Source organism: Pieris rapae, chromosome 3, assembly GCF_905147795.1.
Source record: "Pieris rapae chromosome 3, ilPieRapa1.1, whole genome shotgun sequence".
In the NCBI taxonomy this organism is placed as follows: Eukaryota; Metazoa; Arthropoda; class Insecta; order Lepidoptera; family Pieridae; genus Pieris; species Pieris rapae.
Window position 1 is genome coordinate 5,193,100 of NC_059511.1, and position 72,089 is coordinate 5,265,188.

General features: G+C 31.4%; 5 protein-coding genes across 8 annotated transcripts; all 5 read left to right on the top strand.

The window, feature by feature from the left end:
* Nucleotides 1-8,821: 8,821 nt before the first annotated feature.
* LOC110993333 lies at nucleotides 8,822-17,513 on the top strand. Of its 2 annotated transcripts, none has more exons than XM_022259545.2 (7): nucleotides 8,822-9,005; nucleotides 11,683-11,852; nucleotides 13,182-13,335; nucleotides 14,250-14,370; nucleotides 15,944-16,075; nucleotides 16,432-16,645; nucleotides 17,351-17,513. In XM_022259545.2, the coding sequence occupies exons 2-7, from the start codon at nucleotides 11,684-11,686 to the stop codon at nucleotides 17,503-17,505; spliced, it is 945 nt and encodes a 314-aa protein (XP_022115237.2). In that variant the 5' UTR covers nucleotides 8,822-9,005; nucleotide 11,683; the 3' UTR covers nucleotides 17,506-17,513. The 2 variants fall into 2 exon arrangements, with proteins under 2 accessions (XP_022115237.2, XP_022115239.2); XM_022259547.2 differs by having other exon boundaries at nucleotides 8,830-8,909.
* Nucleotides 17,514-23,616: 6,103 nt separating this feature from the next.
* Nucleotides 23,617-30,379, top strand: LOC123690677 (alpha-tocopherol transfer protein-like). Its single transcript, XM_045634517.1, has 6 exons — nucleotides 23,617-23,999; nucleotides 25,356-25,512; nucleotides 26,617-26,728; nucleotides 27,399-27,533; nucleotides 27,910-28,123; nucleotides 29,838-30,379. Exons 1-6 carry the CDS (start codon nucleotides 23,837-23,839, stop codon nucleotides 29,990-29,992), a joined length of 936 nt encoding a protein of 311 aa, XP_045490473.1. The 5' UTR covers nucleotides 23,617-23,836; the 3' UTR covers nucleotides 29,993-30,379.
* A 3,340-nt stretch (nucleotides 30,380-33,719) lies between these two features.
* On the top strand, nucleotides 33,720-40,568 carry LOC110993197. The gene is made up of 6 exons (XM_022259348.2): nucleotides 33,720-33,965; nucleotides 35,427-35,583; nucleotides 36,713-36,830; nucleotides 38,592-38,726; nucleotides 38,901-39,114; nucleotides 40,218-40,568. The coding sequence occupies exons 1-6, from the start codon at nucleotides 33,803-33,805 to the stop codon at nucleotides 40,370-40,372; spliced, it is 942 nt and encodes a 313-aa protein (XP_022115040.2). The 5' UTR covers nucleotides 33,720-33,802; the 3' UTR covers nucleotides 40,373-40,568.
* A 3,530-nt stretch (nucleotides 40,569-44,098) lies between these two features.
* LOC110993267 (alpha-tocopherol transfer protein) lies at nucleotides 44,099-52,236 on the top strand. 2 transcript variants are annotated; one of them, XM_022259458.2, is made up of 8 exons: nucleotides 44,099-44,230; nucleotides 44,480-44,566; nucleotides 44,718-44,823; nucleotides 47,225-47,384; nucleotides 49,298-49,415; nucleotides 49,710-49,844; nucleotides 51,349-51,562; nucleotides 52,033-52,236. In XM_022259458.2, the coding sequence occupies exons 2-8, from the start codon at nucleotides 44,510-44,512 to the stop codon at nucleotides 52,185-52,187; spliced, it is 945 nt and encodes a 314-aa protein (XP_022115150.1). In that variant the 5' UTR covers nucleotides 44,099-44,230; nucleotides 44,480-44,509; the 3' UTR covers nucleotides 52,188-52,236. The 2 variants fall into 2 exon arrangements, with proteins under 2 accessions (XP_022115150.1, XP_022115151.1); XM_022259459.2 differs by having other exon boundaries at nucleotides 44,155-44,230; nucleotides 44,466-44,566.
* An 80-nt stretch (nucleotides 52,237-52,316) lies between these two features.
* On the top strand, nucleotides 52,317-60,016 carry LOC110993268 (alpha-tocopherol transfer protein-like). Of its 2 annotated transcripts, none has more exons than XM_022259461.2 (7): nucleotides 52,317-52,876; nucleotides 53,413-53,591; nucleotides 53,976-54,132; nucleotides 55,152-55,269; nucleotides 56,454-56,585; nucleotides 57,517-57,730; nucleotides 59,458-60,016. In XM_022259461.2, the coding sequence occupies exons 2-7, from the start codon at nucleotides 53,429-53,431 to the stop codon at nucleotides 59,610-59,612; spliced, it is 939 nt and encodes a 312-aa protein (XP_022115153.2). In that variant the 5' UTR covers nucleotides 52,317-52,876; nucleotides 53,413-53,428; the 3' UTR covers nucleotides 59,613-60,016. The 2 variants fall into 2 exon arrangements, with proteins under 2 accessions (XP_022115153.2, XP_022115152.2); XM_022259460.2 differs by having other exon boundaries at nucleotides 53,427-53,591.
* The last annotated feature ends 12,073 nt before the right edge of the window (nucleotides 60,017-72,089 follow it).

The following is a 72,089-nucleotide window of genomic DNA, read 5'->3' on the forward strand; positions in this document are numbered from 1 at the left end:
AATGTCATGACAATATTGGTGTTGTCATGACCTTATCCTCCAGACATGGATCTGGAGTGCTTTTCAGCAAAGAAACATTCGGAAGAGAAATTATTAACTCAAAAGTTTTAATATTTTTTTTGATCACAGATAAATTATTAAGGTGGATTGATAACTACTGATTGTATCTACGACGTTAATAGGGATCTTGTCAGGAACGCTATAATTGCATATAAGTATATTTATTTAAATGGGTTTTAGGTCACGTTAAATAGTTTAATAACTGAATAAGTCAAACAATATATAAATGATAGTAAGACTCGCAAATATCATCATAAGCATATATTATCAAATGTTATTACTAATGTATGACAATTCGTCTCTGCCGCCAATATACCGAAACTATTTAGCAATACGTCGCTATCAAGGATTTCCCAGAATATAAATGACCGAAAGTAACCGCTTTATTTCCTTAAACGTGTTTTTGAGGCTATTAATTAATTAAATTATTAGAAATTATATGTGTTTATTGGATATTAATATTTATACATAATTACACAGGATATTCGTGCTAAAGTCCAATTTAAGGCTTCGAAAGGTAGAAATCATTTAAAAAAAAAACAAAACAAATATAGTTTAATACAATTGCTAAAAAATTTATTCTAACAAATAAATACCATTTGTATTGATTATTCAAATATATCAACGTAAAAACGTAAATAAAAATTATAGTAACTTAAAATAAACAAATTTGCACCCTAATAACTCTATAGGCGGAGTTCCCATAATATGTTTACGAACAACATCTATTTTTCATCCCCCTAAATGTTAAGGGTGGTCCACCCCTAAATTTTTTTATTTATTTTTTAGACAAAATTTTTCGTTTTTATTTTTTACGATACACCATACAAAAATACATGCAATCCTAAATTTTCCCTCTACAATCATTCCTTATGTTTTTTTTTTGTAAATTAAAAACTTTAATTTTTTGGCACAAAAACATGGCAAAACAACGTTTGCCGGGTCAGCTAGTTTACTCGCTCGACATAAATATACACGTCACTAACCTCTGATCGGTGCATGTCATGTATCACCATCATGTCATATTATCTATTATTTACAAATTGCTTGTCCCGAACTCAATTATAAATCTATTTTAATATAAATCAGACGCTTTTCTAGTAAAATGTTTTCACAGTTTAGGCACATGTTACTATATTATGTTCTAAGTGTTGTGATACAGAATTCTGTGACGCTTGAAGGAAAATATCAGGCCAACTCATCGGAAGATGATAGTGATGGAATTATTGTGTTTGAATACGAATTTAAAGAAATACAGGATTTTTATCGCAATAGAAGTTTAGAATTATCAAATAGAAATATATTTGAAGCATTTAACTGTGCTAAAGGTAGTTTTATTTTTTAATAAAAAAAGAGAATCGATACATATGCCGAAAATTTCCACAAAGAATTAAATTACAATAAGCTACTGCATCCGTCTATCGGAATTCAGTGAAATACTACAGAAAAAAACTTTTATGATATCCGCTGTGTGTGCTGTTATGGTGTTTTCTGGTGTCAGTTTTCAGAGGAACGCGTTTTATGTAAGGATAGAAAAAGCACGGTGATCGGAAGATTCTTGATTAAGTATAATAATGTAACTTAGAAGTAAATGTTTTTAATATTTAAATTTTTAATTTAATTCCTTTATATTTTTGAAGCTACCTTTAAAGTTTTGTTACACAGTTATACAAATTTCCTGTCTCAATTCTTGTTCGACATCAGCATCGGTTTCGATGGCGATATTTCTGTAGCTGTGAATGTACACAAAACAACAAACTTGAATAGTTTCTTAGACTGGTGGGTTAATCCTTCTTATCTTATTAGGAAATACTATGTTAATTTAAAATAAATATTAATTATAATATAATATAAATATATAATATAGAAATTATTGGTTTATCTTAAAAGAAAATGTATATTTTTAATTTTAAAAAGATAACAACATTTTTTCGAGGTGCCTTGCTTTATTATATACTGCTTAAAACAATTAGCGGAACAAGATTTTAAAGTAGAACTAAACTTTTTACTTAAGGTTTTAATTATTACTGTCCACTAGATAATGTTAAGGCATTGTCGAAGAAAATAAAAAACAAAAGAGCATCGGCGTTTTGGTTAGTAGTCCTATAATAAAGTGGCAGTGTGTCTAGAAATACCTAAAAACAAAGTGACGTCTTTGAATTTTCATTACTTTCTAATCACAGAAAACACATTTTAAGTAGTTTTTTTCAATCTTTTGAATATTAATATAAATTGAAGTGAGCCTTTTGAATATTGTTATTCATTGAAGCGAGTAAGTGTGATGTCTCCCGAGCTTTGCTTGAAGAGGGTCGAACTATGCGTTATGTAGAAAATGATCTAGGAGTAGCCCCTTCTGTTATCTACAGACTTTGGAAGCGATACCGTGAGACGGGAGAATACTCACGAAGGCGTGGTCAACGTCGAAAGAGAAAAACTACACGTTTGCAAGATCGCTACATCGTCAACTGTGCTTTACGTAACCGCACCACAACTGCAAGAGACCTACAAAATACACTAAGGACGGCTACTGGTGTAGAAATTTCCGACCAGACGGTAAGAAATAGATTGTTGGAAGCCAATTTGAGATCACGCCGACCAGTTCGGGCTGTGCGTCTAACAATTCAGCATAGACAAGCTCGCCGACAGTTCGCGCAAAATCACGCTAATTGGCAACTTCGACATGGACGCCAGTGCTTTTTACTGACGAATCACGATTTCGTCTAACACGTTGCGATGGTCGTCTCCGTGTTTACAGACGCCCAGGCGAGCGATACAGTGCAGCAGCAGTCCAGGAATATGACAAATTTGGATGTGGCTCTGTGATGGTTTGGGGCGGAGTTAGTTTGGACGAGCGCACAGATCTCGTCGTTGTTCCCGGGCGCTTGTGTGCTCAAACTTACATTGAAAATGTGCTCGAAGATCATGTTTGGCCCGCAGCATATGGTATGGGCCCAGATTTTCTTTAAATGCAAGATAATGCCAGGCCGCATACTGCAGCCATCACGTCAGATTACTTACGACAGCAGGAAATCCGTGTAATGGAGTGACCTTCCATGAGCCCTGAACTAAATCCAATTGAACACATTTGGGACTTCCTTGACAGGCGCATCCGGAAGCGATTGTACCTCAAACACTGCAGCAGCTCACTGAAGCGTTGATTGAAGAATGGTAGCGAATTCCACAAGAAGATATTCGGAGGATCATACGAAGCATGCCGCGTCGTTGTCAAGCCGTGATTAGGGCTCATGGAGGCCACACACGTTACTGAAAGTCACTAAAGACGAATATTCAAACGATATAAGAATATTTCTTTGATGGACCTTTTTTATCACCAATTAGTTTTTCGTCTACAATGCACATTTTATATTTTTTTTTAATAAAAAAAATACAAATTGAATTTTTTTATTAATTGTAGTAATTAACATGGTAAAAAATAGCATACAAGTTAATTTAAATCTAATTATAGTTTAAGCAATAGACAGGAGAAAAATCTTGTTCCGCTAATTGTTTTGAGCAGTATATATACAATTATAATATGTGTTTAGGTAATAAAGTATATGTATCGCACACCTGATATTGTAGTTTATATTTCTTATAACACCCTTATAGAACATTTAACTCTAAAGTATATGTCACTAGATAGACCAATAAAACCTTTATTCCTACCCTGTTATTTGTTAAACATTGGATGTAGTAAACCTAAGAGTTACCTAAGCGGCGGTTGAACATGCATCTCCTGGATAGACGTGCCCTCCAAAAGGCCACATCTTACTTGACATTAGGTGGGATTGTGGCCAAACGTCTGTTATGTAAAAAACGTTTAGTTTTTCTTCACAGAGTTTAATTTTCGCTAGTTTTATATCTTCGCTAACTAAGATTACCTTTAATAAAATGAGAGATTAAGGCAAAATAGATATAGTAAATAGTGTTTTTTAAACCAAATAAGCGATCTTATTCCACCGCCCTATCTAACAAGAAAATTAAACGTGCCGCATAGTAATGGAGTGGCAATTTTGGATATAAATTGTGTTGCCGCCGCAAAATTGCAACGTAAAGTGCGCTCAATAGATAGCTCAGTACAATTATGTGAATGGAGTTTTGCTAGTAAAATAACAGAATATTTGAATAATACGTTAATTTCTAGTGCCATATATTATTTATTCCTAACAAATAAAAAGTACCAAAAGCTTTATTTTAAGAATACGATCAATCAGCAACAGTAGAGTCTGAGAGTTGCAAATGTACCTCTCAGAGTAGAATTTTATTTTTTTAAATTTTATTTTGAGTATTAGCAATTATTAGCAAGATTTCTCGTGTAAACGTTTTGAATTTCCTAGTCATCAGGGTTCTTACTTAATTCCTGTCGAGAAAGATTTTGATTGCAGGATCACGGAGTCACTTCCATTCCTGTACCATACAGAGTACAACCGCAGATGACTTTATAAGTATTAACCGCCAGTGGTGTCAACTTGATGCAATAGTACACTATTGAAGCCCCCTACGTCATATCCGTTTGAAAATACTTCAACACAAAATCGCTGTTTTATGTTCTCCAGTTGGCGAGTTGAATAAGTTGGATATTTGGATTCTCCCGCCCCTCCTCTCCTCACCCGGTGATGGAATTCAGCTGCAGGACTAGGTAACAAATATTTATAAAAAGAAAAGCTATATAATATAGCTATGGCTTGTTGCCATAGTGTCATTATACTGGATCTAGTTAGTCTTTCCTGATATATCGCCACCGTCATCAACTCTATATTATCTCAAAGGTGAGAGTAAGAGTCAAGGCTTAGGGGTAAATACTCCTGTAACCATAGCTACTTTCGTGTTTTGCATATATTGCGCTGCATTGCTTAATTTGTAAGTAATACTTTGTGCCTATTTTAGTACAGTAGTTTTATTCTAGGATTACATTGTTTTCACAAATTATTATTTTACTAATGTATTTTGTATGTACATTGAATACGTTTTTACATTGGTATATACAAAATATAGAAAAACTAATTTTAAAAGAGTAGGTGTGGAGTTTCTTGTTCATTTATTCTCCTCACGAAACTACCTTTTGGAAGGGGCAACTACAAAAAAAAAAAAAAAATTATTTAATGTCCAAAAGTGCCATTAGAGGCGGTCTAATTTGACTTTGATATATATTGACAATAATATTAATTGTTCTATATTGAACACATTTCTCATCTCAGCAAGCCAGGCGTAAGTCTGAGTAATAAAGGATAATTGTTTTATGCTAATTACTGGTCTGCAATTTAACAACGGGATAAAAAGCTAATTTATCGCCCAACTCCGCTGTTAACTGAAACGTGAACATTTTATTTGAACAACTTCTTTCGACAATTGTTTAATTTTGTAATTAACACGGCTTTATTCTGTATTATTTTAACTGATTCACTTTTCCTTATGTGACGATATTTGGGTTTTTTGGGTGTACCATACGACCTATCCATTATCAGCTAATTATCAATGCTTGAAAAACTGGTTTACAGTTTCAACTTAACCATTTTAACTATTATAAAACCTTATTTTATGAACTACAATTGTTTTTAATTGTGTCATCATCCTTACTGAAGCCCCTAAAACAATAAATTCTCTCTTTTCTTTTGTAACTGAATGAGAAAGTTGCGAAGTAATTAATGCGAACGCTTTTCACTGATAACGCCTAAACAAAATTACATAATACACAAATTTTAGACCTTTTGTAATAAAAGAAATGTTTATAACATCATCTTTGTTACGGCCAATCTTAATTACGGGGTAATTTGCTAGGCGCAATTCACAAAGGCAATTTTGTTTTTATTTCTTATTAGATGTCCGAGAACAGCTTATCTCTGGTTTAAGCGAAAAAGATTTATGTTTGGTCAGAAATACTGTATTTTTTCATATGACAAATACCAATATATACCAGTATTTGGTTTTATTGCGTATGTGCATATATTATTCATTGACAGTGACATTGAGTTGGTTGCAGTTGAGAGTGAGTTGCAGATAACATTGACATCAAAAACAAGTGAAAACTATCTGAAGACGAAGCGATTTTATTTGTGTTATTCTATTAGTCGACACTAACTCTCTTTTAATTTGATTTCCAGAGCGATAGACCAAAGAATAATTGTCAAGTGGTTCGGGTGTGGCTTGAGTTTATAATGTGTTTACATCTTAAGAAAACATTGTGTCTGTTGGATGCGACGACAAATCAGCGGTCTCTTCCTGCCAAAGTGCGTGCGTATGTAACTACTAAACGAATACATCAAACAATAGCGTGTATTTTTTCTCCATCTCCCTCACTCACTCTCTTTTAATCGGTTTCACTCGCTATCTCCCTTTTCTTCGACAAAAATGCTGCACATCTTCGTTACGTTTCATCCGTAAAAGTTAAAGAAGCCTAAAGAAGTTCCACTTCATAAAATACATAAACAAAGCTTTCCAAATTCGTTAGGTAGAATCGTATTCCACAGATTTTAGCTAAGATTTAAATGGATTTTTTTTCCTTTTTTTTTTATAGAACAATAGGGGGCAAACGGGCAGGAGGCTCACCTAATGTTAAGTGATACCGCCGCCCATGGACACTCTTAATGCCAGAGGGCTCGCGAGTGCGTTGCTGGCCTTTTAAGAATTGGTACGCTCTTTTCTTGAAGGACTTTCTCATCTTCTCTTTCGGACTTCTTTTTATTTCTTGGAAACAACGTTAATCTAGTGGCTGCGGTTTACAGTGTACGAGGTTTGATCCCCGGCTGTGCACTAATGTATTTTAAACATAGTGAAAATACCAGCTTGCCTTAGACCCCAAAATTGACGGCGCTTGTATAATCAAATAATCGCATCACAGATATATATTTGTTTGCTTAAAAACTCCACTGATTCTTTTATTTATTTCTTTGATGAAATTTTTAGATGTTTGGAGTGAAATTTTATTCCATATGCACGGGCCTTAAGGATAACAACTGTACCAAAAAAGGTAAAACTCGTTAACAGCAATATTTTATTCAGTGATCTTACTTATCTTTGTTGCTGTTTCTCATCGAACTTGGACAAAAAGGGGTACACCAATTAAAAAGTTTCTCAAACAAGGAGTAAATAAAAGTTACCGTTAAATAAAATATATTTCAGTGGATTAAAACATTTTACAAAATTATAATTTTACAAATTGCATGAAATAATCATTTCAATCACATTAAAATTAAATACTACGGATAAATTGAAGAGGAAGATAAACATGTTTCTATTTATATTATATTCTCTACTTTGTGCGAACTTTTTTTTTGTATATTATTTGGTGCGTTGCCGGCCTTTAAGTAAGGAGTACGCTCGGATTTTGAATTGTTCGAGGTCGTGACTCTCAGGAAAGACCCCCGGTAGTCGATTCCACAGTTTACTAATGCAACACAAATATGGATTGAACCTCTGCACCCCACAGTTGAATACCGTACGACATAACGCTGTGAAAGTAGCTATGCTACACAATTTTAGCCGTATCCCTATCAGTAAACTGTCGGATTTTTTTTACTGCATATGCTGCAGAGCTCAGCCTATTCGAAAGAGTTTCTATATATGGGCCCCACTGGAGTTTACTATCTATTGTTATACCTAGGAAAACAGTTTTGTCAACAAAGTTTAGTTTCCTTAACTTTCAGGTTACCAAGATCTCGCTTTACGTTATTAGTTGTAAATCCAATACATTTTGTTTTATTCTCATCCAGTTCTTCTTACCCGCTCTACGCCCTTGACTTGCGAACTGGTGGTAAATGTAAATTTACGATTAATTTAATTTGTTTTTCTTGACGTTTATAAGTGTACATGTTTACCTAAATGAATAAAGATATTTTGATTTGATTTGATTAAGCAGTAAGTTATTCACATTAAACCAGTTAACTATACGAGAGATGGAATATTTTACATCGTTCGATGTTTTTCCTATTCACTTTAAATGGTGCTGGCTGGTGGAAGTAGTCGTTGTTCAATTATCCCACCAGAGGGCAATGGGGTCGCCCCTGCCGTACGCCATAAAAAAGCCCTTTCCACAGGTTGAAATGGGGAAATGCTATTCATAAGCCGGCACCACAAGGCAAAAGGTGTACTCACTTAGTTTCTACGCGCGGACAACGGCAGGTAAGTATTACCACAGTAGTACACACATATATACCACACAACTAATATTAGAAATCAATGCCGACAGCTCGAAAAAGCCTATAATGTTCCAAGACGCACCGTAGACCTCATTTTTTTGTTTTGTATTGTATTATTAATAAAAAAAATTACGTATAAAAAAAACATTTTTAGATACAAACAAACTTTTTTAGACTAGAAAAATATTTTTTCCTAAAACGAGACTATTGTCGGATCTAGGTCGCGGTCAAAAGCTAGCTACGCTGTTTAAATAACTATAATAATATCCTTATATATAATTATTAATAATTACGCAGATTACCCATAATATGTTATAATATGAACATTAGGATTTTTCCAAGAATTTCCATTCGTATTAAAAAAAGTGATTAATGAAATTTATTGATTCTATAAAACCTATTGGATTTATAATAAAAATATACCGCTAATTTATTTGTTGTATATACTTTTAAGTATTATTTAGATATTTAGTAGTTATTTTAAGTTTTTTTAATAGCAATGACCTTACATTTCGCCGTCTCAAACTGTTTCTAGGATTTTTTTTTATTTCTATATCACGTCTTACTTGGGTTATTTGTATGCACGTACAGTGACACATGTTAACATAAACCTAAGACGATATTCTGTTATTACCACTCAGTTGGTCACCTTGTTATAAAGCAAGCAAGCGTTATTATTTTTTTATTACCAGTCAAGAATGAAACACGTATCGCGTAAGATTGTTTTTTTTTGTAAAAGTTCTTTAGAAATAAATAAAAAATAAGTGCGTCATTATTGTGGATTTTGGGAGATTAAAACCTTTATATAAAGTGAGTATGTATAAAGGTAATTTGTAAACGTTTTTCTCGATGAATAAAAAAGCTTTATTTAAGGTTCTTTATATACAATATTAATTAGTGAAATGTCTTATTCGATAATAGAGGTAACAAATTATTGAAAGCCAGGAAAAATATATCAACATTTACAACAGCGTCTTAATTAATTGATTTGTCCTGGAATAGCAAGATTTTTAAAACTTTTATATTTCTCGGTACAATATAATAAACATAATAAGAAATTACGTTGTAATGAAACAAAAATGTCTTCGTAGGTACGAACCAAACTCCATCGTGGTAACTTCTATTCGATTTCTGACGACGCCATAGTAAAATTTCAATAAATATACAAAAAACGCGTTAATACCATAATCCCTTTAAGTACGGTGCGAGAGAAACTTATTCAAAAGCAATAAACTATACCATAAACTTAAAATTTAAACCATATTATATAATATGCTTATTATTAATCGCTTAATAATTTAATTGCCGTATAAAACGGTTTACGTATTATCAAGGCGTTCGAATAGCGCCAATGTAAAGTGAACGTATTTAGAATTGATCAGTATACCAAATGACATGGCATTGAAATATTTTACTTGCAACCTCCTTGCTCCTTATTGTATCAAATATGTACCACCACACAAATATTTAAAAATACAATCTAAAATATAAATGAAAATTTCAAAGAATTACTTTTAATGTTGTACGACCCTGCTTTTTTCTACTATTTTAATTCATAATTAATATCTAATTCTTATCGTATTAGCGTAGTTTTAAAGAAACTTGTTTAATTTATTTTCTCATGTACCTTAAACTATAATTAATTAACTTGCTGAGCTATTTTTTTTAAAACCCGGGACGTGATAACAAATGTAGGTTCCAAATCTCCTCCAAATAGATCTCCATCTGTAATGAACTACAGGAATTTAGTGTGCCTTGTAAATAAATACATTTGTTATAATGTAGTATTGTAACGCTATGATAGCAAGCAATGAGTATTCACAAGGCGAACAAGGAAAAAATGATACATTAAAATGTTATACCTAAATAAAAAACATTCATATAACTTCGCTTTTAATATGTATTTTCGAAAAAAAAAATATTAAGAAGTTCGGAAGTAATTTGTATATTTTTTGACAGAATGCTCACCTTGGTTTGTAGTACGACTTTTGAATTGTTTCAGTTAAGAATTCGACAAAAGTAAAATCCGAATTCTAAAATTATCTATGCTGTCATTAATACAGCCATAGATATTGACATAAGCTAACGCTAACCAGCTTTTAATATTGAATCTACTTAACCATTAAAGTAAACATGTGAAGCCTCTGTGACTAAGAGGTGAACACATGTTTCAAAAAAGTACTGGTTCCGGGGAAACAACAATTGTTTTAGTTTTAGTAAGTTTAAACGCAATAGGCTGTCTGAGGTTTATTTAATTTTAAAAAATCAATTAGAAGGTTGCTTATACTTACAATTCTATATTTAAGATATAGTAGTATATTTAATGTTTATCTTCTTATTTGTACAGATGATTATAACATTCAAGGTTATATTTACTTTTAATATACAAATAATAATGGCCCTAAGAGGAAACTTAATATAGCGTACATACAAGAGGATGTTGTCAAGGTTAAATGTACACTTTACCTGCATAATAGGTTGTTTATGATGAGTTATATCGTATTGTTTGGTAACGAAAAGCAACTTTTTAAACAGTACAAGAATGTTTGATTTTGTTAAATAGATATTTATAAAGAGTGATGGCAGTGTGACGTAATTTTGATTTATTCTATCACCATCTTTTGACACTTATTTTTTTAAAATATATTTTTAGATTTTATGCGTATAGTCCATTGAAATGTTACAATTTGAGGGCCAAACTGAACATTTGCAAAAAACTAAATTGTTACTGAAACTTTTCACTTTTTTACTTATAACTTTTTGAATTTTGGATTTATTATAAAAAGTCACACAGACATAATTATTATAGGCACACGAAATGCATGTAAGTGTGTCGTTACAAATTTTGTGCACGATGGATAGTTTAGTAGATACAGCCAAAAACGTGTTTTCACCCCTTTTCCCAACATGGCGGCCGGGGTACATGGGCGTTCCCCACAAAATGAGATGAAGCTTGTATTGAGCCTCAGTACATGTGCCGTAAATAAAATTGGGTCCTCTATCAAATGTTCAACAAATGTAACATTTTAATGGACTAGCAATATCTTTAAATAATAAAATATTTTATTTAATATCCTCTGTTATTTTATTTTGTGTGCGACCGATGCGATTCTGGGCATTCGTACGAGATGCGCATTTAGAGAAAAACCTGTGTGAATATTGCATATTATCGTAATTGTATGAAAATGACTACGTTAATATATTTATTAACAACCATTTCAAGTCCATAATTGAATCTTTAAATTTAGAACGTTTACAAAGAACAATTACGTTTTGACTCAAGTTCCAATATGTACAATGTGATATAATTTTGGTATTTTCCTTCCTACTCGAAAGCGCGGGAAACGTGTAATTAAATTTGACATGTCAATTTTACAATGTGTACATTGTCATCTACAAACAATATCCATATTTTTATTAATTTTGTTTCGTTCACACAAAAGCTTACCTATCTGTTTTGCACAATTATGTATTTATGTTTGTACAGCATGGAGACCTTACCAAACCACCCACTAATAGAAGTCACTAGTGATGACATCACAAAAGCGAGGGCGTTTTACGAAATAAATGACGTCACAAGGATAAAACAAAGTTTGGACACGATTTATGAGTGGTGTAAGAAACAAGATCATTTGGTAAATGCATTGAAAGTTATGGGTAAGAATTTTTAAATAGTTAGTTAGTAAGAATATGATTTATAAGACAAAACGCTTTATTGTACCAAAAGCATCTCTATACCCGTAGTTTCATATAGTTTCAGCCATTGTTTCGTCTTTTGTTTTTGACACCACGATTCTTTTATAGCATTTAAAATATAGTTAACAGCCCGAGTAGTATTATACAATTAATATAATAATAATAATAAATAATAAATATTAAGGCGTTCGTTTTAAATTCTCAAATGAAATTACTTAGGTTTCCATACAACAATTTATTACTTACAATACATTTCTCGTAGTATTTCTGCTACGCGTACTGCTATTGGAAGAATCAAACTGTATTATAAGTAATTATTACATTATAAATATAATGCCAAGATACTCTAAATTGTAGAATTATAAAGATGATTTCACAATAATGATAGATATACAAATAAAGTTTCTTTTGTTAGTGTTTACCATATACGTAATTTAAAAAGCCAACCCAAAAAACTAGATACAAAATATAACACATAAAATCTCCACCATTCTTGAGTTGTTTAAACAATTTTGTGTTTCTCTGATATTTGTTATAAATGAAACTCAGTTAATATTTTCTGGTGCAACAACGGAAATAAGAGCCTAGAAATGTTTAATGCTAATGCGTAGGCGTGAATTTACCAAGTTTCTAAAGCTGGGTACTGACTAATGTTACGAGGTGTAACGTGTTACACAGCGAGCATTCATGCAGTCAGTATGTAGTGTCACGGGGAAGCGCGCCACTCGTCGCTCGGTTGGTGTGGTCCACCCAGCTGTAGGTTTCTTTAAAGTCCTATAAATCCTTATATATAATCCGTATAAAATCTTGAAAAAATGAAGTGAGACAAAGATAAAGCTCTGTATAGAAAACAAGCTCTGTTTTTTCTTCTTGATTTGGATTAATCAATTTAGAATCAAACATCCCAACACAAACTAGCTGTCGGAGATCTTGCCTGAGAGTGCTCCATGCGAATGTTATATATTGTAACATAAGTCAGAACCTACGTCCTGAAATACGGACAGTGGGCGTTAAGGGGTAGTCGCTAAAGTTGTTCAGTCCTAAAAAAATGCTAAATAGTAGTTGTAGGAATTTAGCTGTTCATTAACTATAGTATACATTAGTTACGAACACAGGTTACTACTGGAAATAATGTTATTAATTTAATTCGATATTCATTGTTTACGCTGACTAATAATTCTTGAATTTTGAATTAATTTAAGGACGGAACTATATGTTGCAACGTTATGTCTGTCATCAGGATAACATGCTTATATGAGTAAAAATTTCAAAACATAATTTAAATTTCAGATCGCAATATCCTAGAACGGATATTGATTTTATCCAGAGGATCTGTGGAAGCGGCTAAAACCAAAATAGACAAATTATTAACATCTAGGGGAATGATGCCGGAACTAGCTCTGAATAAGAGTGTTGAAGAGTTTGAATTATTGTGGGATTATGGGTATGTACTATATACTGCCATGAAGTTCTTACAAATTAATAAATTAGGATCAACGTGGACGACTGACAGCCTAATTTTATAACCTTAGTGCATCGAAAGCAGTGTATGAACCGCGAGAAAAAATACGTTTTTATACCCTATAAATCATACATCTATCTAAAATTTATAGAAGCAAGCCATCATTTTCATCATCCCAGGTTTGCCAAAAAATACCTTTAAAGAGTACCTACTATAATATAGGCTAAAATGTACTATTGAAAATTGTAAATGTATTCGTTGAAAAATCTATGAGTTGAGACGGGAGTCTTGTCGTCTGAATCTAGAACGGTCTTAGTCGTATTTTCTAGCCCATAAAGTCCTAGAAAATACTACTAAGATGTTAACCCAAGCATATTTAAATTAAATAAACAAATATTTAATGTGTTTTGTAAGTCTGTGTAAAAATAACTGTGCCTAAAGGGGCCACCAATTTTATATTCAATATACTACGATTTCTCGTGTTTATGTACAAAGTCCAACTGTAAGACATGCTATAAAAATAGTGGAACCAAAAAATTTTAACTTACAAATGCGCACAGCTGTATAATAAACTACACACAAATATAAAATAATCTTACTTCTTTCAATGCATTCAAATCGAATCGGCTGAGTGAATATTTGAAACAAAATTACTTTTAATTTCATTTTCTTATAATTGGTTTTTATTCGTGTGTTTTGGTAACCTTTACTTTTAGGTTTGTTGCTTGTACGATTTGTGATTGTTTAAGAACGACTACAAGTTTATGTTTAGCTGAAGTATTGTTCTCATGTAAGTGGCATTTTTGCCTTTTTTGAGAAAATTTTTAAACCCTTAAAAAATTAGATCAGTATATTTTTTCGTTATTTAAATTCAAAGTTACTTTTACACATTTCAGACTATATGTGCCGCTCCCAAAGCTTCATAAAGTTGATCAGTCCAGAGTGATGGTGACGCAGTTTCTCTCCGAAAAACTCGACGCGTTCAGCTTACTGTCCTACTTTCGTTATGCATTCATGGTAATATAGAACGTTTAAAAAAAGATTCCTCTTCTCGCCGGTCACACTTGGCATTCTACTTAAGGGATATTTAACCAATTTAAGCGACGAATTAATTGCTCAAACTACTAATTAATTAAACTTTGATATTCCACTGGGCACCACGTGAGAATGTACAGAATTACAAATTATGTATTTATTTAATTATAATTATAAGTAATCTAACAGCTTATACTTATACATATTATAATACAAAATACTAAGACAGTACAGAAAGCCAAAACAGACTACATAGATAAACAATTTATTTATAAAAAACAGAAAACAAGCAAGTGCATTAATAGATAAAGATACATTAAAAAAACAAAATAATAAAACAAATAATACTTAGAATTTAAAACTACTACTTAAACAAAATCAGAGTCTTCCAGCTTCTTCAAGCACTTCTTTACATCCCTCTTTTTGAGGTTGTATTTATAACTTATTATCTGACCGGGTTGGAATCCTACTTCGCAGTCATTTTACTATAGCAACGCAGCCCACAAGTCTACTACCGCTATACATTCATCCTAGGTAGAGTGAGGAAAGATAACTGGTTCATAGAGGTAATAAGATTTAATACAATTCCTATTTGCTACACGCGTCATCATTTACAAAAATTTTGTACTTTCATGATTAGTATCAAAAATATATTGTGACCTCCAACCCAAGACGGTCCTCTTTCCGCACAGAGTCTATAATAATATTCTGGAAGTATGGACATTATTTTTTATTTACGTATTTATTTCCTGGTATAAAAGAGGTTTAGTGATGGAGGAATGTTTACTCCGTGCTTAATAGAGCTTAGAGCAGGCTTAAGAGGGTTTTGCAAACGCAACCTACAATTGCGGACTGGGCAGACATATTTATATGTACTTATCATTTTCTTTAAAGGCTAGTAAGTAGTAGTAAGAGCACACCCCACAAACACACCATCACGTACATACCCACACTTTTACATCATCACACAACACAACTAATTTAGGCTTAGTTAAATAAATTAAATCACAATTAGTCAAATGTTTTAAATAATTTTTGTTTGTTCGTTCCCCTTTATAAATCTTTTTGTTGTTAAATGTATCATGTATTCCATCTTTGCCTATATTCTCAGTATATTTTTTTGTAATTATATATAATTTATGTTAGCTGTAGGAGTACTTAATAAATAAATATAAAGTTCTAACTCGAAACAATTGCTTCATCGGAATCAAAATCAGTTCTTTCGTTGTGGGATTTATAAATGTTTTAAAATTAATTACTTTTTGAATATTGTGTTTGTCAAAGATTTTGGAAATGATATGAATTCCAGCAACGTTGAATTCATACATTTGTATGAATACGCAACCACAGCGTATAGGTTACAGTTGCAGTTTATTGTCTAAAAAAAACGCCTATTAAAAAAATCATATCAAAATATCATTGAAGGGTGTCAAAACACTGAATAGTTCTATCTGCTGTAATGAAAATCCTGAAGTTGGTAGTTTTTTTAATTATAATAACTAAGATTAACTAGTTGTCCCTAAACTTAATGTATTTATATATTCTATTTTTTCAGATCGGTGAATACAGACTGCACTACGACTATTGTCTGTCTGAGCGATATATAATCGATTTAACTAACATACATGTTGGTCTTGTTACCAAGGTCAACCCAATAGTTGTAAAAAAGGCAGAGGTGTTGTGTACGGTAGGTTTTTGCTAATTTTCAAACGTAGCTATCATTTCTAAAAATCTAATTGTTCATATATATGAGCTGGACTTCAACTTTTGTAACAGAACTATTTTGGTTATTTATTTATTTATTCATACTTCGTTGCAAAGAAATATAAATAACACAATACACAAAAATTACAAGAGATGTAACGGGCGGCCTTATCGCTAACAAGCGATCTCTTCTAAGGAACCCTAGTAAGAAAAGAAAACAATAAATAAAAATGATGAGTGCAAGAAGTGCATAACCAGAAGTTATATGAAAAAATATATAGATTTTGTTATGTACAGCTAATATACCTTTAATGTTAAACTGTATATAAACATTTTCAGGAAGGTTTTGGAACTAAAATAAAAGGCATCCACCTTTTGAACGCGCCACCATTCGTCGATAAAATCGTGTTTTTAATAAAACAAGGTTTGAAGGAAAAGGTTGCTAGTCGACTCCACGTCCATAACTCCTATGCTGACCTGCACAAACATATTCCTAAAGAAATTCTTCCAAAAGACTTCGACGGCGATGGACCATCATTAATAAAATTAGCAGGTAATTTTTCAAAACAGACGTTGAAATCAGTTAAGAGACTTATAATCGAAATACATATATGAAAAGTCGTGTAACACAACTTATAACTTAAGAACGGCTGGACCGATGTTAGTCTGTTTTTGGCGTATTCTGCTCCACTCCGAATAGCAGAATAAGTTATAAAATACAGGATAAATTTTCTAATATAATAAATAAATACATTTTACGAATGCAAAAAGTATGTGGTGCCATCTGTTGATAAAATTAGCGTCATTTTATATCGAGTTTCTGTCAGTTGAAAAAATTCCGATCTTGAGGTGAAAGAGAAGATGGATAACCAGGCATCTTTATCGTAAATTCGCAAAAGACTGTATTTCTTCTTTCGCAATGGAAATCAATAATACATTTTGTATTGTATTAATGTTAATAATTAATACCATTATAATTTAAGATTAACTAATGTTAACACTATTTTATTAGAGTGTTAGGCCGAACGAAGTTTGCCGGGTCAGCTAGTGTAGTTTAAAAAACCTTCTTAAACTAATAAAAATATAATACGAAAATGATAATTATAATAATAACAAAAAATATAAATACAAATAAACGTTTGATAAATTAAAAATCTATTTTTATGAACGAAATAATGATTCGAATAGTAATTTCATTATAATAATTTTTAAATCTAAAATAGGGGCAACAACCTATATATAGTTTCATTGGTTCCAGAGCAATGGAAAGAAACACTAAAAACCGAAGAAGCAAGGAAAATCATTAAAGACATGGACCAGTTGGTGGCAGATGAATCTCGTAGGACCTCATCAAAATTTAACGAGGAATATTTAGGGATGCCAGGGTCATTTAGAAAATTAAATGTAGATTAGAAAATGGTTTAGACGGGTTTTATATGTACTCAGGTATCTAGCTAATTTAAAGGTAGTTTAATTAAATGTACCTTTAGCTAATTTTTAATAATGTAGACACGATTTATATGACCAATTATTATTATTGCAATGTTTATTATTCTGTTGTTTGTGTAATGTAGTTATTAGTATAGTTGGATAGTGCATCCACATCTTTATATGTCTGACATTATTATTAAGATATTATTTATTTCCAACCTTATAAAAATAATTTAGAATATACATATTAAATTCTCGTGTCACAATGTTCGTTCCCAAACTCGTCTGGAACGGGTCGACCGATTCTTAGGAATTTTTTAATGCAAGTATGAGAATCGGCTACTATAAAAATAGACCATTTTTTTTTTTAATTTTATTATGATACAATATAATAAGCTGTAAAAAGTCAAGTGACGTGTAGCAGTGGGGTATACTGGACTAAACTGGTTTTCAGGCTATAAAAGCACGGCGCGCTGTATGGTCGGGTGCACTTCTTCGACGCTCGCACTAGATATAGGACGTTACTATTGTTGTTAAATTTGTGGTTAATTTCGTGTAATTTAATTTGGTTATTTTTAGTAATTTTATTTGTTAATTTCTAACTTCAGAAGTGGGATTCGTTCTCATTTCTGATTAGTTTAAATTAACGCCCACGTGGTTTTATTTTAGTCAGTTTGAAACGCGAGTGTTATACGTTTAATAAAAATAATGGAGGGTAGGCGGTGAACACGTAAAAAAATGACGGTGTGCCCGTCTCTGGGCTTGAAGAAACGTTACAGTCGATATTAAACCGTCAACCGACGCAAGCGACTGAGCTATGTCCACCAGTGGTGTCACCACAACAGTGCTCAGCAACACCACCGCGAGGGGATCGGCCCTTTGCACCGACATGCGCAACACCATCGGATTTGCTGCTTTCTTCCTTAAGTGACACTCGTTACCACCTGGTACTGACGGTTCGCACAATGGTACTGAAAACGCTCCGGTGCCAAGTTCAAGCAGCGCATGCGAGTCAAGCACTGATCTGGTACTTAATCAGGTGACCGACAAACTAGTAAGTGCGTTGAGCACAATTCTGGTAAGATCTAACTCCATTTATATTTCTTATTTTGATCCGTCTTTCAAATATTTCGATATATGGTGTGAGGAGGAAGACTCTGCGCGGTTGTCTAATTATTGGGATGACCGTGAGTGCTTATCTCTGATTGGATATTGTTTGAAAGGGGATGCTAAAGTGTGGCTAAATGAGTGAGTGGCTTAGTAATGATCATAGTTGAGAGACAACAGACTCTGATAGTTATCTCATGTATTGCGTGTTGTACGAGGAATGAGTGAAAAGTTAATTGTCGCAGTAGTTATTCGAGGTATTAAGGACCCACAAGTTCGCGCCGCCGCGACTTGTGCTAATTTATCATCGGAAGGCTTAGTTAAATTCCTCTCATTATATACCAAGCCCCTAGAACCACGCTCTATAATACAAAATCACGTTAAAAAGGCCAAATTTGCGAGATAATTTCTGAAAACGAGATAATTTTCAGTCTAATATTAACTGTTCATGTTTCATGTAGGGAAATTGGTCATATACAAATTTTGTGTCCTAAAAAAAACTAAGTATGAAACCGCACCAGAGACTCAATCTACAAACAATTCAAGTTTAGAAAAAAGGCAGTTTTCTAATATCAAAATTATTTGCACATTTTGTAAGAAGGTAGGACATAAAACGGAGGACTGTTTTGTTCGACAGCGTTCCGAGTCGAGCGGTAGGCTAAATTAGTTATAGTTTACCGCCCTTATAAAATGTCGTATGATGAAAAATTACGCGTTAGAGATACCATAAAAGATGTGTTAAATCAATAAATAATTAGAGATAGAGATTTGTAAAGAAAAAAAGCGATTCAGATAGGCTTTGTGTCGACTTTAAACTTAAAACTCAAAGACAGTTAAAATACCCGCTTCCGTTAATTGAGGACCATATTGTTTGGCTAGGTAAAGCTACCTATTATATTTACCTTGATATGGCTACTGGCTTTCACCAGATAAAATTAAATAAAAAATCGACACCACTCCCGAGATTCGTAACACCTGAGGGTCATTATGAGTACATAAAGATGCCATAAGAATTAGGTAATGCTCAGGTTGTATATCAACGAATTATATCAAATACGTTACGATTTTACATAGATTAGGCAGAGCCCTTGTGTGTTGTAATTGTGTATATGACGTATTATTACCTAGTAAAACAATAGAAGAGGGTTTAGGTACATTACATGATGTGTCAGAGATGGGGGTAAGGGTAAGGGACCCAGGCAGGCTTTTCCATTAATTTAAAAAAAAAATGTAACTTTCAGACTACGGAGATCGAGTATCTATGCCGAGTCATTAGCAATGGTCAAGATATGAAGACATCGTGCATTGCGAGGTTGACTCGCAAGGGTGTGCATTTCAATGGCGGCGATTTTGCATTTGTGCCAAGCTGTTGGTAAGCTAGACTCCTGTATGCGCGGACCATATGTGGTTTTAGCGACGTTGTCGCAGGACAGATATGAACTAAAATTAGTCGCTGGTTCTTATGGTAAAGCTGCCGCGGAATACATGTTGCCCTGGCGCAGGGAATGGACCCCTGATGTGTGCGCCGCATTCTTTGAGAGTAAGTAATTTTTACTTGCCTTTTCAAAACTTATGTATGTTGATAAATGTTTGTGAGAACTGTAATTTTATTAGGACTGCTTATCATGTAGGTAGTACCTATTTTGGTAAAGACCTGCGGGAGTCTTGTGTGATAGTAATGGAGTCGCTCTTACTATCAATAGCAATGGAGTCGCTCTTGCTTAGTGTGATGTACAGTAATGGAGTCGCTCTTACTGTTAAAGCAATGGAGTCGCTCTTGCTTAGTGTGATGTACAGTAATGGAGTCGCTCTTACTGTTAAAGCAATGGAGACGCTCTTGCTTAGTGTGATGTACAGTAATGGAGTCACTCTTACTGTTGATAGCAATGGAGACGCTCTTGCTATGTAAAAAAAAAATGAACTAATGTTAATTTAACGTGATAATAACAAAAATGATGTAATTTTTAGGTGGCGCTGATGATGACGATAGTCCTTCACCACAACCACCGCACGTGATACAAGAGTCATCAGCAGGTCAAGTTTCAACATGCCAACCTGCCTATCATCACACGGGCGAGGACGCACCGTCGTCAGGAGAGGCCGAATAAGCTGTAAAAAGTCAAGTGACGTGTAGCAGTGGGGTATACTGGACTAAACTGGTTTTCAGGCTATAAAAGCACGGCGCGCTGTATGGTCGGGTGCACTTCTTCGACGCTCGCACTAGATATAGGACGTTACTATTGTTGTTAAATTTGTGGTTAATTTCGTGTAATTTAATTTGGTTATTTTTAGTAATTTTATTTGTTAATTTCTAACTATATACATACAACTCTTAATTTTCATCTACCCTTTACAATCAACTTTATGTTGGTATGTACTTAAAAGGTAGGCTAGGCATTAAGGAGAAACGAAAGGGGGAGGCGCTAGCGGTTAGTTTGGACTTAGTAAGTCGTGTAGATTCGCAGAGCCCGCCAAACCCCAAATGTCAATTGTCAGCTCTAAGAAAATATGGTTGTGTCACCCGACGCAGCGGGTATGACACCCCACCATTGTATTCTATTCCTCACACACGGTAGTAAAAGCAAGCCGCCAGATGGCGCCAATTAGGTTCAAAGTTTAAATTGCAGTTATACAAAATATATATAAAAATTACATATAAAAAACACGTTACATTAAAAATTATTCAAAACACATAATTAATATTTTTGTTTAATTGTAAATAAACGATTTGAGTTTTTATTGTCTTGAAGTTTTGAAAGTTGATTGATTGTATAATTGTCTAGAAGAACGATAATAAAATCAAACCAAAAACTTATAATTTGATTGGCCCTAAAATATCGATATGAATAAATTAATTAAACCGGCGAGATGGCATGATTCCGTCATGATTGGTGTCACGGTCGTTAATATAAACAAAAACAAATTATTTGTGATAAACATTGTATAAATAATAATAGTAAATATACTACTATAGGATTCATTGAGTTTTTTAAGGAAAGGAACGATGCGGAAATATTAAGCTTAATTAAGTTATTATTTCATGGAAAGGGCTCCTAATGACAACGAATTCATATATAACATAACCTAACTGTATAGTTACAGATTAAATACCGCAATATAGTGATTGATTTTATATGTCAAGGTATTCATGTGTAATGTAGTTACTCGGGTATAGACTTGTAGCATTAAATTATTGCTAATTAGTCTGTAGGTATTTGAATAATTAAATGTTTATAATTTACTATTAACACAAAGTAGGTAAACGTTCCCAGTATATAAATTCTGACCATATAACATCTGTTGGTGAATTGAAATTCAGCCATCGACTTTTTCTCACATAAAAGAATATTATGAAAAAAAAAAGATGTGTTTTTATTTAAAAATCCAGTGCAGTTTACATATGTATGCTTCAGTTACTACTGTGTACAACATATTAAGTCTAACAATTTTGGTAAATAAAAATAAAACACAATGAAAAGAACAATACATAAACAATATACAAATATGGTTTATAATAATTATTAGTACTGTGAGTAGGTATTTTGTGAAGAGAAATTTTGGCCTGTGGCTTAAGCATGCGGCTTTCAACACTGAGGTCATGAGTTCACGGCGGTGAAATAATGGAGATTTTTCTATGTACACAATTAACACTCGTACGGTGGAGGAAAACATAATTTGTTAACAAGAATACCAATGACGGCTTTTGACGGTCATTAAAAACTAACCTTGCCTATCAAGGTTATATAATCACGAAACATATACAGAAATCTGAGGCCATTATAGAACTTAGTAACTTAGCGCCACTCAATTTTTTTTAGGTAGGTATTTTGCCACGACTAACTGTTGGATGAATTTCATCTAGCTAAGTACCCGATACAATTCTCTTAGTTCTTCGTGAGATATTCTTTAGCAGTGTCTGCAAAATGCGATAAATAATTAATAGATCAACTATTACCATTAAATTACTATCATAATTGCCGACGCACATGCACACCGGATTGGCGCCAGCAATCTAACTGCGCAGTTAAGGTAAAAATAAAAAGGTCGTATGTCAAATCGGACATACGACCTTAAACACAATATCTATATATCTATAACTGCCTCGAATTACAACGTAATTGATCTAACAATGGCCGTATCTTTCATGTTATATACTTATATTAATAGACACAGATATGATTTGAGATAATGGACCATAAATGAATATCTCTAAAAGCATCTACGTATTCTAAGTGAAATAAATTTCACAAGCCCCTTAGTTACGTGATAGCTTGTATTTAGAAAAAAAATTCGCGGTCGCTGATAATGTGAGTATTTGAATTCATCAACAATAGCTGACGAAAGCAAAACGCTACGTCGTTTTCGTTCGGAAGAACTTTCGACTAGACAGAAGTCATTGGACTTCTCTATTTAAAATCTTAGAATAACTTCTATGAAATTGTCATAAATAATAATGTGAACATTAACAGCATACAAAAACTATATATATAACTCACAATTTATCCTGAATTGTTATTCCGTGAAGGAATCCAAAATTCTACTCTAAATAACTTTCGACTCTAAATATTTTTCGAGAAATTGGAGCCTTATTTCCGTGTAGCTTTTTCAAATATTTCGTTGAAAAAATATGATATGGAAATTTTTATTAGTTTTTACAACAAACTCCCAAGCGAAAATAATGAATTATTACTAAATTCAAAACCCTCGTTGAAAGTAAATTAATCAATAAAGCTTTTTATAAATGTGACTAGTACTTAAATTATCTTAATCATTGGTATTGATTTCATCCAGTTCAAACAATTTGTATTCAGACTCAAAACTTAGCGATTAAAAAGAGTGGCCGCTGTACACCCTTGACTTCCGAACTGGTAGTAAATGTAAATTTACAATAATGTAATTTAATTTGACGTTCATAAGTGTACTTGTTTACCTACATGAATAAACATATTTTGAGTTTGCTTCAGATAATTATGTTTAACGCTACTATATGTACATATATTCACAGATTTTCATAAAACACTTAAATTCAAGGGTTTTATTAGATTCCAATTACGGAAGTTTATTTTGAGGTTATTCAGTCATTAGTAACTTATTAATATAAGCAAACAGGTCTTATCTCCACATCATAGTAACTACACGTTACTATGATGTGGAGTTAAGGTTAAGAAGTAGTGTTAAGTCAAACCGCGAAGTTGCTACACGCAATATGGAGTCCCTACAAACAACTCGCGCACTTTCGTTCATGCCAAATACTTTAAGTTTTGTACGTGAACAAGTCAATATAAATTCACCAGTACGTATCAATGAAGCCATCGATTTATTAATTCAATGGATTCAAAAACAAAACCATTTTATAAAGAAGGATTTCTGTAAGTATAATAATTTAATTTAAAAACCAGATTAGATGTATTTATATATGCAATATTACATTTAAAAATCTATTAGGACATTACTATTTTTAGACAGCTTTATAATTAATAAAACATATTTTATATAATTTAACAACAACTTTATAATTAATAAAACAAAATTAATTATATAAAATATGTAATTAAATTATATATAAATATATTTTAAGGAATGTATAATATTATACATGTTATGAAATAGCTGGGAACCCTGACACAAAATCCCAAAACCCAAATCGGAACCATTGTAATGCATATGTACTTCTGTTGAATAAACGCATTTTTATTATTATTTATTCTTTACCAGCACAGTAATCTGTGTAATTAAAAAAAACTGAGGAGTTTATTTTCTAAGAGTTGTATAATAAAAAGGGCTAACATAACATTTGACTATGTATAGTTTATTTTTCTATAATAAATGTGTGCCTCGTCCAAATCCGTAATAATTATTTTGAAATGAGTTGAGTTTTGACATTAAAAAAAAACAGAACATTTTAAATAGACAACAAAACTATACTTTATATACTCAAAAGGTACTACTAGGGCTTAAGTAAGCATCACACCATTGACTACATATTATTGTAGATATAGTCCAGTCATTATGGTAAGTTCACCTCGGAATTCGAGATACCCAGCTGTAAGTCTGTAAATAGTTGTATATTGACACCCTAAAAGTTGTCTCAAAACCTATATATGGTAGGGTGTAAGCAGCTATTAAATTTCAAGGTCAAAGGTCACAAAAATCGGTTTTTGCGCTTTTTTTGGAAATATCTCATTTTTGTGAACTTTGACCTAAAAAATTTAATAGTTGCTTACACCCTACCATATGTAGGTTTTGAGACAACTATTAGGGTGTCAATATACAACTATTTACTGACTTACAGCTGGGTATCTCAAATTCCGAGATTCTTACCTAATTTAAGCTTAAATGACTGGACTAATAGTAATAATAGCAGTTCAATAGTTTTAACCAACATATAACATTGAGAGCACAAGATATGAACCTTAAGAAAAATAAATTTTTATTTGTTATATATATATCTGTAGTAAATTTAAGGCTGCTATAGATATCTTTTGTAAATGACCAAATCATATAAAATACCTGATTCATGTAATGAATATAAAAATTGCAAATTCTAATAACCGGTTAATAAACAAATAACAACTCTTTCAAACACCGTAAAAACGTACAAATAAATGTTATATTTTTTGTTTAAGGTCATTAGTAGTATATACAATACACACTTCACTATAGTGAATAAGATTGCAATGGTACGAAATTATAATTATTATATTTTGCCTTCTGATACATTTCAGCCCGAGAATACCTAGAGAGGTGTGTTATCATAAGCAAAGGTTCGGTGGAAAGAGCAAAGAGAAAAATGGAGAAATCTTACACTTTCCGCACGCTTATACCAGAATTGTTACAATTTTCAAATCCCAGGGATATGATGAAGGAGTATGAAGGCTCGATGTAAGTAATAGATATGGATCCACACTCCATCTAATTCAGTTGTTGCCTTAGCCGTAATAGTTTCTACCGAAAGCAATCAGAACGCATTGATGAAGCTAGGTTTGTGTGTTCAAGCCTGTTCTTCTATTATATTATATTATATTATATTATATTATATTATATTATATTATATTATATTATATTATATTATATTATATTATATTATATTATATTATATTATATTATATTATATTATATTATATTATATTATATTATATTATATTATATTATATTATATTATATTATATTATATTATATTTTAAAGAGGGCAGTTATTTATTCTATGTTGGTCAGGAATAAATTTAAACACTTCTGGAGCGATTTCAAAACTTCCTTCAACATTACAATACTCTGAATACCTGTATTTATCTTTAAATAATTCTTTTAAATAACTATTCAACCTTGGCCAACAGTTATCGGCCTAAGCGGATATACTTACATATAAATAAATAAAAAATAAAAAAAGCCTTTTAATTCTTACAGCTTATAAAACAAGAAGTTGGATTTAGTTTACTTACATACAATTGTTAGTTTTGTTAGTACATAATTAAATTTGTATCCTAAATTCAATTGTGTACCTACTGACACATACAACAAAAATCCCATGAAATCTAGTTTTTAATAATTAACAGTTATTGTTATTTTTACCTTTTAATATAATTTTATTTACATTTTTATTAATTTTACTATATACCTTTACATAAGACTGCATTACGTACACTGGTAACTTTTTTTTTCTATTTGGCATTTATCACATTCCTTTTCTTTCTTTTGCGACTGAGGTGCAAACTAGCTGTCGTGGTCTCTGGTAGAATGACCAGCGCTGTGGAATGTTCTGCTCCTCAGCACAATGCTGAGGAGTCCAGGTCCAATTACAGCCACAGCACACACGAATCAAATGTATACATTTGAAACGAGCCAAATGGGAAAAGGATTTTTTTTATATTTTCTTTACTGTTTTTGGCATCTCATTTTATTTTTCTTTGATTATTGTTATTTTGTGTGGTTACGTGTGTTAAATGTTATGTTTGTCTGTCTGTATATATTGCGTTACAATTTTTTCAGTACAAATTTTGTTCTTCCCCAACTGACGGATAGACACGAACGCGTATACGTCATGAAAAATTGTGGCCAAAAATTTACAAGTTTTACTAATTACTACAAATTTTTACTTATGGTAAGTTTAGTTATATATTTATATATATTTCCGTTTCCGTCACCTTGTGATAGATAATATTATATCGTCTTCGTTTATTAATAATGCAATAAGCAATGGTTTAGTATTTTATTATATTATATTTTTTATTTTTTTATATCTTATTTTATTTCCTAATACTATATTAATAGCTATATAATTAAACTATAATAGCGAATAACATAATAATAATACACCTTATAATAGAAAAAATACACAGTTACTACTAAACAAAGACAATAATTGAAAAAAAAAATAAGAACCTTTTTTAACATAAACAAACCAAAGACATGAACGATTAAATATAAAGTAGGTATTTAAGTTGAAAACTGTTACACACACTATTTTATTAAATTGTTACATTTTATATAATATTGAAGTTAAAACTATATTATGTTGAATTAAAGCGTCTAATATATGCTTGGCTATTCATTTTATATATTGAAACCGTGAATTTCAAAGAGTCTTCAAATGCTTAATTAATGTGACGACATAAAGACGTTTTTGTACGGCAGGGGCAAATCGTATATTATGTTATATGAACTAGTATATTTTGATTCATTAAATAAAATGCTGAAAGTGAAAACATTCAGGGTCACATAAAACATACTAATTCAAAGTGTATCATGCGTTTACTAATTTCATTTTGCAGATGTGTGAGTATTTTCAAGCTAAAGATTACAACAACGGTGTGATTGGGGTGTTTGACTATATCGACACAAATGTATTAGAAGTAGTGAAAACTATAAACATAATGGAAATCCGACAGCTGATTACAATTGTCACGGTGTGTATCTTAAAATTATATAATCGATTCTTATATAATTGCTTGATATGATATTTCCTAGTTTAAGCAAAAAACTTTACAAATGCCGACTTAACTTTAATAAATTCTACTAAATAAAATATGTCTTTCATAAACACAATTAATTATTATTTAAAATTGTTGTCTCAGATACGTAAAACGTGGTTGGATATACGGTGCTTTATTTATAAACAAGTAGCTATAATAGTCTAGTAGTTGTCTCTTTTCAATATAGCGTTAACACAATTGACGATAAGAGACGAAAGACTACTACAGGTAAAACGTAATAATGATTTAGTTTTTAATAAATAAGCGTCCGCTCTTGCTTTAAAATATTATTGGTATTCTTTTTTTACAGGAAGGTTTCAGCCTTCGACTCAAAGGAGTACATTTCATGACAACATCGAAGGCTATAGACACATTAGTTTCTATACTCAAACAAGCCTTGAGCGAAAAACTGGCAAAGAGAATTCATGTACACAGGGATCACACATCTTTGAAAGAACATTTTTCATTGGAAATTTTGCCAATCGAGTACGGTGGCAAGGAAAAATCTATGTATAAATTACAGGGTGTGTATTTTGGATAGCTACAAGCGACGAAAAATAAACTAACTATTACATACTTATAATTAGCACTCAGGTTACCAAAGTATCAGTTTGTGTATGTAAAATTGTATTTTTAAAGCTCATAAAAACTAAGGACTCTTTTTTTATATTGCTCAACCTACACGGAATTTTTATTAGCCTTATAATTTATTCAAAGGTAATTTATGTATTGTGCGTAATGATACGTTGAAACGTAATCAGTCACATTCATGACTATTTTTTTACGATTTCTCCGTACGGAGTTTAATAGTAGTTATAATATATATAATGTAGTTATAATGGAGTTTATAAATAAATCCAATCTACAGAAATCCGCAAAATCAAATCTAGCAGATAATGTAAAAGCTAATTAATATAATTCAATGTCATTATTTATAATGAAATTAAATTCGGTTCCAATAATCTTTAAACAGTCTGAAAGAACGTATCAATGTGTTGACTTTATTTCAATGTTTTTTTTTGTCGATCGAATTAAAAGCATATTGTCTATAGTATAAATAAATACAATTACAAATAATACACCATCGGAGAATTTAAAATAAATAATCTTATAAAATAATACATGTTGCAAGACTTGTATTATTTTATGAGCTAAGCGTTGTTTTAATGAATTTATTAATTAGACATTTAGAACAATATATTTTCAACTACATACCTATGCAGTAAAATTTGTTATAGTCATAGGTGTAGTTTTGAAAATAAGAAAAGGACTTGCATATTAGAAACCCTCATCATTGTTTATTTTATATTGCGCGTTAAACACAAAACATTTAAAACCATGACACCATCACCTGACACACTCCGTATTTTGAACAACTTTTGGGTGTAATCTAATTCAGAAACAAGACTTGTTATTTTGACACACTGCATTAATAGTTGTTTTTCGTGCATCTTATTGTGTCTTATGTGGGGGGGGGGCCCCACTTACCAAATTAAAAAGGGCAAGAAACCGGAAAAGTAAGAACCAGGCTAACGCCACTTTTTTCACTAAGTACAAATGAGGACAAAATAAAATAAAATTTTTTAATGATTTAGTATTCCCAATCGTGACTTAATTAGTTTTGGCGGCTTACGAGTTCAGTTTTTATAAGCGCAATACTCATTGGCCGCTGTATAGCGTTAAGACATACTTATTTCTACAACTCATATACTTTAATTACACTGGCATGTCTGTCGCCACAGCGTATAAATACTTGTAAAAAGTTATAAAAAAAATTGTAGGTAAATCGGTAAAATTTACATCTCAATCAATTCCCCAAATCAAAATAAAATTAAATGCATATGTTACTTATAACATATACACCTATTTGTCTTATTATATAGTTATATATACGAGGAATAGTTATAAATATTCACAGATTAATTGGCACATCATACATAAATGCAATACGTTAATAGGTTTTTTAAATAACATAAATAAAATGATTTCAATTAGATTAACAGTTGATAAATTCAATTCAGTTGACAATTCAAGGAAAACTTGTTTATGGTGGACATTTAAAATGAAGGTTTACTTATATAGTTTTATTAACACATTCACATTATTACAACCACAAGTAGGCTCCTCTCTATCGCCAATTTTAAATAATAAAACAGATGCGACAATGCCGCATGGGGCATCAAACTGTATTATAATTTCTTGGAAAATTCCAGAAAAATAATTTTTGTTTTATTTCAGATGATTTAATAGATGAATTTGAATCGCCAGACTTCATGGCTCACTTGAAAGAGATGCAAACAGCCAAAACTGATGAGTCCAAACGACAAACAGATAAATACAACGAGGCTATAATTGGAATGCCCGGATCCTTTAGGACTCTAAGTGTCGATTAATTTAATATAGACCCTCTCATTATGGTTAATTATAATTATAGTGGTTAAGAATAATTATAAAAGGCTAAGGCCTCGACATGCAAGCAATTTTTTTATCTTTATAGGATTTTAATAGTTTTATATTTTCGTTTGTAATTTAGTTTGGTACCCTTAGATATTTCAATCAGTTGTACAAAGTATGAGAGATAATGTTACTGCTGCTGTGTTGAATTTTTAAATGAGTATAGGCACAGTTGACGCCAATTAACATAAGAGAAGACTCAAGCGCCTTAAGCTTTTTCATCTCTTAATAACATCAACGTGGTTGTTGCCTCATTAAAACAAGAAAAATAAATTGACATAAATATGTACTTGTATAATTTACGACTTTTATATTCCTCTAAGATTCCCCTTACGGAACATCAGAAAATATCGTGAAATATCAAAATACTTTTTGGAACCCGAGCCATTTGGTCATTAGTGAAACTTAGGGAAGGTTTTGTTAGGTTGGGACACTTCTGTCGCTATAGTTTCCTCGATCGATTATGCCGGTAATTTTCTTGCAGGTCAGCATTAAGTTCCTAGTTGACGAAGGTTTCGCAAGGTTATGTTCACTAGCCCATATTGTTCGTTCTGCATATCAATGATCATCGCCAACATTCTATGCGTAAATGCAAATTATACTTATACGTAACTATAAAGATATAAATAGAAATATTAGAATAATAATTATTAACACTGGTATTTTAATCTACTAACGACACAAAATTAAAGCTCGGTTTAATGTCGAATCCTTGAAATTTTGATTAACAATTATGTATAATGCATTAATCATATTAAGTCAAATTTAGATTGCAAACTACCCTTTTGAGAGGAAATATTTTCCTCTCAAAAGCTTTCAGCAATAATTAGATGGATGAAACAATGGACAGTTGAATACATACAATCTATTTAATGTTAAATATAACCTATTAAATAAGTGTGCAGTGTTGATCTAGTGGCATTAGCGTACGACTCTCATCCCTGTCCCAACTCTCATACCTACGGTTTGATTCTTCCGCTGACCACCAATGCACTGTCTGCCTGTCAGCTCATTTAACACTAGTATGATGAAAAGATCACATTATGTGTCAGAAACATGTCAGAAAGGAAACATTTAGACCCAAATTTCGACGTCATATGTCAGACACAAAAACATCTTGCCTTCAAGAAAAAAAATCAAACGATCACGAAGTAGATACCCGGAGCTAAAAGGAACATAACTGCAACCTGTTATTTTGTGAAATAATTAAATCATTATCATTTTGCCTAATTCGCTGTTATTCTGATGGTTTTTTTTCTGCTTTATGTACCAAAAATTCTTGGTAATTTAATTTTATTGTGTGTTTGTCTTATATTGTATATGCTTTTAATTGTACTGTAGTAAGTATGCATTTTTTAATTTCTATTATTTGCAAACATAACAAAAAAATTGTCATATATTTGACATAGAAGATTTTATAAATTAATCAGTAGATTTCGTAATAAGTATGATGTTGTAGACTTAATAAATAAAGAAAATAAAATAAGCGTTACTAACCTTACCCAAAGTAACGACGTTCGCTGGAAATAAAAAATATCTTGAATGTAGAAGTTTCTTAATTGTAAAATATTTGATTTAGTATTTAACGTATAATATATAGGATAGTAAATACGTTGACACTCACTTACATTCTCTTTTTATTATTAAATACATATATGTAGGTGTTTGTGAGATCACAAATTATGATTAGAAATTACTTTTAAGATTAATCTTAATTTAACTATAGTAGTTGTGCAAATAAAAACAAATATGTTAATAAATTTCATTATAGCTTTTGATAAGGAACAAATGTAATTAGCAATAATATACAATATTTTATTACAATTTTAGATTATATTGGGTAAGGATCTTTTAATAAAATTAATAAACAAAAACATACGACAAAAAAATGTGTTTTTAATAATCCAGAACCGCACCTTTAATCACGTATAGTTTAACACAAAATAAAAATTTGGCAAGGATTACTTCAACTTCTAGTCTTTCTAGTGAGAACTATATTAGTGTAGAAGAAAATTTTTCCTCTACACTAATCTATCGACAGTCGTCTGTAAGCTATTGTTAAAGCTAGGTTAGAATACGTAGGTACTACCTTGGGGTTCTGGGACGACATATCTACTTATGCCATGTATTATGCTATATCTTTATCTGTAGAATATAACAATTATGTAAGTTTATACATTTCCTAGGAAATTCAAAAACTTTCGTAGGATTCTAAACGAGTGATAAATTGTATATTTAACGCCCACATTTTCGACAATTTATCGGCTTGAAATTTATAAACTAACGGATATCCATTCATAAGATTCTAAACGGTTACGTTAGGTTAGGTTACTGACTTATTCAACCAATCAGAGCGCACATGCAGTTTGGTTATCGCTATATCTTATATCTTTAAACGAGCAATTCTTGTATATATATATATAATTGGAATCTCGGAATCGGCTCCAACGATTTTCATGAAATTTAGTATACAGAGGGTTTCGGGGGCGATAAATCGATTTAGCTAGGAATCATTTCTAGAAAATGTCATTTTATTTGTGTTTTATCAACTTAAACATAGAATTGCTCGTTTAAAGATGTCTGTCAAATAAAAACTTAAATATGAATATAATTATCTTTATTCGATAATTATATTCATATTTCATAATTTTATTAGTATGTAATTCGTACTTAAATAAAATTTCCAAAAACACGATTTAAAAAAAAAATCCCGTCCTATATGTTAATCAAAGGAAATTCCTAGGAAATGTATAAACTTGCGGATTTTGTTATATTCCGATATGAGCTAACTTCTAGTAAATATATTTTCTTTTTTGGGGATAATAACACACATTATTTCTGTAATTAATACAGTGAGAAAAACGATATTTAATTTGAATACTCATTATTATCATTTTGTGATTCACGGTATTATGATTAGAAAAGAAAAATATACCGAATACCAGATTTTTAAACAAATCAATATTAAATGTTTGCATCAAAATTATCGAATAATTAGAATACACTTGCTGAAATATATAATCAATCAGCTGTAACAATACATACAATCATTTAAATTAATTATGGCAATAAGATGAGTTCTATACGAGTATATAACTAGCGACCCGCCCCGGCTTCGCACGGGTGCAATGCTGATACTAAATACACTACAGAAAATCTGTGAACGTTGTATATAAAAATGTGGGTTATCCATAAGAGATAGATATATACCATCAGGGACTTTTCTGTCGACCTTTTCAATGTGTACAATACTTAGTACATTATTTTGATAAAACTCGTAGGGTTCAGCCTCCGTTTGCAATGTAAGCGGAAAAAATGTAATTATTTACGACATCACATTAGAAACCTCAAAAATAACAGGACTTCTTCACTATTTAATGGATGTTATTATACATATAAACCTTCCTCTTGAATTACTCTATCTATTAAAAAAACATCATCAAAATCCGTTGCGAAGTTTCATAGATTTAAGCATACAAAGGGACATAGGGACAGAGAAAGCGACTTTGTTTTCTACTATGTAGTGATGACGAGAATAAGTTCCTATGTTGGGATATTTTTATTAATTATTTTTTCCAAGATTTACGTCAATTACAAATTTCGATCAATGTACATGTTTGCACCGTAGACATTTCCGTGTTTCTCGGGTTTTGCTTTTGCTCACACGTACCACAATACTGTTCATATACAGCAAAACCTCTATTTGTTAATCGGACGTACTAGGCGTAGGTCGTTACAACATTATTAAAATGGATTTTATACCACCGAATAAAGTGTTAAAAGTAAACTCAGACACATTACAATACGTACGAGAAGAAATCAATTTGGGGAAACCGGGTGAGATGAAGAATGCTGTTGATATTTTGAAAGAATGGTTACAACAGCAACCCCATATCAAAAAGAAAAATTTCAGTAAGTAATTAGCAGACTCCATGAATAGATTTTTAATCCAATCAAACGATGCAATCTTGAATGAAGACAGAAATCCCGAATTCGAGTTAACATATCAAAGAGAAATTTGTTCTATTTTAAAATTCACTTGTCTCAATACAATTGTGAATTAACCAATTTTAAACTATCCATTAGCGAGGCATGATAGAAATAGGCAGACAAATAATATTCCTGTCTTCTTTCCTTTGCAGTAATACATCTTAGATACAAGCATAATTTCACAGTTTTTACATATGGAATTTTTTTATATCATTATTAACTTTTATTATTAACCGCGTCTTATGGGTTTATCCCTCTTGCAGTTATTCTATCATTACTTAACCAGTTTTCCAAAGATGCGTAGTCCATCGACTACCGTAGTTATCGTGTTGGACAATAGCGCGTGTTGGACAATTGGATTTATGATGCATTTTATTCCATCTCGGAGAATATTAAATAAAAATATATAATTAACCTTTGCCTTTTCACAATTCTCTGAGAATGTAACCTTGTATCTCTACTAAAATTAAATTTCAAGTAAATAGCACACGCACACTAAGTAAGAAGTATCCATAGATTATCTTATGCGTGTAGTGTATTTAAAATTTTCCACTTGGTTTGTTCGCCTTTGCCTACGTACCCAAGGTACCTCTGAATCCGGAATATGTAGTCACATTACTAAGATTGTTTAATTATAACTTCCAATGCTCTTGAATTTTTATGACATATGAGTATATTTTACAATGCAAGTCATCTTATATTCTATAAGAATAGTAAGCACGAAGTACGCAACTTCGCCTCTACGAATAAAATAATATGATTTGTTTATTATTACTAACAGTGGTAATTTTATACTATTTTTTAAACCTGTTAAACTTTCACGGTTTAGCGTTTTATCCATTATTATGGGGGAACCCACAATTTATTACTCCCGAAATGAAAAATCCTTTAAATATGGATCGGAAGTTTGAAGACTTACCCTTTAGCAGAAGACAATCTATCTGTCACAATGTTTTTATTGAAACGCAAAAAACAAAGGCCAAGTCTGAGTCAAGGTTTCCAGTAATTCACGCCATAAGAATACTATAAGCTTTTTGTAATTTAATATTTTTTACTTTACAAATTTTCGTTTATATTCAAACAAATGCATTAATACTTGTCATTTATTGTGCAAGAAGTGCTAATCCACGTGTAATCAGATTTTATAGTTATAATCACCACTAGGAAATTGAAAGTTAATGATAACGATTAAAAATACTCACATACGTTAAATAATATAATGGCAATCTGTTAAAAATATAAGCTGACATAGATATATTTCGCTTAGTTTCCTCTGGTTAACGAATAAACCTATTTTATAAGCCAGGGGTTTTTGAATGTATTATAGATAAGACATCCCACAATAAGAAATAACATCTTCATTTATTTGATGTATTTTTGTAGCCGATCATTTCTTAGAGACGACGTTGGTAACAGCGAAGGGATCCATAGAAGGTGCAAAAAAGCAAATTGATAGTGCATGTACTATGAGGACTATGTTACCACACTTCTTTGGTATCACCGATTTTACCATAGACTTTGCGAATGTCTTCGATATTGGGTAAGTTGGGTAGTTCAAAAGACTAAATAATTGTAATTCTTTATGTAACAGCATTAACGTTTGTACCAACAGTGATATAATAACCATGTTATTATTTTAATTACATAAAATTATCCATTTATTTATTTTTTAAAACTGAGATGCACAACAAAAAGCTGTTTGCCGCCCAATTTTTAAAACGCCCAAAAAAGTTAATTAATGCGACTCATAACACATAATTTTAAGATTATACGTTTAAATTTGGTAATAACATTTATTAAATGTAGATATAACTTTACTTTTAGGTGGTAATAAAGTTAATTTGATTTTACATTTTTTTATTATAATATTGGAACAACTACTTTTTTTAAATTTGATGTGGTGTTTGAGTTGCAACTGTTATTTAGAATATATACAGAGCTGTTTTGTTACGTGCCGTATATTCCGAATTTTATAATGGACTAAAAGTTGTCTCAAATTTTGTATCGCCAATGAAATTTTGTATTCAGTGTCCTTAAAAATATAGAAGTTTTGTGGAAATACAAAGCGGTTGAAAAAGATAAGCTTCGCTCTGGAAGGCGCAACGATTTCTACGGAAGTTAATATCGCGAGTGAAGGAGACTGAAAACTAGACAGCGGCTTCACGTGCTGTGTCTAACAAGTCGATCGGTGCTAAATAATAACATGAGTGAAAACACGGCGTTAGTCCGAAAAATCTTCACCAAGAACGAGTCGAACGAACTTTTCTGACCAGAATTCATGTTACTCGTGGTGACGAGTCAATGTTATAGTTTGACATAAAAGCCTTGGGAATGACGACTTAGTGAATTATTTATTGGCGTATGTAGAGTACAGTATCAGAAAAAACATACTTAAATTTGAATATTGTATATAATAATTACCCTCTACTTGACAGTAGCATATAAAATACACACATTTCTACTCCGTTATTAACATTCTATGTAACCCAGAAGCTCTGTTTAATAACTGCAAAACATTATTCGAGTTGATAAAGACCTAATCGCATACAGAAAAATAAACAAATCAACATAAAAATCTGTATGTTCCATACCTTCGGAGGTTACAGTCATTAATACTGAGTTTGCAAAACCTAGGCAAGTCGATAAAAAACACATTTCTTTAATTTCAGATTAGCCGTCGTTATGCCAAAGCTCACAGAAAAACATCACAGAATATTTGTGCTAAAAACTAAAGGGCCTGTCACGAGTTCGGCGCAGTTGCTCAACTTTTACAGATTCGGAATATGTGTAAGGTTTTTTAAGCATAAAATGAGAATGGAAACAATGCAAGTGCCACGTAATGAACAATTAATACTACAAAGCCTTTATGACAGAAATTGTGGTAGTCAAAGTGATGACACGATTCTCTGCAACTCCTTACTAAGGCGAATGCGATTAGCGTCATTGAGTCACCTACATCAAACTTGCATAAACAATCGTCGAGATTGTTATTGCGAGGGCCTAGTACAAAATTAAAACCGTTCTATTCTATGATAAACTTAAAATAATGATCTTGTATGTTATTTACCCTCCTTAAACATATTTAAATGCGTTAAAAATATATATTAGGGTCAATCAACTTTTATTTGTCCTGTAAGTACTTTGTTTTGTCCCTGACCAATAATCGCAGTTCTAAAGAAAATTAAGTGGTTTTTTGGCATATATTGCATTTATCTTATTATTAAGCAAACATACGAGTAAATTTTTTTAAATAAATCACTATTAAACTGGAATTTTAATGGTTGTCCAGGTGACAAAATATCTGGATGTAGCGTTTTTTATTTGTCCCCCAGTAGCTATTTACAATGAAACATTACTTTATACAAAAAATATTATATGGCAATTAATTACGCTTGTACATAATTATTCATTACAATGTTCACTAAGATGCTAGCATATAGATTTTTGTTTGTTTCATAATTTTACCGAATTTTTTGCATGTTCGTTTTGGTCCCTATTATATTTTATTATTCCGACTTCCACCGGACAACGGTAAAAAAGTTCCGAAACCGAAACATAGATGAAATGATCAGTGCCTTGACAATAAGTCAGTCGATTTATTGACAACACTCATCCAACCGTCATTTTGATTTCATCATTACCGCGGTGTCAGTCGGTCGCGCGCGTTTTGAAAAAGTGCGTGGCTTTTTTGTGTGTCTACCGGACAACCAGCACAAAAACGTTCTTTGATATATCATAGTAAATAAAAGTGAAATATATATTATATTTTATTTATATTTTTCACTGTGCGTAAGACGTAATTCAAAATATCATTATTTATTATCAGAAAGCGCAAAGACTGATAAATGTCACTCGGACAACCAGTCACTTAGACAACCAAAACCGTTGTCCGTGGGACATTTTGGTTGCCCATAGGACATTTAATGATAGAATCAGCATAGAGCAATACTTTTTCTTTCAATTATAAAGTCACGTCTGTTATTTATGGAAGACAAATTGAAATCCATCCTATATTAAGTGAGAATAAAGTGACGATTCACAATTATACTGAATTTCAAATGGTTCAGAAGTCTATTTAGTTAGTTGTCCAAGGGACTATTTCGAAGTCAAATTTACTATTTTATTTAAATAAATCGTTCTGCTCTATGTAAATTCTTAAAATATAAATAATTATCTAAAGAAAAATGTTAAAATATAAAAAAAATTCAAATAAAATTATAAAAATAAAATTTATCATTGATGTACACTTAAAAGTTGATTGACCCATTAACACATTTAAATATAATCATTTGCGTTATAATATAAACGAAAAAGATTACATAATTAATTCGACTCGACTATTCCGATTCGTGGTCTGATAAAGTTGGTGATTTGATAAAGTTGTATTGAAATGTGTAGTATTTGCAAAGCTTTCTTTCGATATGAAATGAGTAAAAAACCGTAATTTATTTTCCTAGGAAGAACCCTGAGTAATGTTTACACCTAAAAAAAGGTATATTTTTTAAAGTAGCCGATGAAACTGGGAATAATTTTACTGTTGATTTTCAGCTTGGAGAATACATGAAAGCACACGACTACATTGGAAGCTATCATTGCATTTTCGATATACGCTTGGCAAATGTCTCTGATATTATAAAAAATTTGAACGTAATGGAGTTACGTCAAATTATTACAATTATTGTTGTAAGTATAATATTATTAAACTAGGTGCTTATTAAACCATTTTCCTTACGATTTACTGTGAAGTTAAAGCTATTAAATAGCTTTTTATATTACTAGCTAATTACAGCTTCTTCTATATGTAATATAAATATGATATGTATAGATAAAAGTGTTAATGTATTTTACATTTTTCAGGAATGTTATGGATTACGAATAAAAGGAGTTCACATTGTGTCAAACTCAAAGGTTGTGGATACTTTGATTGCTATTTTGAAAACGCTATTAAAACCGAAGATAATACAGCGGCTACAGCATCACAAGGATTGTGATAGTCTCGTACAACTTTTTGGAAAGGAATATTTACCAGAAGATTTAGGCGGCACTGAGCCATCTGTAAAAGACTTGAGAGGTAACATTAAACATACATTCTTTGGATATAATATATTTTTTACAAATAAAATTTATGAGTATACTATAACTAAACATTTGGTTTAATACTTGTCTTTTTTATAAATATAGAATCTCTGCTAAAATATTTAAATTAAAATACAGATAAAAAATTGTACACGTTAGAACACAACAAATAGTTCTTGAGTCTACTTCCGGTATCAATACAATCGAAATAACACCGTTAGTCCTAATTAAACTATTACAAGTAAATACATTTTAAACTATATTTTTGTATAAAATAATGATCAGTACTTTCCCTTAGTAAACTTAAAATAAGTTTCAAAAGAATGATTTTGATATAAATTCCTTTATCATAAGACTTGCTGTTTGTACGTCATTTAATTACGTGTATCACCGGGTTAAGAATATGACATTCATTTATCAAGTTTATTGCTCGAATCTTAATAAAAAATATGATTCAGGGATCAGTTTAATTTAAATTTTTATTCTGCGCGTAGTTTACTTTTTATTGTTATTTTTAACATAATTGTCAGGCATTAAGTGTCCACAATTGTTTATTATATTCCTCTCTGTTACTACAGAAAACAATTTTACTTTTGCTTTAAAACGCTTAACACATGCCAACTGGCTTAGTAATTTAAAAAAAAGTTGTGATTGATTGAATACGCGCACCCATAAAATTGAATGAAAGTCTTATTTTTAGCTTAAATTTTACATAAATGTCTTCTATATCTTTATAACTCGACAGATAATCGTTCAGATTATATTTCAATTTGTCAAGGAAACACAAATACTTAACTTACGTTTCTCATAATATTCTCTCAATTACTTATTTAAATCGTTCGTAAATCCATAGATTCTTCGTAAAACAGATTAAGGGCATGTATACGTGATATGTATAGGCCAAAAGCCAAGGCCATTTCGAATATAATATTTTTTAATTTTTGCTGAGACTTTACAAATGCTTAGGAATACATTTTACTTATATTACATTACTTAAAAAAATGCATGTACATTTGTAACAGAAGTCATGGCAGGACTAGGTATTATAAAAATAACAGATATTTTTTATCTTATATTCATGAGTATTTAAAATTTCAGAGGCATGGGCAGAATTATGGTATACACCAGAGTTTACTGAGTATATTCGAGATATGAACAATGCCAAGACTGACGAAAGCTTTCGGCCGAAATGTAAATTTAATGAGGAATATGCGGGAATGCCTGGAACTTTTAGAGTTTTAAGTGTAGATTAAACAAATGTAATAATTAATATATTTTTACTTCTAATATATTGATACTTAAATTAGCACTAGATATGAAACATTTTTTATTGTTTGTATATGTGTTTATCTATTTCTAATAAATTTTATATAAAAGTTTAATATAGTGGTTTGGGATATTAAGTATATGATTTGTTATAGAAATAAATAATTTAAAAAAGGTTTTAGTTTTTATGATAATATTTATATATATTTAAGTTAAATGGATTTGTAGCGTATCGTAAACACGCACTAAAAATATACTTACTATATTGTGTAGTATCTTCTATAAGATTTTGATGTATGTGACAACATAAATACAGGACACTCAGAAAAAAAGGAAACAGAACTCACTCAGAACAGACTTTTAAGACGAGTGAACATGTATTTATTTCCTTGAGCATTTTCTATAAGAATATAAATTAATTACTGTTTGTGAAGAATAAACCTATTAACAAAGATAAAATGGGTTGTGATTTATAAGAAGATAGAACATCACATAGATGCATCAAACGCATTGGAATTATATAAAGAAACAATTATTATTTTCTTTTAAAAGGAATTTATTATAATATAATCAAAAAATCGACTACAAAACACGTCACATATAGATCTTATTACAATTTCTTTTACTGTTTACCAAAATTAATCATTACAAAATTTGACGTTCTAGAACATACAAGAATAGTCGGACATTAATTATCACTACATAAAACAAGGTCGCTTTCTCTGTCCCTATGTCCCTTTGTATGCTTAAATCTTTGAAACTACGCAACGGATTTTGATGCGGTTTTTTTAATAGATAGAGTGATTCAAGAGGAAGGTTTATATGTATAATACTATCCATTAAATAGTGGAGAAGTACTGTTATTTTTGAGGTTTCTAATGTGATGTCGTAAATAATTACATTTTTTCCGCTTACATTGCAAACGCAGGCTGAACCCTACGAGTTTTATCAAAATAATGTACTAAGTATTGTACACATTGAAAAGGTCTACAGAGTCCGTGATGGTATATGTCTATTTCTTATGGATAACCCACATTTTTATATACAACGTTCACAGATTTTCTGTAGTGTCAGTTTAGTATCAGCATGGCACCCGTGCGAAGCCGGGGCAGGTCGCTAGTTTTAAATAATATATCAATTGCTACGTACAAAAATCTCCTACGCTTGTTGATAACCAAAATTTTAATATTTGCATTTAATAGACATAATATATACTGACGTAACTACGTTTTCTGTGGTTGAGAAATGCGACAGTAGAAAAAATTGTTAGTAATGAGTATGTACGGAATTTAATTTATTATCACATTAATATATCTTTACCTTATCTAAACAAGAGATACGGAGATAATTATTACAGTCCTTTAGGCTATGGTTTAAGTGGTCAGGCGCTAACTAAAGACTATCTACGGTTGCCTGGAAGAAATCGCTTGTAAGCGATAAGGCCGCCCTTTGCCTTATATCTTTTGTAACTGTTTTTTTTTATTTTTGTTGTATGTTTTTGTATACTCCGTGTATAAAGGATAAATAAATAAATAGATACTAATAAATACTTAAATATAAGATACTAATAAATTATCATAATTGTAGCCGCAAAAACATTGCAACAAATTGATAGTGATACTTTATCGGGCATTTGTAGTAATTTAGCACTGTGACGCACGCTAATAACATTCCTCAGCCACACTCACAAATACACTACACCGACACACACCCATGCACATCCTCATACAGTCACGATGTTTAACAACTTTTTCTTAAAAAATAATTTTTAATCACTGATATTCCTTTTGTTATGAACTTTCACTATGAACACCACAACACAGGGGCCCCCTAGTATCCCCGAACTTCCCAGTAGCGCCACATCAATTTTGTCAGAACCATATTTTGTTATGAATTATGCATTACATTGTTTTATGCTCAGAGCGTTTTATATAAACATGACAGTGGCACTTTAGAGTATTATTTTTAGTCGGCGTTGAATGAATGACTAGGAATTGAAAATGATATACTACTAAAATATATATTTTTGAAGTGAAACTTCTTTAGAATCGTTGTGATTTCAAACCGGTTGCAACGGAAAAGCGACAGTAAAAAGAGATAGAAACATATATTCATATGATTTAACGTGGGAGTAAATGAGATAGGAGGCATTAGACAGCCTCTATTTACTTTCGCTTTTTCATTTTAGTTTTTGCCAAATTAAAGATTTATATTAAACTTATAAATTAAAATATATCATTAAAATACACTGTTTTTAAAGAAAAGTTTAATACATTTAGATAGTGAAAAATGTTTAATTTATATATATGATTAATTGTAAAAACTTTGTTTTTGAAGGTTTCACTTCTACCATATGTTAATTGCACATATGTTTTTTGACTTGACCACATATAATTCTAATATAAGCACTTTGTCCTAAATAAAAGTTGTATTAAAAAATTTATCAGGCGTTACAAACGACACAGCTGATGCTTACAGTTCTAAGTTGAAGTGACGAAGTATGTTAATTAGGTTAACTTATTATAACTTAATAATTATACATATATATATTAATAAAATATTAATTATAAATCAATTTGAGAGGTACCAAAAGGAAATGGTAATGTAAAAACATATCCCATGTTACACTTCCTTGTCCAGTGCCATCTACTTTCGAAGGTTGGCCATCGGCGATCCTCATGGCTATTTTAATATTGGAAAACACTTTTCTGAATAATGACGTGTCTCTGCAACCACGGCTCCCACTGAATGATTTGATGATTAGTCGAAGGAGCTCATATAGGTACTTTGGTGTGACGCTTTCACTAACTTTTAACAGTTAATTTGATTGTTATGTATCCAGCACAACTTCACGACGGCTAATCTCTAATGAGACTTGCCGTAATTCCAGGAGATTTGTGTGTGTGCAATCTGTATTCCACAACTTTCATACTACGAAAGTTATTTCCGAAGTTTATTGCTACCATTGAAACTTCTCTTAGAGAAATTTAATTATTATTGATGTTAATTTTCCACTGAAGTTCACTCACTTATCACATACCAATGAGGTATGGTATTAGAATGGGTACATCCGTAATTAAAAAAAACGAGTATGCTTATGATCACACGACTGAAATGAAACTTCTTTCGCCCTATCTGTATGTATATATATATACTTGTTGTACATATATTAATTTTCTACAAATATTTAAATTTATTACATGCTCCTACACTGTGATGCAGACAATAGGCCTGCAGTGTGCTTAGATATACGGAACGCATTTGGCTATGAGAGGAAGAGAGAAAACTTACTCCCCAAGTCAAGCGTGCGTAAAGAAGTTTCACTTCAAATGGTTAATAATTAAACGTTGTCACTATAAAAATTGTATATATTTTTCTACACGTTTTTTATCACTTGGTCAATAAGGAAATGCTAAAGATAATTGTGTACTTTTGTTGTTTTAAATGTTAAGCGATAATATAAAAGTATGCAGTATTGAACATTTAAATTTATCTCGATCTATATTTAAAAACGAGTTTATTTTTAAATTTAATATCCTGTCAGAATTTTAACAATAGCGCTTCATAAAAAATAGGCAAAGCAAACCTTAAATTTAGTGTAAATCAGAATAATAATTAATCATAATTGATCACGATAATCAATAACTAACAAACATATAATTTTAATGAGCACTTTGGTCTTTGTTATATCGATTTTATCTACGTATATGACGAACACAAGAATCTGAATATACTCGTGCGTGTCATATAGATAATGTTATCGTTTTATCTATACTGAAAATATATATCGTATAGTTTCGACTAGCAGTGACAAGTGTCGTGAATTTTTAAATATTAAACAAAAGGTATTTCTTTAATGAATAAAATGTTTTTAAACGAATTAAAGGGTTTATAAAAAAATCTACTATTTACCACATATTTCTTCAAATGTCAAGAAATCTAAACACACCTAACTTATTAAATCAAAATATGGCAAACTTTTAAATTTTCACTAAAAATTTAGCCCTGAATTAAATTAAAACTCTTTGTAGTTATAATTAACACGCCCTTCCCACAAACCAATATATTAATATTATAAAGGAAACTACTTGCAGTGTAGACAAGGCATTCAATCTGGAAGCACTATGGAGTTCATACCGAAGGATAGAATATTGGAACTACATCCAGACACCTTGTACCAGGTAAGTTTTTTATTAGAAAAAGTCTAATTAATCTATGTTTTATTAAGTGAATTCATTCGTTTGTAAATTGCACATTAATGTTAATATAGGATTGGAAAAATCGGATGGATTAACCTATGGTTGATATTAATTTTAATAACTTATGTTTCAGGTGCGCAAGGAAATTAACTTGGAGAAACCGGGTGAAATGAAACGTGCTGTGAATATATTAAAAGAATGGATAAAACAACAGCCACATTTTATAAAAAAAGATTTTCGTAAGTACAATTGTCAACTTTTTTGATTTAATAATTATTAAAATGGGTATCTTTACATAATTTATGTTAACTTACTTTATTCAAATTATCGTTCGTTTTTCTTAAGGTGTGTGTATTGTAAAGTCCAGTGACAAAAAACAATAATACATTATATTATTTATTGTAATAAGAAAGTGATAGCCTAGTGGCTAGACACTGAACTCGATAATCAATTTTTTTTTCATTTTTTTGTAATAGAAAAAAGTGTTAGCCTACTAGCTAGGCACTGAACTCTAGATAGTGTGGTTCGTATTTTTTAAGTCCATCAAAATCAATAAATTGTATTATTTTTTGTAATAGAAAAGTGTTAGCCTACTGGCTAGGCGATGAATCTAGATAGTGAGGTAAGCGTTTCGGCTGTGCATAAAATAACTTTTGATCAGTGAAAGAAAACATAGTTCAAACCTAATATCGTATATCAGGCACAAAAGGGCAACCAACTGATTGTCATTATAGTAAAATTCCCACGGAAACACACAGAAAGTCAAAAAGTCGCTAATAAATTTACAGAAACGTCAGAACTTGAATTATTATCTTTTAATCAGACATTCTAAGAAAACGATAACATTACACATAGTTCAATTATATCAAATGTATTTTAAAATTACACATTCCTTAATAATCTTAAATAATTATTCATAGCCTAACGAGCAATGGATTATAGATATAATTTTTTTAATCCTTCGTATAATATGATAAGATTTGCCGAAAAAAGAAATATTTAATGTAATTACCTAATAATAATTATCTTGATGTATTGGTATTATTGATTGTTTCTGTGTTTTCAAGGCATAAAAGTTAATAGGTTTAAAATATAGTAGTAAATTAAACTCAATATATAAGTGACGCAACTATTTTGAGTCTGATAGAAGCAAAATTCTTACACGTACCTATGCTTATTTACAGCAATTTACAAAAAAAAATAACGCATAATAACTCATTATAGGAATCAGATTATTTACTACATACTGGGGAGAAACAGCATTTAAATACCGCTTCTGTGGTATAATTAGTCCATAATTTTTACGGTAAAAAAGTTCTCACCGTATGCTCTTGGTAGTTTTTTTTTTTTCAAAAATTTTTATCTGGTAGTTTGATGTTTCCTTGGATCAGTAATTAATTATTTTTGTGCTTAATATCCGCGGCCCTAGCAACCGGTTACAGTGCTTAAGTCCAAGATACAGATAAGACAAAAAATTAAAGATTTTAATGATAAAATAAATATGTTGGCTATATCAACGTACATCAATTTCTTTTACAAAATTACTATTAATACAGATAGTGCTAATTTCAAAGGTAAAATATTATGAGATAAAATAGTAGAAAGTATTAATTGGGGGAAATATTTAATTATGTTATATTATAAAATATGTGAATAATATATGATTTTTTTTTCTAAAACATCTTTATAAACGATTAGTTCAAGACAAAACAAGACTGATACAACAAAAACGTGGACATAATTTATGAGAAATGAAATCCATCTTTATCGATCCTGTTATAGTATCAGATCTTCGGATACACAAAGAGCGCTGAATACAATAGATCCAGAAATAACTCCTTAAAACCAGCAAAATTTGTTTTGTTAGTATAGAAAAATTAATCCTAATAACATTCTCGATTTTACTAAGTATTTATACTTTGATAAAAGTTATACCCAATTACTATTTAACTCTGCAGCTGTTCTCTAACAAAGTTATAATCTATTTATACATAATTAGCTAAGTACAGACTGTTATCAGGACGACACAAATAATTAATTACTATCATCATCATTATAATAATTCTCGTCCAGGTCAGCAGAGCTCTAATAAGTTTATATGATTATGTGCACAATTAGTACAATAGTAAAAAATATCAAGAGAATACTGTCATTTAGTTCACCGTGAATCCAAAATCTGAAAGGTCTATTACTGCCCTTTACCTCTATAAATGTGTCAATAACTATAATGAGATATTAAGTTTCATTGTTGAAATGCAGTTACAACATTAATTTAGTAAAATACATTAAATTGTAATCATAGATAATATTCTTCTCTTGAGTAGGGCTTGATACGTAATTTTTTTTACAAAAATTATTATTAAAACTTAATTAGTAATATCCTATAAATACACTTCAAATACATTTTATACATAATATATTAAAATAAATTAATTCCTTTAAAATAATATAAGAAATACAATTTCTAGTGTTGTTTAAATTGTTTTCTGTATAAAGTACCCTATTTGTAAGCATTGTATAGAAGTTTTCCTACGATAATAAAAGGCTTTGGACTTTAAATTTTTAAATACAGATTATTCGAAAAAATTTAATCCTTTTAAATAATATAACGGAAAATCAAGAGACCTTTTTTATTTTTAGCTGATTTTTACCTCGAAACCTCAATAGTTGGCACAAAGGGGTCGATAGAAAGAGCAAAGAAACAATTCGACAAAGTCTGTACGATGAAGACTCTAATGCCACAATTTTTTGATACTTATGATGTAAGAAAAGAACTCGCAATTGACCTAAGGAAATCCATGTAAGTATTCATTACATAAATTGAAGTATTCACTGATTCTGATGCAAATATTTATTTTTAAATTTGGCTAGAAGTCTAAATTTTTAAGTAGATATATTTATATATAAAAACGAATTTAATAAAGTCGTATCAAACTTTTACTATGATCTATATAAGGAAGAACGTTGATTTCGTAGACTAAGAATGTAGGCCCTTAAAGGGAAGTACAGCACCATAAAGAAATAGTAACGCACTAATGATACTATTTTGTTTAAATTAAACTAAATACTTGATACGAGGCATACCATCTACTATCGAAAGATATATATATTGAGCAAAATTTTCTGCATAACTACACAAAAATCGAAACATAAATTGGTATTTAATCTAATAAAAGTGGCGCCAAACGAACAAAGTGCCGGGAGAGAGAGCGTTCACGAGTTACAGATACAATTATAGAGTATGTCAGACTAAAAACGTTGTGCACCTTTTGTTTAAAAAATATATAAATTACTTGACGATACAAACTTTGTGTTTTTGTATGTTAATTAGGGCAAGATCCAGAAACGTAAACGTTACAATAAGACCCAATTATATGTATTTAGAAATGCTCGAAGTCAAACATTTTTTGGGCTTAGTCTATGCCAAGTAATATGAATTGGCGACATGAACAATCCTAGACGTCACGCCACCAAAGAAACACGGATAAAAAATGAACTAAACCTGTAATATTTTTTTAACTTACAATTTTTAGTTACAGTTCTATTGCGTAAATTGGTGTATCTTGCAGTTTCAGATAATGCATTTAATATATTATTACATTATAATATGGCTTCACAGATTAGAAAAAAGTTTTCTGTGTAATCATACCAAAAAAATAGAAAGACTAAGGGAAGTTTCACAAGAGTTTAAAAAGTGTAATATGATATCACGCTACGATCGGAGAACTTTAGCCGGTTTTACCTTCTTATATAAATTGCTAAATAATCAAATACAGAGCAGTGACCTCTTACAAGATATAAAAAATTTCGTCCCTTACTCATTCCCTTAGTTTAAACTTAGCAATATTTTACAAATTCCTTCTGCCATTCCAACCTAGGAGTCGAGACCTTCTATTCCATCTTTCGAATTCTGTGCCATTTTAACGGATCGAACAGTGCTTATCCAGAGCTGGATTTTTTCCGTAGTGGACTGATCGGTTTTAGAGAAAGCATTGTTGGGTGCCTTTCTCGAACCGATCGGTGTTTTGCTGAAGATTTTTTTTCTACTTTACCAAAAATATTATACCTAATACTATAATATATAATAATTTTATTGTGCTTATTTTATCTTATATATGTATTTTTTATTATTATTATTTTTTGTAACACTTACGTTAACTTCATTTGTCATACATTTTAGATGGAAGATTTTGTAAAATATGCCGTAGATATGATGTGGTAAACTTTAATAAACAAATAAACAAGAACATGTTTGTGAATACTTTTACTTGACTTTTTATCGCTTTACAATATTGTCTCTGAATCTCAGCCTTTAGATTTCATATTTGCGTGTTAATATAAGAAAAAATAAATTGTCATTTTTTTAAATATTTATAGTAAACTGTTAACACTTATCATTTATGTTTAGCAAGCTTATAGTGTGAGTGATTATTAATTATTGTCTAAATTAAATAAATACATTATTATTTTAAACGGTGTCGTAGAATATATTTTAAACAAAAAATTCAGATTTAGATATAATATGGGCAAGATGAGATAAGAACTATTTAAATGATTGATGCTTATTCAACTGCATGAGTAATAATCTCACTAGTTTACATTATTTATCATATATCATATCATCATATTAAGTGTAAGCAGTCAAACTACTGCAAACCTAGTACTAATTATTTGATTACAAAGTTGATATTCACTCCGATTTTATGATTACAGATACTTGGCGATGTTACCAAAACTAACGAAAGAACACTACAGAGTAATTGTAACAAAGGTTGTTGATGTATTTGAAGATTCAAGTACTTATACTAAATATTTTAAATTTTGTCTTCACGTAAGTATAACCTTCTTCTTATATTCCTTAATATTGGGCGCCAGCACCAGTAGAAAGACCGTAAAAGTAGAGCCGACCGACAGTATAAGAAAACAAATGCAGGAAAGTGTGCGCCGGGGGCATTTTCTTTCTTTTGCAGTTTTTTCTAGGAGAAAAAATGAGCTGTAAGGATCCAACAGTATGGATCAATCCTCTCATAGCGTGGCGAGTATGGTGAAATCACATACATTCTACGGAAAATTTATAAGCCATCTTTTTTGTTGTCAATTTGTTCTATAAATTATAATATTGCAGATGGCGGAATATGCAAAAAGTCATGACTATGTGGGTAGTTTTAGAATGATAGCAGATCTGACAGACTCCAACCTCATGGACTGCATATCCAAGATCAATCTACTTGAAATACGACAAGTCATGTCAATATTTATGGTATGTATGTATAGTATTAGAGCAGTGTTGGCCTAGTGGCTTGGCGAGCGACTCTCATACCTGAGGTTGTAGGTTCGATCCCTGGCTGTGGACCAATGGACTTATTTTGTATGAAAATAAATAAATAAAATAAAATACGTTTATTTTGGAACATAAGATCATCTAGGTATCACTTATTCCATGTCAATCAAATAAAATATGTGTGAATTTAACATTTGTTCGAACGGTGAAGGAAAACATCGTAAGGAGACCGTCATGTCTTAGACCCAAAAAGTCGACGACGTGTGTCAGGCATTGGACACTGATCACCTATTAAATTTAAATATGATCATGAAACAGATTCAGAAATCTGAGGCCAAGAACTAAAAGAGGTTGTAGCGCCACTGATTTATTTCTATGTATAGTAATACTATTGATATTTTCTACTAATACATATATAATACCTGTGATTAATTAATCGTAAAGTGAAAGAAAACATGATGAGGATACAAGCATATCTTAATGAAAGGTTCAAAGTCAATACTGAACAAAAGCCAATACGTTTTTCACATACAAAGTTGTCAAAGAAAAAATGAACTGTGTCTGAACCCATTGCGAAATGTCAGGACCTCAAAGTCAATCTACTTGTCAAACCCGTTTAATTTCCAATTATGACAAAATAAAATATACATACAGCTTAGCGTTATATACATAATTTTATATAGCTCTAAGCTCTTATCCTATATAACCTATATCTTCAGTACCGTCGATCGGAACCCCTTCACGGGTAAAGTCATCCTCCAGCTTATTCCAACTGACTCTATCAATGGATTTCTTTCTCCATCCGCTTCCTGCTACCGCTTTAATTTCTTCTGTCCACCTTTTTTGAGGCGCCATCCTCTCCTTCTGCCCCTTGGAACTGGAACTGGCCACTCGAAAGACAATTTTATGGTGAGGATACAATTGTCTTTCCAGTCCACATTTAATCTACTTGTATCTTGCTATCATACTATGTCTTAGCTATATGCCCCGCATATTGCCACTTCTGTTTTAGGGCATAATGGGGACCTATCACTTATTTTTCCAAAAATTCATAGTTTTAAATACATAAGCGAAAAATAAATAAATACACAAAGACATGAAAAAATGTAAATCCACCATAACATTACAGATTTATAAATATTGAAATTATTTCATTGTCTATTGCATACTCGGTGGCACTTACTTTTTCTATCTATTTTAACAGCAACGATCTATGTCGCTTAATGCTATTGAACCCGTAAGTTTTCATTACGTTATTATTTCTACACGTAGAGAAAGAGACAAGAGACAAAAGTTATTTTTAAACTGTTTTAGTGATTTAGCACAGATTAGTAACATAGCAACCGTTTATTTATAATAAATTCAACGATTTGATATATTAATTCTTAACATTTATTTATATTCGAATTACAATCGCGATAAAAAATGTTACATATTTGATAATATTTCCTTCTTACACCTTACATCAATTGTACAATTTCAGGATGGATACGGTATGAAAATTAAAGGAATCCATTTCATAACACAAAGTAAAGCAATAGATGCCCTTCTTACAATTTTTAAACAGGTCTTGAAGCCAAAAATCGCAGCTCGGATGCACGTCCACAAAACACGCAATGAATTACATAAAATCATAGAGAAGGATGTGTTGCCATCAGACTTTGGCGGGAACGAACGATCTATGAAGGAGCTATTTGGTAAAAAATTATTTAATTTTAAGTTAATTTAATAGCTGTAGATCCTGAATTCAGTTTATTATTTACTAGCGTTTCTATAAGTCCGTGCGTCATCCGTCAGGTCATGCATCATACTTATAAGAAACATTTAGTTAATTTAAGATCCAAGCAAATGAACGTAATATAGAAACAATAACGTGACGTATTCCGATTGAACTGTTCATAATAAAATGTAGATTGTAAATAGATTGAAACGTTTTCATGATCCAAACTTTACACAACTCTACGCATATCATAATCGAGAAATCCAAATATTAGATTTCTTATTATTTTTTGCTTCCTGAAGTCAAGTAAATTTATCCAAATAATTTCGCTATTGTAATAATGCACTTTGCATCTTTAGACTTCCTGTTAATTACAATTTAAATAAATGCAGATCTTTGTTATAGCACATTCTCTAAACTGCTTTTTCACAATAAAATGCTTTTCAGAGGAGTGGGTGGATATTCTGTCAACGGATGAACATAAAGAATACATTAAACATATAAACAGTGCTGGGACTGATGAATCTTTAAGATCGAAAGACAAATTCAACGAGGACTGCGCAGGATTGCCTGGAACATTTAGATTATTAACTGTTGATTAAAAAAATTGCTAAAAACTAAACTTATAAATAAATTTTTGTCACATTATTATTTTATCCTATTTTAAATGTTTACATACAAAAAAATATTATTAAGTGAAATCGCAAGTAATACATGAACTGCAATTGTAGAATTATTGGATTTAAGAAATCAGTTAGCACTGAAATATTGTAAACAAATACAAAGTTCTTAAATATGCTTTGTTACTTACGCATAGTAAATACGCAGTGTTAATATGATTGCTTCAAGCCCCATTAACGGTTACAATTTACTTAAAAGTTATTAAATTATTATAGTCTGCTTGCGTTGACCAAGGAATAAATTGAAACTGGTTTTGTAAATTTGATTCACCTCACGCTCCACCAATCAATACCTAATTTCGTCCGTATCAAGTATAAGGTTTTCTGAAACTGGACAGAAAAGTCGTTTTTTAAGTTAATTGGGTTTTAATGTGACAACAACAACTCTTTAATATATATAGTAGAAACAAATTTTAAACCTGTTATGTGTAAGACATTGACTGTCCACGCCTCAGCTTACGAAAAATCCTTTATATAAATGTAATTGAACAATTTATGATGTATTAATTAATTTAACTCAGAACGGTTAAGTCAGTGCCAGTGTGAGAGAGCGTATAATTGTGTGAAATATTTTTTCCTGTAACATAAAGGGATTACGAATTAACGTATAGGTAAGTTTTGATGATTAATTTATTACTTTTTTATATTATTGTTCTTAAAAATAGTTTTCTTGCATCTTACATATTTGGTTGAAGAAATGTTTTTTTTAATAATTTAAAACAAATATTTCTTTATGTTCTTTGAAATTTATGTAATATAACTAGCTGCCTGTTTGGGATATATAACTTATATACTTTGAAAATTTAATGAAATACTTTTTATATAATATTCCGTAATAAAAACTATAACAATAATATTTACCATTAAAACGATACTATGTCTAATAAAACAGTATCGTGATCGTGATATTTATATGTTTACTAGTTATTTAAATAAATAAATCAGTGGCGCTCCAAACTCTTTAGGTCTTGGCCTCAGATTTCTGAATCTGTTTCATGATCATTTTTAAATCTAATACGCAAGAAGGTGATCAGCCTCCAGTGCCTGACATACGTCGTCGACTTTTTGGGCCTAAGACATGTCTGTTACTAGTTATTTAATATGATTTATTACTAGTAATATTGTAAATTATATTATTATTAAACAGAGCTAGTTCTTTAGATATGGAGAAATTAACAAAAAGTCCAATACTAGAATATAACCCGAAACAAGTTGATCAAGTACGAGAAACATTTCATTACAACGATATAAAAAAATTATATCAGGATCTTGACAACTTCGAGGATTGGATCAAAAAACAGAATCATTTTGAAGTAAAGGAATTTGGTATGGAAATACCCAATTAAATTTTAATCAGTAGCACTAACGCATTAGATTTCTTGACATTCTATTTATTAACTAGATGATCAGCCCTCTGCACCTACGCCGACATACAGTCGCCGTCGTTTTAGAGACGTTTTATTCGTATTTGCAACAGTTTTGTCACTATATTCTCTTTTACTGTGAAATAAAGTATTTAATTATAACAAAATTTAAAACATAATAATACTGTATATTTAATTGTTATGCTTAGGTTATAAACGAATTTTTTTTTACTAAATATATAGATCATAGATCTAACCATGAAGATAATAGAGCTAAGTTCGGTCAACTTAAATATTCCTTGCTGCTTATATATTCTAGTCTAGCGTCAAATTGATATGATTTCAGATCGAGATTACCTTGAACGATTTCTAATAGCAAGCAAAGGATCTGTGGAGATTGCTAAAAAACGGTTTGATAAATTGTGCACATTACGGACCCTAATGCCGGAGTTCCTAAGAAACTTTGACGTGAAAGATGAGTTCTCCCGTGTTGTGAAATGGAAGTTTGTACCTTTTGTCTCTAAGCTATAAAAATGCTGTTATATGGGGGTTCAGGCTGCATGTCAATTCAACCCAATTTGACTTAGCGTCCTTCAAGAAAAGCGTACCAATTCTTAAAAAGCCAGCAACGCACTCGCGAGCCCTCTGACATTGAGTGTCCATGGGCGGCGGTATCACTTAACATCAGGTGAGCCTCCTGCTCGTTTGCCCCCTGTTCTATAAAAAAATGTGTTTTAGTTAAAAAATTAAATAGCAACGACCAATTATTAATAGAAGTTGAATAAGTCTGGTCAATAGGCAGTGGCGTAGCAAAGGGGGGAAGGGGGTCGGGACGCACCGGGTGTCACCTATTTTGGGGTGACAACCGCCCCAAAAAGTCTCAACTTTAGGAATCAAATCGCTAGCATAAAAAAATATTTTTCAATTCGGGGATTCCATCCATGTCCTTTATCATATAACGTTTATTGCTGTTTGTTTTTGATGGGGTGTCACCACCAACTTCCGCACCGGGTGCCACTCCAAGGTAGCTTCGCCACTGTCAATAGGCATTATCCAAGAATTGCTGTAATAAAATGCCTACCACATGATCCATTGCACCTTCAATATCTATATTAATACTTATATAAAGAGGAAAGATTTATATGTAAGTTTATAACGAATTGGATCGAAAAGTATTGGACAGATTTTAAAATTCTTTCAGCCTTTGAATGCTACATTATCACTGATAAGTATAGGCTATTTTGCAAGAAAAATATAAATATATAGATTCTAAGCCTCATTGAAATGTTTTTAAAAAACACCCGTAAATATCATTTATTGTTATCATTTTGTTTTCATCAAGTCCCACAGCCAGGAATATACTATTGCTAATTATATTATTATATAGGTATGCATTTACTGTATGTTTATGCCAAAATATATAAAAAATAAATCGGACGGAATTTATTTTTTATATATTAAAAAAAAAACAACGAAGGCGGGACCGGCCGCTTGTCTCTGAATAATAAAGTATTAATTTCAGTTACTACTGCATACTACCAAAGCCGACTAATGATAACTATCGAGTTCTAGTAACTGCAGTACATAATCCAGATGCCCCTGACATAGATATGCTTGAGCTGTACAGATTTGCTATATCAGTATGTTATTGGATTTCCATATAAGCTCCATATAGTATTCGATAATAGCAATAAAAATATTATGTGTATTACTTTTAAGATTTGACAGGACAACGAATTGTAATCTTTTGGGACATAAGTGCGTGCTCCTATTTGACTATGCCTGCTGCTGATAAAGGACAATTCTTTGTTTTTAATTTTTTAATTTTTTTTTTATTACTTAAGATGTCATATGGAACATGCTGTAATGATTGCAGCTCCTTACAAACGTTGTGTAAAAAAATAAAACCTGGCGTTTAAAAAGAGTGGCGGAGAGTTTACTGCCAGTTCTTCTCTTCCGCCTTGATTTGAGAACTGGTAGTAAATGTAAAATTAGAAGCATTCAATGTATATTTATTTTTTGACGTTCATAAGTGTAAACCTACATGAATAAATGATTTTTGATTTGATAATGACATATATACAAATTAATCGCAATCTACGTTGCTAAACGCAGATTTAGTAAAAAAGTAATAAAAAAAGCAGGCTAAGTAAAAAAAAAACATGTTAAGGCGAAACTTAGTTGCAGGCGGATCTAGCCTAGTATAGATTAAGCACCTGTGTTGGACCTAGCATAATCATGTCATCAGGCAAGTACGTCCAAATATTACACAAAAATGCAATAGAATTGTATCGTTTCGAGCACATTCCATGGGCGGTATCACTTAATATCAGTTGCTGTGCGTTTACCTCCTGCAACTTTAAAATCAACATTCTGTCGAACTAACAATTTTCTATATCAACTCTTAAGATAATTTCGGTTTTATTGGAAGTATTTGTACCAATATAAGTCACTCTTTGAGCCGTTAAGATTATTCTAATGGGTGAGCCCGAATCTCTTACTCCTCACGTTCAGGAAATAGCTAAATCGTGACTGTTACTGACAAGGTCAATCGTCAACGATTATTTTGTTCTTATATTTATTACTTTCATCTCTGTTATAATCTATTTGTCTTAGTTAAATCAATTTTTTCCTAATATGAAAGACGTTGTGATTAAATTACAAGGTAATGGTTAAACGGATATGTTGCAATCAACAAAAATAAGTCATTTTTAGCAGTTAAGTAGAATTATAAGTTAGGTTACAATGTTACTTGGCACAGTTTCATTATCTGCTATTAAAGTCTGTATATATTTTAATTTACAGAATAATTTTTATTTTTCAGCTAATGGAATATATCTTGCAATATGACTACAACGCTGGCTTCGAAGTGATATTCGATACAAGAATGTACACATTTGGTGTAGTAACCAAATTCAATCCAATTATGTTGAAGAAATGTACCACAATATTTCTGGTAAGCTTTAGAAACTGACTAAGAAAATAAGTAATACACGGATAAAATATATTATGTGCAAAACAATATGTCACTAATAATCCCACTGCCGGGCGAATGGAACAGACATATTCTGTATTTGTTTCATGATTTATTTATATTTAAAATAAAACAATGGATGATCAACCGCCTTTGATGACTGACACAATTATTGATTCGCCAAAAACCCAGAATTTTTCAAATCAATATGTGCCTTACAAACGAAACCATGAAAGTGCCGGTACATGTACTGTACAAAATAATACAAAACTACTGTTAGTAAATAAGTTATATTTGCTGAAATACATAAGAAAACTTTAATTTTGCATGAATGCTGAAAATAAATGAATTAACATAAAAATCAGCCCAAAATTCATAAACTTTAATTGTAAAATATTTAAGGATTGATTTATTTATCAATTCATGAAAATTATATATCTATAGAGGTTTATAGTTCTCAATAAATGTTATCGTAGGAGAACAGCAGAAAATTAATTTATATATCGTTTGCATTCAAGATATGTAATGATCAGGTTACCCGAACCTACTATCAAAATTTATATTCCATTTTTCCGTAGAACGCGTTTTGGGCAAAGCTTACAGATTTCCGGATTAAGCATTCTTATAAAAGAGCAAGGTTTTAATATCCATAGTTGCTCACCTCACACATTAAAATCGATTTTTGTAATTTTATTTATTATTATTTTTTATTTAATGTTTGTTTTGCTTAATATTTGTATGATCTCTTCGTGTACGCCATGTTTGCCTATAAGTTCTTATCACATTAAAAATACTATTTTGTGGTTATTTTACCTATGTAACAGTGTTTTAAACAAAATAAGAGGTGAAATCTACTCACTAAGCAAACACACAAAAAAAAAACTAAACTTGCGACACTTTCTGCTTGTTGCAGGAAGCACTTGGCTTTAGACTAAAACGTATGCATGTAATAAGTGGTTCTAAGCTGTTCGACATTGTGTTTTCCATTCTCAAGTCAGCCTTAACAGAGAAGCTAGTAAAGCGCATTATTGTTCACGATAGCGTGGAATCTTTGCAAAATTACATTTCCAAAGACATTTTGCCCGTTGACTTTGGTGGCACTGAGAAAAGTTTGAAGGATATTTGTGGTAAGTACTATAAAATGTAAAGTATATTTGTGTTTTTTTAAGTCGCCTTCTTTGATACCACGCGAACAAACTATTTGGCAAATTGATAAAGCAATTAGGATGCCTATATTATATTTTAAAATTCGCTACAAAGACAAACTATACTAAAATTTAGGTTTTAAACATCTTTCTTACACTTGAACACTTCACACAATAATAGAATAACTTGTTAAATTGATTGTAAATTACAACAATTTTTATAATTTTTTAGTTATAATAGTTTACACCTAGTTCAGCGTCATATAAACCTAATTGTGTTCAATATTGAAAATAAAGTTTAAATAAACAAAATTAGTCAATTTTGTTTATTTAACTAGTGCAATTAGATATCATTTTTTCCTGTGAAACAAACTTGAAATACATTATTATTATTATTTACCCTGAGAACTCAAGCCATAATCATTTAAAACCTAAAGATGTGTTTATTGAACAACATTTCCATCTAGTATACATTTGAATCAGACCCATGTCGAGGAACAAGTTTGAGATACTGTTTTCGATGAGCCAGCTCCCAAGAGCGCTGCCGAGTGTCATCTATGTAAGTTGGATTTGTAAGCTCTGCACCGGAGGGCAATACGTGCCACTTGCAAGTTGAGCTTCGATTGACACCTAACCATATCTAGCGCTTTGAATTTTAAAAAGTTCGTAAGCTTTTCGCTATCTACGAATGTTTAAAACCGATACGCGAGGGACGTTATTGTAAAATGAATAATACTTTTATCACAGACGTACCTAAAAACAATTTTAGAATAAGAATGGGGAACTTTATTTTCAATATTGAACACGAATTTCTTTATCTTCATTTATTCGTGGTAATGTGCATAATTATTCACGCTTGATAGTATATCATTTCAACAAATTAATTTAATTAATTTTGTTGGTCCAACAGATAACCTAAATAATATATAACAACACGAATTACTTTATCTTCATATAATCGTGGTAATGTGCATAAATATTCATGTTTGATAGTATAATTCAGTTTAACAAATTGATTTAATTAATTTAGTTTTTCCAACAGATTACCTAAATTATATATAACAATTAAACTAAAAATTAAACAATTAAACTTAAACTAAAAAGGTCTTTTTGAAATGACAGAAATATTTGGACGCATTGTTTTAAAAACAGAACTAATGCGCTAGTACTATGTTGCATTTGTTTAATTTTCAACGGTTCTTTGTTAATACGTAACGTTTCCTTATCACGTTTATATCATCAAAACCTCAAATTAAAATCAAATCAAATCAAATCGAAAATCATTTATTCATATAGGTAACATAACTTATGAACGTCAAAAAATAAATATACAATTTTATCTTACATTTACTGCCAGTTCGACGGTGCCAGCAGTACGGAAGAAAAGAAATAATAAACTCTCCGCCACTCTTCTTAATTGCCAAGTTTTTTGTTCTCTCATTAGAAGTTTCAATACCAGGATTTTGATAGGTGTCGGATCTATGAACGCGTTCGGGTTGTTACACAATACAATTTGTAAAATTAATAAAGTTTTTCTTCCAAGAAAATAGGGTTCAGCTTTAATTTCAATCTCACTCAAATTAAATACTGTATATGAAAATGCCTACTTATGTCTCAAAGCATACACTTCCGCAAACTGCAATGACAATAAAAACGTGTAAGCTCTCGCCTGCTTGAATAAAAACCATAATATTATTTCACAATTTCAGAGGCAACCCTAGAAGAGATGCGCAAGGAGGAGCATGTAGCTCGTTTGAAATTCCTGGAAACCGCAGGAACTGACGAATCTAAAAGGCTTAATCAGACCTTCAACGAGGAATATTCAGGAATGCCTGGCTCATTCAAATCACTGTGTGTAGATTAGATATGGAGTTTGTATTAATTTATGAACGATAGTTCAGTAGTGTTTCTTTTGAAATTGGAATTACAAAAAATAACGGTACATAAAACATGTTTTTTTTTGTTTGATAGTTTGTACTGAGAACAATAAATATTATGCTATAGTAGCCGAAATTCATCTCTTATTATTTTTAATCGAACTCAAATAAGCCGAAATAGTCACAATTATTTTGTCGAAAAGCGAGAAAGGTTTTAAGTGGAATATTTTTTAAAGATAATGGAGAAAATTTATCCAATAAAATCTGTATAGCGGAGATTCTAAAAGAACTATGAGCATAATAAAAATAAGCTGCTAAAGCATATTTGAGACAAATTATAATTTTGTAGTTCTTTGTATTATTTAGGAGTTATTATGGTCATCGTAGACTCGTAATATCACTATGAGAGTGATATTACGAGTATTTTGTATATTTATTTAATAGAATTAAAAAATTATAAATATTTAAAATTAACAGTTTTTGTGTCATTATCCTGCCAAGTGTAATGATTAATTATTCTTTATTTGATAAGGAAATCTATTGTATGCGGCAGGTAGTTACGGGTAATTGATTTTATAACTGCTTATAGTTTCTTGAAAGATTTAATTGCTTGAATGATTATAAACAATGTATAGAAGAAATAAATAAATAATGGATAAAGTAACATGAAAAAAATATTAATCATTTTAATAATAGCTATCACTTCGTATCAATTAGATGGTTGTGTGTGGTTTGGTTACAAACACGCACAGAAACGAATGTGGGTGTTATCATCAGCAATGGGAAGCATCACACAGAACAAATTCGCTCATAGCCTTGGGACTGATTGCAAATACGCGCAGAAGAAAAAACAATATGGAGCAGACACATTTATCAGTTTCACTTTTATACAGGGCGTCCCAAAGTTATGGGACATGAAGAAAGTAGATGAGAGGGAGAAGTACCTTAAATGTCGTAGATACTTTGTTACTAATGTTTTACTGAAAAAAGACTTTGTTATATTTTTCAAAGTGAGTAATTGTGTATTCAATGATTTTCTAAAAATTACCTCCCTCGTCCGGGAATCGAACCGACTTAAATGACAAAAAAAACCTACGTTTATGAAGCCAATCTAAAGAATGCTCAAAACCTAATAACTTTCCTTAAGTAGCTGTATAGTATTTTGTTTCTGTCTGTTCGTTTCTGTCATACCCTTAATTAAACACCCAACCGACACACTTATTTTTTGTATACATATTTAAAATAACGCCGTAAAACTTTTTTGATAAAAGATTCAGGTCATGTTCCCTTTCTGTCAACACAGCATCTCCACGTCACTTGGAAAAACTCTTAAATTTCATCTCTAAGATAAAATTATTTGCACGAATGAAGATAATAATTGTAATGCCCTTTGGCACATGAACAGTTCAAAAGGCGAAAATCTAACTGTAGAATATAACTACATTTTTTGTTTTTTTAATTATTACTGCTTATGGTTTTATAAATTATGTGGTATTCTATATAACATTTTCTCATTATAAGCCAGGAAGACTATTAGAGACTCTTTTTTTCAATAGTTTTGATCCCTATATTTATTAATAAAAACAATTCTTAAACAATATTACTCTTCATGTCCTTTGTAAAACTAAAAATATACGCCAAGCATTCTACGTAAAGATATTAATCTTTGAATAGTAGTAAAAGTACATATTTAATTGCGCATTTATTATTCAGAGACTTCGCTCTCTTGAAACAAAAACCTCTTCATATAAGATAAATAGCGGCTTATAAACAGTCGAACGTTTAGGCGTGGCTCTTGTGAATTATTACCGACTCTTGTATCGGTCAGCCATTGTTCGGAAACCATTGATCACAGACTTTATTTTATTACCCAAAACAAAAATAGTATGACTCGCCAACGATATGCTATGTTTAAAAACAAAACAAAAAAAAAGCATTTCTATTATTTACACGATACTACTTCGGTTACATATAATTACGAATTACATGATTTTGATACAATTTAGCTTACGATTCGCACACCGTCACAAAAAACCGACACTCTGAAGTTAGCATAATCAACATTTTATAATAAAAAAATCTGTATTTATTTAATTACGCAGTAATGTAGCTTTTTCATAAAGTAGTTTTTTCATAAAGTTCAAAAGTAACTTTATCATAAAGAAAAATATAAATAAAAAAAAAACAAAAAGAATCTAATACCGCATTCACATGACTGCTATCACAACGTGGTGTGCTTTTTTTATATAATAGGGGGGGAAACGAGCCTGCGGGATGCCCATACAGGCAGTCATCGCAGACCATAGACACCCATTTTTAGAAAACAATAGACTAAATTTGTTATATATTTTTAAAAATTCCATAACAAATTTAATTTCCAACGCTCTACGAATTTATAAACGAGTTTGAACGTTATTGGTTTAATGCCAGCGTGGTGCACGTGCTATTGCAATATAATTTTGTTTTAAAAGTACTAACCTAATTGTTTCATTCTAGTATCTGGAGACAGTATCAATTTTAAAGTAAGTTCCTGTACTTTTTTAAACAGTGTTGGCCTAGTGGCTTCAGCGTGCGACTCTCATACCTGAGGTCGTAGGTTCGATCCCCGGCTGTGCACCAATGGACTTTATTTCTATGTGCGCATTTGCTCGAACGGTGAAGGAAAACATCCGTCAGGAAACTGATATGGCTTAGACCCAAAAAGTCGACGACGTGTGTCAGGCACTGGCGGCTGATCACCTACTTGCCTATTAGATTTTAAAATGATCATGAAACATATCCAGAAATCTGAGGCCAAGACCTAAAGAGATTGTAGCTCCACTGATTCATTTTTTTTATTCCTGTACTTTTTACCAAACAGTTTTAGGCCGTTGAATAATTGTAATAGTTATTTACACTTTTGAAGGTATATGTAATTCTTTTGGCAGGTTAGGAAAAAATGAAAAGAGTAAATTTTTACGATTCGCACACTGACACAAAATCTGACACTCTGAAGTTAGCATAGTCAACATTTTAGAATAAAAAATGTGTATTTATTTAATTACGCACTAATTTATTTGTGATATTTGAATAAACTTTATTGAACCAGATAATACGTTATAATATTTTTTCTATTCAAGGTAAAAGGTTCTGTGCGAGCGTAGAGATCTGACAGGAACATATTATCAGTTCGAGATAATGACGTAATTTATAATATTCGATCTTTGTATAATTACCCTGAAATCACACTAATTATTCAGCCAAAACAAAAAACAATCTTGTTTACAAAATTTTCTTGTTAGATTACAAGCTGTTATGGAATTAAAACTCAAATCACGAGTCGGGATAACGAAAAACTTTTAATATTCTGGAAACGCAATTCGCAGAAGTCAATTAACAGAAGCCGCCACGGATCCGTAATATACACCTCATAATTTCCCAACTCATTTGAATAAGTCGCAAAATTAGTGGATATAAATTAGAGCTAGATGGCAATATTGTACTGGAAATATCAAAGTAAGTTAAATTGTTAATTCATTTATGAATATGATCGCTTGCGACATGCCTTCCGCCTAAGTTTACAAGCATTCATAAGCGCCCCTCTCATGTGAGAAGGACAGCCAAGACTTTTTACACCTAGCTTGGGAGTTTGTTACTATGGAAACAGTTGTTGTATGAAGTGTTGTGGATCACAACATTTCCATTGTTTCGCGTATTGAAATAAATCGATCGTTAATTGTAGAATATTTTTTTATAGAACAAAACGTAAAAGGGGCAAACTTACATACAATTATTAATGTTATTTTTCCCACTGAGAAGGAGAAAGAGAGGACGCCCACCAGAAACATGGTAACAGAAAGATGGAATAAATGGGATAGCGGGGCAGAAATGCAAAATTGTCGCAAGGAATAGAGAGAAGATGAAGAATTAGGAGGAGGCCTTCACTCCATCGGAGGTCGAATACTAGTATTTTAAAGAAATAGGTATATTTATTTCGATAAAATTTGTGAAACAAAAGCAGTTTTTACTTAAAACGGCCCCCAGATCTTACGATTACGCATAATTTTATTTACGAATAAAACACACACGTGTATAATATTTTGACGTGATGTAAGTGATGCCGCACCGCCGCTCTTCGACACTCGAAGGGTCGCAAGTGCGTTGCCGGCCTTCAAAGATTTGGTACGCTCTTCTTGAAGGACTCCAAGGCGTTAATAAATAGTTTAAATATAACTATGATGGAACTTTGAAGACAGTTTATTATTTCCTTCTAAAGAAATATGTATCTAAAGTTGTAATATGTTTATATATATATTGGTTTTAAAAAAAGTTGATTCAAGGTAACAGTGTTCACCGAGATATGTGACAAGTATTTTTCGCCAGAAATTTTTAACGTTTATCACACACCTCAATTAACATTCTGGTGTAAACAAAATAATTATTCATGTAACTGATGTATAATCCAGAGTACAAAAAAGCTGGCCTTGTAAAATATTTACATGTCGTTTGCCCTTTCCGTCTGTTAGGGCCGCCACTTGGTGCTTGTTATTGTTTAATATATAGAAACTTTGTTGAACAGATCTCAATTCTATATCTAAAAATCGTCCCGTTGGATATGTTAAAAATCCATTTTTAATCCATATTTTTTAAAATAATTTAAACTAAATATTAAATCTACATATCACAGGCACACCTTATCACCTTAAATAAAGGGAGGATAACTATTTTAACAGACGCATATATACATGTACATATTATATTGCTTGATGGGCAGCTTAGCAGAGTTGCTACTTAGCTAAATTGTTGTTAAATTAGAAGCCAGTCCAAGAAAATACGATATGTTAATTGAAGTCCGACTTTCTCTTTGAACATGACAACATTGTAATCACAATATTATTTAAGGATTACTTAAATTTATTCACCGTTTAGATAGTCCTTTAAAATTAAACCTTACCAATACAAAGCTAGTGCGGTCAAAAATACTTTAGTAACAACAACTTCATAATGTAGTTAAAATAAATTAATTTAAAGACAAATTTTAAATTGTTAAATATAGGTGAAAAGAGCGTACCAATTCTTATACTTGCAACGCTCTCACGAGCCCTCTGGCATTGAGAATGTCCATGGGCGGTGGTATCACTTAACATCAGGTGAGCCTCCTGCCCGTTTACCCCTGTTCCATAAAAAAATCGATATGGACCGAGACATATATTAACTAAGTAATAATACCGCAACCTCTATTAATTTTGCGCCAGCCCTAAAAAGTTTAATATATTCAAAGCTTGTAGACGTCGAAAATTGTTTGTGTAAAAATGTTTACAAAATTTGCGTGTCCTTTTTACGTATTCGTAATATTTAGGCTTTGTAAAATAGTTATTAAGTCGCTTTAATGAAACTGGTCTGTCAATTGAGTTAAATATAGCAAGAATAATATTAATATAATGTGCAAGTAGCGACACCTACATTCTGAGGTCCCTGCGATGACGTCATACTCAAAAACGCGCAAAAAAAGTAATTCCGGCCACTAAATATTTCTTGAAGTGTCACCCGGCAAACCAATTTATAAGACGTTGTCACGTCAAAACCCTTAAAAGATAATATAACAAAACAACTTAGAACTCGAAATTATAGTATTAATAATAATTAACTTCAAGTATAGAAAAATCATTTTAATTATTCAAATATAATTTATACATTAGGTAATGAATCATATTACAATGTAATATTTCTTGGTCGTCGTCGATTTTGTTTCAAGTGCCTGACATATGAAAATAAAACCTTTTAATTATGATGAATCAATGGTTTCTTACAAACTTTATTACTTATTTTTTAAGGGAAACTTTATTTTTCATACTGTCAAAAAGCCTTTTGTCGCGAAATAGGATTTTACTGGGCTGAAGGCTATAGTTTATAATTTATTGCTACAGGAGTGGCAGTTCATCGTTATTATGTCTGTTAAAATGGAAACGGGTATGCAACTTTTATTCTGCCTGAATTAAGGAGAATAAAAAATATTCATCATTTTCACTGTAGCATTGCCCATTGATTGACCCATGGACTGGAGAAATAAAAATTGTTTTCAGGCATAGTTCGCTAGTAAGTTCTTTACTCTACTTGCATCATAATAAACAATAAAAGACGTTAAGTGTTTGGCCCATGCCCCATTAGCTCACTCATAACAAAGCACTTACTAATGATGTTCATATCATAAAAATGTTTTTAAAATTTGCTCGAAAAAGACAAGGCAAAATCTTTTTCTTTCGTTTCGTCGCTCACATTGCAAAAAAGGTGCAGGCGTGACAAAATAGTTTATTCATGAGTATTCAACGTAACGACTCGTCCTCATACTTCAAGAAACGCTACAGGGTGAAAATCAGGAACAAAATAGCACTCGCATCGTTCGTGAGGCCCCAAACGTCATCAAGTATTTGTACAAGATCATTCTAGAATATATAGGGGGAAAAAAGTCACTTTAAAATATACACTGTAATGACACCAAAAGCAGTGTTGGCCTAGTGGTTTCAGCGCGCGACTCCCATTCCTGAGGTTGTAGGTTCGATCCTCGGCTGTGCGCGTATGGACTTTCTTTCTATGTGCGCATTTAACATTTGCTCGAACGGTGAAGGAAAACATCGTGAGGAAACCGACATGTCTTAGACCCAAAAAGTCGACGACGTGTTTCAGGCACTGTAGGCTAATCACCTACTTGCCTTTTATTTTTAAAAATGATCGTGAAACAGATTTAGAAATCTGAGGCCAGGGCCTAAAGAGGTTGTAGCGCCACTGATTTATTTTTTGTAATCACACCAATTTTAATTTTTTTTTTTTAATTATTATTATTATTAAAGCAATTGCTCTAAAATATATTCTATGAAATTTAAGTTAACCTGTAAAAATTATAGATATTTCAGTAGATTCGATGTGTTTTAAATTAATTTATTCAAAGACAAAATCAGTAAATTTAAGAGACAATATAAAGCACTGATGACATATCTAGTGCATTTAGTGAATTTGCAGTTATTCTCAACGACGTACGTAATAGTCGAAGGACAGGAATGATTTCAGGATAAAATAAATCGCCTTGGACGAAGCCTTGTATAGTCTTGTTACATCTCTGTATGTTTTTAAGGATCACTAGTAAGTTTCCTTATAACTTCCGATTAACGATAAGAAATCTTTTCCTTGCATGCCCCATCTCGTTTCATAATATGATGGATATCTTTTGTGACAAATTCTTTTGTATTTTCGTCATTATTTATATTTAGCAGTAGTGATTTCAGAAGCAATACGCTAGTCTTAACTTTATTGACGCCCGCGTCTGTTACAATATGACAAAAATAACCTGTGCAAATAAACAAAATTTCTTTCGGATGTATTTGCATAAATCTTACTTAAAACTTAGCAAATAAAGAAATAACAAATTAACCTTTCGCGAAACTCATCAACAGCTCAGTCTGTTATGAAGAGTTATAACAACAATTTAACTTCGCGATGTAAAAATGTTTTAATGGCTCTATTTGAGTAGAAGTTAGAATTTATATAGAAATACTGATTCCAGTTCATTTTAATAAAACAATTCGCAATTTCATGGGAGCCGTGACCTTGTCAGTCATTATTACCTGAAAATAAAGAGCACAAAATAGATATTTTGATTAGTTGTACTAGAATCAGCGCTGGAAGTTTCTGGTTTCGGAGACCAAGACACTTTTTGGGTCTCAGATCCAGCGGATCTAGTGATGTACAGTGAACATAGGTATGATAAATCTTAAGCCAGTTTAAATTAATAATATATATAATTATGTCTACGCTAATAAAGTTACGGGAACTAGATATTATGTAACGGACAAACTGAGCTACAAGCTTTCATCTCTCAGCGGGTTGTCATTTTCTTTATTATCTTAATAGTTGGAGATCCAGCCTAAGACCGTCCTACACCGAGGTGATTAATGAACGAAACATATTTTAAATGAAATTTAAAATATTAAAAAATAAATAAACAATGGGTTCGCTGAAAAAATCCTGGACAGGCTGTATTAAATTATTAATTAAAAAATTTTTTTTTATTGAAAATTGTACTGATGAGATTAATAAGAAAATCTTATACCAGCTGAAAGTATGAGACTTGCAGAATGTTCAATTGTTAGGTTCTTTATTTTTTTCCTGGACGGACACAAGGTTCACAGGTATACACAGGTATATTAATAGTAGGTTTTTACACTGAAATGATTAATCAATAAATTTTATATCAATGTGAGCGCTGTTTTATTGCAAACACGTTGATATAAGGTTCACTGCAAAAATGTTGGTCCTAAGTGAGGTTCGCGAATTTTGAAAATTTGAATTTTAGTCCGGCTGGGAACAGGCCGACAAAGAAGTCCGAGCTGAGTATCTCATGGGACAGAAAAAGATGCAACAATAATAATAATCAGCGATAAGAAACAACCAAACCAACACCTTGATGTCATTAACTGCATCAACTTAGCACTAAAGTTGGGACCAAAATTGTGTAAAAGTCTACCTGCTTTCCACGCATTCACAGGGTCTGATTATACTGCTGCATTTTATAATAAAGGAAAAGTGAGACCATTTAATTTTTTTTTATTTTTACATCACTAACTGATGAAGCTGATATTGTCATTAATGAAAAAATGGATATTGTTCAAGAGTTTACGGCAAAAATGTATGGCGTTAATTACTGCAAGAGTGTTAATGATGCAAGAAATCGTATTCTTATTAAAAACTACGGGGTAAAGGAAAACAGCGAACAATTAAAAAAAAAACATTTGATTCAAACACTATACCACCATGCTGGATTTCACTACTACAAAATTTTTTTAGAACTATATATGTAAATTGTATGTGGCTTAATGCGACCGACTCTACCTGTGCAAAATCCAACCCTGAAAAATACGGGTGGCATTTTGATGATTATTTGAAACCAACGGGGTTTCAAATAATCATCTAGGGTATTGGGGACCAAACTCCTTTGAAAATCCAGGACATTGTGGAAATGACGGAAAATGAAGAAGATTCTGCTGAATCTAATGAATTCGAAAATCAAGATTTTACTTCCGATGAGTCAGATATTGAATAGAAAATATTAATTAAAACTTTTTTTTTCATTTAAATTAAAAATTTTGTACTTAATGCAAGAACCTGTTTTTTAATTTATGTTTTTACTTAGGTTACCGCACGGGTGTTATCAAACGAACAAGCTTCCGTCCTGCCCTTCAGGCGATTGACCCCCCCGCGACGGCCCAAGCCGAGGTTCGAGTCTCACAGGAGACGCCCTTGCGCGAGTCGCGGGAAACCCACCCATTCAGGCTGAGCTAAGCTCGCCAAACAGCCCGTGCTGAGCTGTAAAGGCCCTTAAGGCCAACAGCGAGATTCCTTTCAAAAAAAAAAAAAAAACAAACGAACACGCTTGATAACACCCGTGCATTATTGTTGCATCTTTTTCTGTCCCATGAGATACACAGCTCGGAATTCTTTGTCGGCCTGTTCCCAGCCGGACTAAAATTAAAATTTTCAAAATTCGCGAACCGCACTTAGGACCAACATTTTTGCAGTGAACCTTATATCAACGTGTTTGCAATGAAACAGCGCTCACATTGATATAAAATTTATTGATTAATCATTTCAGTGTAAAAACCTACTATTAATATACCTGTGTATACCTGTGAACCTTGTGTCCGTCCAGGAAAAAAATAAAGAACCTAACAATTGCACATTCTGCAAGTCTCATACTTTCAGCTGGTATAAGATTTTCTTATTAATCTCATCAGTACAATTTTCAATAAAAAAACATTTTTTAATTAATAATTTAATACAGCCTGTCCAGGATTTTTTCAGCGAACCCATTGTTTATTTATTTTTTAATATTTTAAATTTCATTTAAAATATGTTTCGTTCATTAATCACCTCAGTGCAGGACGATTTAGGGCTGGATCTTAGACCATAAATAATTAATCGTATTTTTGTTATCTTTAATAATTACATTTGCTTGTGGCGGCGTCCATGCGTCGGGTTCCCTCTCTTTCTAAAATATGGCGAGGGGGCCGATGCGTCATACTCGTGAACGGCTGCTACTTGTGGTGACTGCACGTTGTAAGTGCGTGCCCCCAATTTCACCATGCCTCCTGCTGATAGAGGACAAATCTTTATTTTTCATTTATTTTTTTTATACTTTATTACTCAAGATGTCATATGAAACATGGTGATGGTTTAAGCTCCTTACAAACGTTGTGTAAAAAAAAACTTCCGTTCTACGCATTTGATTTGAGAACTGGCAGTAAATGTAAAATTAGAACCATTCAATGTATAGTTTTTTTGACGTTCATAAGTGTACATTATGTTACCTACATTATTTATTTTTTTAATTTAAATATTATTTTAACGCATCTGAGTTTATAATTGGTGGTTTAGCTTAAGTTTATTTTTTAGTAATCACTTTTGTTTTTATGTATTAGTAAAAGAGTGGGAAAACCAAGTGTTATTTAAGAACATTCCTGTTGACTTCAGACGCAAATAACACGGACCAGCAGAAATACCCAGCGTTCTTTCGTAAGAGTACAGTGGAATGCCTCGTTAAGGATGAACTCAGGTAAACGCTACCTGAAAAATCTAATACCAGAGCAAGTAAAATTCAACAATTGGCGCTCATGAATTTTAACGAGACAATTTCTTAACGCTTACATCCCTGAAAATGGAGGCTGATTTTTGAAGTTATACTTCTTTTGGCGCGATAGGGTAAATATGAGCGTAAATTTTGTCACAAGAAACCGACACTCTGAAAGTTAGCTAAAGTCGAAATTTAACTCTATAATGCGTTAAAATAAAACTTTCAATGTATTAATAAATACCCTTTTTCTATTGTAAGTGTTATTCTTTCTACAAACGTAGAATATAATTTTTAACGAATTAATTTAGACAATTGGTCGGAACCCAATAATTAATCCACAATAACAGATTGAAAACAATCTAAAGACCGTGACAGTCGATCGATCTCCTATCATCATCCCAATAACCTAACCCTACGAAGACAATCAATTTTTGGCAATGGATAGAATGCATATAAAATACCTTTTTAATTATTTTTAAAACTGGCTAGTAAGTAAGGTAAGTGAAAATCTTAAGATAGGGTATTGGCACAGTTGAACTGTCATTTTCATACAAGATCCACATACACCGATCCGAACTAGCTTAGCTATTGTAATCACAGTTGGTTATTATATTATACGTCGATTGCTTATTGGCACACTCTTATCAATTTTAGATTTTAGATATCTATCTCAGATGGTCAAAAATCGATTGAGATAGGTTATTGGGTTTTGGCGTAAATCCGCTCGACCAAGACGTCTTAGAACTGAAAAATAATAGCAGGCGTTTTGGTTACGACAAAAAGACTATAAGAAGCGGTATTCCACATTTACTAAATTATCCATCTATTATATATATTATAGGAAATATTATAGTCCCTATAATATTTCCAAAACTACATCAACTTTTAGCACAATATTCATAACATTTACACCTGAGACCAATATTTGCGCAGATTAATATTTACGATAATGAAAAAGGGTATTAATTATAATTAACTCACTGATAATATTACCTCTTGCGTTGATTAATTATTTTAATCGCTTTCATTCGGTCTTAAATTATGGTGATATCAACTCATATATCAAACTCATTGAATCAGTGAAATTCAATTATAATTCATACTCTTCACTACCAGTTAATGCATTTCTGTTAAAAAAAATGGTACATTATAAGAAACAGTTATTATACATATGCTTACCCTTATAATAAATACCTTACCTACTGAGAAGAGATTTATTTTATTAAATTAAAATTATCAGAATATCTAGGTGTGTTGATTTAAAAGTTTATTTCATATAAAGAGCCTCATTATCATACCTTTTACCCAAAGGGGTAGGTAGAGACCACGGCTCTCCACCTGCTACGACCCTGACAAACCCCTCTTGCTTCATGTACTACCAAGACATACACTATGCATACTCGTCGGTTACTTTGAATTATTGTTATGTAGAGGGAGGGTAAAACTTGCTGAGTTTCTTGCCCGTTCTTCTCAGAACAAGGACTCCTGGTAGTTTTGCGAACGGATGGCGTAGTTTTGCTGTTTCGTGAATTTTAATTGAATAAATGAATTTTGATTGATTGATTGACTTACTATTAACTTCTCCTCCTCAGTACATCCTGAATTTAGTGCAGGTATGTACAACAAGCCTAACCAACCCGAGTTGCCCATCCATGGTTGCCCTGTATGGTTGCACTTGTTAACCGATTTTCTATTCAGGTCTTCAGGGCCAATCCACCTACACATGGCTTCATATAAGGGAATATAACGGTCCATTTACTCCATTCATAGTGTTCACTCTTTCTATGGTGGGATTCTGACGACTGATCATTAAAGTAAAAAAATAAAATAAAATACGTTTATTTTGGAACATAAGATCATCATG

Coding starts and splice junctions, on each gene's coding strand:
- LOC123690677 (XM_045634517.1), top strand. CDS start 23,837: ATGGAGTCCCTACAAACAACTCGCGCACTTTCGTTCATGCCAAATACT. Junction 24,000..25,355: donor TTTTATAAAGAAGGATTTCT/GTAAGTATAATA, acceptor GATACATTTCAG/CCCGAGAATACCTAGAGAGG. Junction 26,729..27,398: donor ACTACAAATTTTTACTTATG/GTAAGTTTAGTT, acceptor TTCATTTTGCAG/ATGTGTGAGTATTTTCAAGC.
- LOC110993333 (XM_022259545.2), top strand. CDS start 11,684: ATGGAGACCTTACCAAACCACCCACTAATAGAAGTCACTAGTGATGAC. Junction 11,853..13,181: donor AAATGCATTGAAAGTTATGG/GTAAGAATTTTT, acceptor TTTAAATTTCAG/ATCGCAATATCCTAGAACGG. Junction 13,336..14,249: donor GAATTATTGTGGGATTATGG/GTATGTACTATA, acceptor TACACATTTCAG/ACTATATGTGCCGCTCCCAA.
- LOC110993268 (XM_022259461.2), top strand. CDS start 53,429: ATGGAGAAATTAACAAAAAGTCCAATACTAGAATATAACCCGAAACAA. Junction 54,133..55,151: donor TCCCGTGTTGTGAAATGGAA/GTTTGTACCTTT, acceptor TATTAATTTCAG/TTACTACTGCATACTACCAA. Junction 56,586..57,516: donor AATGTACCACAATATTTCTG/GTAAGCTTTAGA, acceptor TGCTTGTTGCAG/GAAGCACTTGGCTTTAGACT.
- LOC110993197 (XM_022259348.2), top strand. CDS start 33,803: ATGGATTTTATACCACCGAATAAAGTGTTAAAAGTAAACTCAGACACA. Junction 33,966..35,426: donor TATCAAAAAGAAAAATTTCA/GTAAGTAATTAG, acceptor GTATTTTTGTAG/CCGATCATTTCTTAGAGACG. Junction 39,115..40,217: donor ATCTGTAAAAGACTTGAGAG/GTAACATTAAAC, acceptor TTAAAATTTCAG/AGGCATGGGCAGAATTATGG.
- LOC110993267 (XM_022259458.2), top strand. CDS start 44,510: ATGGAGTTCATACCGAAGGATAGAATATTGGAACTACATCCAGACACC. Junction 49,845..51,348: donor AAGTCATGTCAATATTTATG/GTATGTATGTAT, acceptor GTACAATTTCAG/GATGGATACGGTATGAAAAT. Junction 51,563..52,032: donor ATCTATGAAGGAGCTATTTG/GTAAAAAATTAT, acceptor AATGCTTTTCAG/AGGAGTGGGTGGATATTCTG.